The sequence below is a fragment of the Amblyomma maculatum genome, chromosome 8 (assembly GCF_055883805.1).
Source record: "Amblyomma maculatum isolate TAMU_Amacu chromosome 8, ASM5588380v1, whole genome shotgun sequence".
Classification (NCBI taxonomy): Eukaryota; Metazoa; Arthropoda; class Arachnida; order Ixodida; family Ixodidae; genus Amblyomma; species Amblyomma maculatum.
This window is the reverse complement of record NC_139351.1, coordinates 10,984,943-11,057,031: the sequence shown is the minus strand read 5'-3', so window position 1 is coordinate 11,057,031 and position 72,089 is coordinate 10,984,943. Positions and strand designations below refer to the sequence as shown.

General features: G+C 45.1%; 1 long non-coding RNA gene and 1 pseudogene across 1 annotated transcript; one reads left to right on the top strand and one right to left on the bottom strand.

Moving 5' to 3' along the window:
- Positions 1 to 14,121: 14,121 nt before the first annotated feature.
- On the top strand, positions 14,122 to 17,252 carry LOC146180529 (uncharacterized). The gene is made up of 2 exons (XR_014700090.1): positions 14,122 to 14,252; positions 17,034 to 17,252. It is a non-coding gene; the product is annotated as an uncharacterized LOC146180529 (long non-coding RNA).
- Positions 17,253 to 19,328: 2,076 nt separating this feature from the next.
- LOC146180528 (uncharacterized) lies at positions 19,329 to 42,777 on the bottom strand (annotated as a pseudogene).
- Positions 42,778 to 72,089: the final 29,312 nt, after the last annotated feature.

Sequence of the window (72,089 nt, the reverse complement as noted above, 5' to 3'; positions counted from 1 at the left end):
GGTCAAGGAGGAAACGCAACCTAATAATATTCTAGTCAAAATGAAGTAGTTGCCAAGGGCAGGATGCGTACTGCGTCGGCAAAATAATCACGGGTTTTAAAGCAGCCCACTAGATTTCATTGTGAAGAAAGTATAGCAGGGAAGAACATAAATGTAGGTATGTAGTAGCAAATGTAGCACATTTTCGGGAATTGTGTGGATGCACCTGCAAAAGCGTTGGCTTAATTGGGGAAGTGGGAGGAGCATTTGCCCTGTAGTGGACATGGTGATGGTGATGGTAATTGTGATGATAATATAGCTTCACATCCGATATGCAAGGATCAAGCGAGCGGTGGTGTTGAAGTGCTCGAGCCCAGCATGTGCTTAATCCGTACCAGAGAGTGGATTTTTTTCTTACCTGTACTTGAAGTGTTGCTGTCAAAACTGAGCCAGATATTTCTGCCCTTAGTTCAATACATTTTCTCGCAGGCACCAACACCGCCGGCTGATATTGGCCTTGGAAGAGCACGGCATCACAGCAGCAAAAGCTGCAAGGCAGAACATGTTTCCTCCGGGAAGAGTCTTATATCTTTCGACATGCCATTTTACGAATACATGTACGCCTATGCGGTCGGCTGCGCCATAGCCTTGAGCGTTTGCTTCGGAGAGATAATGAGCCGCCGCTGGCGCATAATGAGACACTAACTCGCTCATTTCACTGACTACTTCTTTGAAGACTTGTTGGATATTGATGAAAATAACTCAACTCTGTATATTTTCAGTGTAATAAACAGTACAGCGTTGTATACATAAAGATAGTCACCTTGAGGTAAAATAAAACTACCTTGCAGTCACTGCAATAAACAATCTTGAGAAAAAAATTAACGCCATATTTTCATTAGGAGATAAAATGCATTTGGCACCTGGAAGCAAATTTCTAGATGCTCTGACAAGGATACGCCTTCCATTCTAAGCCGAAAGCGTCTCAAGGCTCCTCGCGAAAATTACACTAAATCTTCCTCTCGGGCGAGTTGGTAGGTAATGTGTTTTCTTCTGTATGCAGAATTACTTTTTGGTGTTTATTCATCTAAGGATACTTTTAGCAAGTCACTTGTTTTCACGCGTCGTGTTTTTTAGAAGAACACGTGTATAGCTTCAAATGAGTCATTTTCTCAGTAAATCGCAACGCCTGCGGTTTAAAACAGAATTTATTGCGTCTCACCCGTGCCATAACCCAAACTTTTATTTGCGGCGACAGGAACGGCATTTGGGATCGTATGTATGTATGGGATAGTATGTTTACCTCACTGTATAGGCACATTCTTGGTTCTTAAGGACAATTTTTACATGCGGCGTTCGTTGTCATAGCTAAAACACCCTCTATGTGATCGGATATGCGCCGCTGCCTGTTCGTGGAAAGCATTTTTGAGACATGTACTGCTACCTTTCTCAAAAGGGCAATAGAATTTTTATCGTGATCATACTATTGTGTTACTATTATGTATTCTCCGTACTCTATTTAAATTCCCTATAACGCTAATTAACGGTAGCCGGAAAGTGTCTTTTTGATTCCCGTTCTCTATAATAGTGTGAAGACGCCTGATGGCGCGGAGGGCTAGAAAGCTCGACACATTCACATCACTTCACTTCACCTTTTGAAGTGAATGTTTCGAGCTTTCTATCCCTCCGCGCCATAAGGCGTCTTTACACTATAGACAACGGGAATCAAAAAGACACTTTCCGGCTGCCGTTAATTAGCATTATAGGGAATTTAATTTATTTGCTTAAAGGCCTCTCTTGGAGGCATTACATAAGGGGTGGGTTTAGAAACATGAGAAAATACAAGCACAGGTCATTGTGTTTGAAAATAAATTTTTAAGGCATCAATAAATGAAGAGTGGCATGAGAGGGCGGCGACTTCGGGGGGAAGGGCATTCCAGTCCACAATTGCTCGGGGAGAAAAAGATCCTGAAAAAGTTTTTGTGCGAGCAACAGGCCGAGTTATTTGAAATGGATGCGAAGCGCGATGAGGTATGTGGGTGCGATGCACAATGTAAGGTGCCTGATTTAGTGAACGGTTTAGAATTTTGTGCAGTAAACAAAGACTGCCAATGCGGCGACGAAGTAAAAGGTTATCAAGACTGGAATTTTCCTTTAGAGATGAAACGCTGATAGAATACGAGCATGCGTGATGCACGAAACGGATGGCGCGGTTTTGAACTGATTCGATCGCATTTGTTAAGTATATCTGAGATGGGTTCCATATTGGACTGGCGTACTCAAGCTTTGATCTGATCAGTGTTTTATATGCCAAAAGTTTTACTTGTTGGGGCGCATGACGTAGATGACGTTTTACGAAGCCTAAAGGTCCGTTTGCAGATGATATGATGTCAGTTATGTGTGTACACCAAGAAAGGTCGCTGCAAAGTGTGATTCCAAGGTACTTATATGATTCCACGCGTTCTATGGAAGAGTTAGCAACTTCATATGAAAAAATAAGGGGGTTATGCTGACGAGTAAAAGAGATGAGTTTGCACTTCTTATCGTGTAAAGTCATTAACCAGCGGTTGCACCATTCTTGCACTTGGGTTAGGTCATGCTCTAGTGCTACTTGATTAGATACGTTAGTAATTTTCCGATAGATAACGCAGTCGTCGGCGAAGATATTTATCTGACAGTGTACATGAAGAGGTAGGTCATTTATATATATTAAAAACAGGAGAGGGGCGAGTACAGATCCCTGTGAGACGCCAGATGTTACGGGGATTGTGTTTGAGCTTATGTTATTAACATAGACGAACTGTTAGCGGTTAGCAAGAAACTCTTTAATCTAATTTAGAATGTTGGGATGCAAATTTAGAGCGGCGAGTTTCATTAGTAAGCGTTTGTGAGGTACCATATGAAAGGCCTTTGCAAAGTCTAAGAAAATTGAATCAGTTTGCTGGTTACGATCAAGGTTAGTGTGCAGATCGAAAGTAAAGATTGCTAGTTGTGTTTCGCACGAGAAACCCTTTCGGAAACCATGTTGCGCAGGATGAAAGAAGTTGTGTGAATTTAGAAAGTCAGATATGGGAGTAGATGACATGTTCCATGAGTTTGCATGCACGCTAGTTAGAGAGATGGGACGGTAGTTTAATGGCGATTCTCTTGTACCTGATTTGAGGACCGGGATGACTTTCCCATCTTCCAGTCGTTCGGTAGCGTTCCTGTTGAAAGAGACTGTGAGAATAAAAGAGACAGATATACGGAAGATATGTCTTTAGTATTTTTTTACAACTTTGGAATTGATATCATCAACGCGAGCAGATGATGAGAGCTTAATTTTGTTAATGAGGATTGAGATGCCATGGTAACAGGTGACATTGCAGGAAGCACTGATGGAAGTAGGCTGGGCATTGATGAGTCAGTTTTTGTCGTAAAAGCAGCAGCGAAAGAGTAATTGAACTCGTCGGCACAGTCGGCGTCACTAATCTCTTCATCTGCTGGGTTAGTAAGGGTAATGGTACATGTCGCTTGTGAGTTTAGTATTTCCCAAAACTTTCTAGGGTTGTTGACCAGGATTTTCGGTAGGTCAGGTTCGAAAAAAGTTTTTTTTTGGCGCTACGGAGTGCTGTGTAGTACGTGTCCTCGGCTGCATGATATCGCTGCCATGCTTCTGTACTAGACTGCATTTTTGCTGACCTATAAAGACGTTTTTTCTTTCTTTCCAATCTTTTAAGTGTTTTAGTAAACCAAGGTTTTTGGCGATTGGCCCGAAAACTGGTAGAAGGAATGAACTTGGAAGTTAGTTCGTTTATCTTATTTTTGAGGTTAACCAGTTGTCTTCAATAGATCGGCTATGAAAAGTAGATTGGAAAGATGGCAGGAAATCATGTAATTCATTATTAAAAGCATCATACTTTCCTTTATCATAAACACGAATAGTTTTGCTGAAGGTTTGGCGGGGTGTAGGGGAGAAGTTGAAGGTGGCATTAATAACTCTATGATCACTAATTTCGCGCAGGTAGGTAAGTGATGTTAGATTCTCAGGGTGGTTTTTTAGGATTAGGTCTAGGATGTTAGATGTCCTTTCAGTAACACGAGTGGGTTCAAGGACCATTTGAGTTAGATTAAAATTGAGGCATACTTCAACAAAGTTTCTTGCTTCTGAGTTTCCTGCCGTCAGTGGCCCTAAATTTTGCCAGTCCATGCACGGAAAGTTAAAGTCACCAAAAAGGAGAATTTTTGCGTTAGGATGCTTGGTAGTAACTTGTACAAGCGCGTCGTTTAGTTTTTCGGCGAACCCCGGTTTGCTGCTTGGGGCCCTATAGCAGACGGTAAGAAGGACGGTTTCGTTTGGAGCGCTGCACTTGAGCCATACTAGTTCCAGGTTAGGATTGATTGCTACAGTTGAACATGATATTTGTTTGTTAATGCAGATAAAAACGCCTCCTCCTCGTACACCATTGAGATCATTTCGATATAGGTCAAAGTCCGGCATGTCGTCTAGAACTTCACCATCTGCAACGTCATGTGTGAGCCACGTTTCAGTTACGATTAGTATGTTGCTGCCAGAAGAAGATATAATACTTGACAGTACTTCGCGCTTAGAAAGAAAGCTGCGAGCATTTGCATAGATTATCTAGAATGAAAGGTTGTTTCGAGTGTTTGTTCCTGGCTGATTGCGCGTTTTCGGACGGCAAAATGGTTCCTACAAAACTTCTTTCACGGTTGGAGATTGTTCATCAAAAACATAGCGCTTTTGTCCCATGTGCAAAGTTTTATATCGTAAGGAAAAGGTCCGGTTTTGTTTTTCGCGAATGCAGTAAGTTGCTTCCGTGCATTTCGGACAGGACGAGAGAAATCTTCGCCTATGCTAAAATTGGTGTTTTTGAGCATTGGGCGTTTTGATAGAATTATTCCGTTGGTTTTGAAAGAAGACAGCTTCACTAATACTGGCCTTTGACGATCTGAGCTATTTCGGCCAAGGCGATGAGCGCGCTAAATATCTTTAGGCTCTAATCCCAAGCTTAGACTTTGAAGGCAGTGATCTATGATTGTTCTCTTTTCTGATTGTTCGTATGTTTCTGATCTATTTGGATCGGGGAGGCCAAAAAATATCAGGGCCCGCTTGCACGAAACGATTTTAAGACTGTCTTAGCTAAGTCCAGGCTTAACTGAGTCTAAAGGATAGGCCGCTAGCATGGCCACTTAAGACTGATGTCGAGACTGGGCTTCAGTCCTGACTTGAATAAGTTGCTTGCACGATTACGACTCTAGTGTCTTCTTACTTAAGACACAAGGACGCCAGGTACCTAAGTAGAAAAATTAGGGAAATACAGGGATACGCTGGCCCTGACCCCGCTGTAAGATGTAAACATTCCCTCAGTCTTGCGCTGCGTAAAATCCGTGCCATTGCTTTTTTTTCGGCTTAAGATTGTGTCAGGAGGTAAAATAACCAAAGTGGTTGCTGAGGGCGTTCAGGAAAGCCACTCTGGTGAACACGAGCCGAAAAGAAGCGTTCGGAACCCGAGCCATCTTAAAGAAGTCTGGTCTTACTAAAGACACCGCTTAAGTCTAGACTTAGCTCGGACTTTATCGTGCAAGCCGGCCCAGGTTATTCCTTCTCGGCTGTATCTCGAGTCATCAAGGCGTGAGTCGAGCACGGAAAGCTGGCGGCTGGTCTCTGTAGTGTTGTTTGCATGTTGCCGAGGGATTGACATTTGATTTCTAAGTCTGCAATGCGGTCACTTAATGTTTATAACGTTTTATCAGCTGATGCTAGTGGAGTTTTGAGACCCTGTACTTCAATGATGAGCTGCGATTGACCCGCGGTTAATTTCTGCAGTTCAGCAAAGATATTGTCTGTATCTGATGGTCCCGGGTTCATTTCCACGTCGCCAGAAATTGATAATAATGCGCGAATGACATTTGCATATTCAATAGCAAAACAAAAGCAACACTGCGGGCTCGGCAGCTGCACCAGGCAAATATTGCTCGTTTTTCTAGAGAAAAGGGCATACTTGTTACTAACCTGCATTGCGAAGTAAAGCGTGTTAGCGACGTGTGCAGTGGCACAGCCGTAGAGCCCACAGTGCGCGGGGGGTGAATGTCGCTGTTTTGTAGGCGATGATTTCCAGGTTGTCGGTGACGATTGGGTTGCTGATGTTGGTCCGACGGTCCGGTTGTCGACAGGGGGCGTTTCGAGGTGCAGCCAGATGTCGGGGTGCAGGGGACAGGAAGCCATGTCGCCATTTTGACGTGATGACATGGCAGCAAGTGTGATGATCGGCGTGCCAACCATGAAGGTCGGCAAGGTGAAGATTCGGACGAGTGAAGGTGAAGATTCGGACGAGAGCCTGCACTGCGAAGGTAAGCGTGTTAGCGACGTGTACAGTGGCACATCCGCAGAGTCCACAGATATAAAAAAGCAATTTACTGGATATCGCCAAATCTGATATAGACCATTTGATTAGGATATCAACAATGTTTGAATGAGAGATTAGCGCAGTACCTATTCGCTAGATTTTGCTACTTGTATTCTAACAGATGATGTTGGGCGTACATTTCGAAGCGTGCAATACTCAATTCGTTGCAGTTTTGCTGAATCATTTTACGTTACAATGAAATAAAAACAATGTTGACTTCTACAGCTAACGTCCAGTACTCGATCGCTCACTCAGTGTCGATGCATTTCTTTAACGCTTTGCCGTCTAAGTTATGAAGTTTTGATGGCAGTATTAGCAACGAAATATAGCTCATGCGCAGCATGTCGCGTGAACGAGCAGCTTGCGAGCTTCACAGACGCACATAGCGCGGCAGCCAGTACAGGATTGCATTAAGCATGACTGCGCACATTTATCCGTAAGTTCTAAAACGCTCTCTTCGCAGTTACTAACGCACAGTTTGTGACACTTTTCTTCAAAACAGCCGCAAGCAGTTGTCGAGCGGCTGCCTTTTTGGTGCCCTCCCTAGTGTAAAATCACCGTATAGCGCCAAACGGGGTTTAACCGGTCGTGTATTATCCCGTATAAATTTCATACCGGTATGACCAGTCCTAAATGAAGCTTGCACAGGTTTATTCAGGACAGGTGATATCCAGAATTAATCTTAATCCGGACGCTCCGATCTGGTATGCGGCTCATTAAGAACTAACCGTTTTCAGTACGCATCTCAAACAAGAGATTCCATTCCGGTTGGATATGAAACAGTGTGCCGGTGGTGGTTAAAATATTGATAACAATTAAATGATTACAGAGAAGTGTTCGGGTTAGAGACGTATTGGTCTCCTCCCCTCACAATACTAGGTGGAGCCCCTATTCCTAGGGCCCATCGGCAAGCAACGCCGCCCACGTCCGTTGACCCAAGGCCTTTTGAGCCTTGAGGTCCTGACAGCTGAGCAGGGCTGCCTCCCAATCCTCTCTATTCCGATTGGAGTTTGGGGAAATGGATGACACCAGCCCTATATTAAGCTCATACACTGGACAGGTCATGTTCTGTTTAACAGAAACCGGAAAAACCCGTCATCAATGGAACTGATACGGGACCGAGTATTTCCGTTTTCAACACAATTCGCGCCGATCGTGAAGCTCAACCAGAATGACCACGTCGGAGCATGCCAACGCTCTAATAAGCATAAAACCATACATATTCTATGTTACAACTTTTCTGTATCTGTGGAGTACGCGTTGTTTCACAATACCTAGAACATATGTGGATGTGTGCGCTAGCAAGTATATACGCGCATCGCGTTACTTTTGCATGTGGAACCGTCGCTGCCGCTTGTACGGTCTTGCGGTACATCTTAGATCTTCAGCTGAAAATCTTCCACCTTCAACAGAAAGTGCAAGCAAGAACGTAGCGTTTCGTTAGCGAGGATAAAAATACGCTCGAAAGGTAAAGAAACACATCTTTGACCATCAAAATATACACAGATTAGCCGGACATCGAGCGTTGCTTCCTCGAGTGTTTACCTATGTAAAACACTTGGACGGAAGTGAATTCATTAATGTCGCTGCTCCGCTGGCAGCAGATGAACCTACAGAAAGTATTATTACAAGTGTGGGTGCACCGAATATCTCTGTATGTAGCAAAAATTACATGCGTTCGAAGACGATAACAAAATACATCAACACTAATAAATTGCGACATTCTGAGGTTTTTCTGAAAGAAATGGATAGATTAATTGTAAAGATGCGGGACACGGATAACCCTTCGTGATATAAAGTAAAAAGATGCAGCATGTTTAATGGGCGATCGGTGAACTCGGAGTACAAATTCTATATCCCACATTAGTACACAATGTACGAAAGAGCAATGTCGATTACATACATAAAACTATAACTACAACAACCATATACCGCCGTGAAACGCTACCACAGGGTTTGAAATCTTCGTTGTTTTCTGCAGCGTTTCATGATGCTCTCCGCCAGAAAGGTTCAATCGGCCTCTGGCCGAGTTACTGCTCAGATTAATGCCAGCAGTAATGATTACCTTGTTGTTCTTCCCTGTTTCCCAACTGGTAGCTTATCGTCGGCTCTTTTTCTACATGCTGACCTCACCTGCAACCGCTACCGTGCCCAAGACTTCACAGACGTCCTCCGGAACGTGATGGATTTGGAAGAAATAAGCACTATCGGACAATTTCAAATGTCGCATATGTCTTTATGGTTAGATGTAAACCGGCACGCTCTAAAAGAAATCTAGTCTCATGAGGAGTGTTATTGGTTAAGTACTGTACCTGTGTTATTGTGGATCCGGAACCGAAGGAGGTAAAGGTGTAACTTGACTGGCTGCCTGAATGCTTGGATGACTCCTTCATTTGCGAGGCTCTACAAGCTTATGGGAAAGTCACCTTGATTTCGAGGGAAAACTGGAAAATTGCCGAGATGGAACAGATGAAGACGCTCAGCCGAGATTTGAGATTGACTCTTGCCGAAGTTTTGGTGACGTTTCCCATCAACTGAGTGTGTGTGGAGTGCAGAGTCTCGTACCCCTCTGCCTCCGCTGCAACCATGGAGGACACTATCGTCGGCCCTGCCGTACGCCACTTTGCGAAGAATGCCGGCGTTTCGGCCACAAAGCAGAGGAGTGTATGGTTTGGACAAGCTTTGGCATCGAGTCCGGCCTCCTGACGATGCATTATGGGAGCACATCATTGACGCCTCTTAAACAATTGATGCATCCGGCGACCTTCCTACTGCCGTTGTAGCTTAGTCTAATAATACTCATCCTTCCGGCGGTAATGTGAACAATGCCGCGTCTCGGGCCTTGGACGAGATATCGTGTCAATCTTCTGACAAGGAGCCAACCACCAACGGCTACCACTCCTTCCCGAACACCCAGTGAGTGCCTCCGCGTACATTGTGGCAGTGCAACAACGTCCAGACCAGAACCCGGTTCCGTGGCGACGGGCTCGCTGCTGCCGATGAGCCAGTCTTGAAACGCCGGGCATCATGTGCCTCCGAGTGCAGTGAATAGGACGATCAAGCTGGTACAAGCTTCGCCGTCGAGGTCGAGCGTCGATGTACAAAGGGAAGTGCCGGCGTTCGCGGTTGAGGGGGCCTGTCGGTGGTTCGGAGGCGGCATCGCCGTCTTCCGACAGGCAAATGGAATTGTAGGCAAAACTATGTGCTGTCCACATGGCGGCCTCTGGGGAGATAGGGCTTGCCGCTCTCAATGTACGGTGTCTTAGATCTCGCCAGAGACAGATGCAATTTCGCCGACGTTTGCACAGCAGGCGTCTAGATATTGTGGCAGTCCAAGAGACGAAGATAGATAGCAAGGAGGAGACCGAGAGGGCGCTACAGCCCTTTTTGCCAGATTTTAATGTCGTTGTTACGCATTCTGTGATCTTGGCGGCAGGTTGTTTTCTGTTCCTGCAAAAGACACTGCCTTGTCCTGGCCTAAATTATAATATCGACGCCGAGGGTCGGTTAATATGTTCCGATCTTCTACTCTTTAGGAAGCCATAGTGGATAATTAATGTTTATGCTATAAATACCGTGACTCGGGTCATAAGTTTATTTGAACACATAGCCAGCTTACTTGACTGTGGCCGACATCATGTGTTAAGGGGCGACTTCAACTGCGTTTTCAACCCGATATATCGTTCTAGTCCAGACGCATGCAGTGACAGGAGCGGTGAACTTTTTTTCCGTGTTACAGAAGATGCAGGACTGGTTGAAACAGGAGTGTCTTGCCATGCTTCTAGATCATTCACCCACATTCAGTGGCATTCTCACGCTCGTCTAGACGGCATTTATGCTTCTTGTCGATTAGTTTCCCGCCGCCTTGTATGCGAAACTATACCGGTTTCGTTTTCTGCTAATTGCATGGTAGTGGCCCGGCTCGGTGGCAATGACCATTCAATATTTAGGCCACAGTGGGAATTTAGGAAGTTAAAGGCATCGCTGGTAAATGACCACGAATTTATAATTCTTGTGCGCTCACTGCTACAATCATGTTTTTCCGGAAGTCTACCATTCTCCACCACTTGGGAAATGTTCAAGAAGGAAGTACGTACGATAGTAATTGAATTTGGCTCAATTAAACCTATCTACAGGAAAAGTCAGGAGCAGGCACTTAACAAAAACTTGTGTAACCTGTATGAACTAGAATGTGAACACCTTTTATCATATGCGGACGAAATTGCTAGCGTCATAAATGAATTGGAAAGGCATGATGCGGAAAAAGACAGGGGTGCCTGAATTCGATCTCATGTCAAGCGTGCTCTGCACTGCGAACACCCGACGCGGCAAGCTTTGCTTGATGAACGTCATCATGTGACTGCAAAGCTGATTCCGGGATTAAAGCGTAGTGGCGCATTGGTTACGAGTACGAATAAGGTTACGTCCGCATTCGTGGATTATTACTGGAAGTTGTTTAGTGCCGCAACTGCTGTGAGAAATTCTCACATTATCTCGCGTTTCACAACCCTGGTGACCCCTAAATCAGAAGATGATTGTTTTGTAATCAGCAGCTCTTTTACGACGCAGAAGGTAAAAGTGGCATTTTCTTAATTACCTCTCTCAATAACGCCTGGTCCTGATGGCATTTCCTCTGAATTTTATAAAGCTTTTAAAACTGTTCTTGCTCCTATCCTGCTAGATGTCCTCGTAATGAGTTTTGATGTAGAAGCTCTTTCTAAGACTTTTACAAAATGCCCCAGAGTCCTAATTCGAAAGAGTACCGATGAAGAAAAGTTATGCTCAGTGGAAGGCTATAAACCAATCACACTGGCAAATGTGGATTATAAGGATTTCGTCACAATTCTATCAAATCGCCTACAGTTCGCAATGTCGGTCATCATTGGACCTCACCAGATGTGCGGCCTGAGGGGCCGTGTCATTCAAAGTAATGTACATATTGCGCGCACAATCCTCGAATCGTGCTCCTGCTCTCATGATAGTTTGTTTTACTTCAGGTCGGCCTCGCAAAAGCATTTGATCGAAATTGTCATTCGTCCTGTTTTCTATTCTGCAGCGAGCGAATGTTGGTTGTGTAGTACTGAAGGGAGTGCAACTTTGCTATAGGAATTGCTCGACTCGCCTGATTGTAAATGGCCACCTATCAATCCCCGTACCAACAAACTCTTCTGTGAAGCAAGGCTGTCCGATGTCTTCGCTGCTTTTTGCTCTATACATGGAACCATTTTGAGTGTTTAACATAACAGTAGTATCCATGGCTCCCCTCACCTTGGAAATGAGGTAAAAGTGGTTGCAGTTGTGGATGATCTTGCGTTTTTCTGCACTGACAAACTAAGCATAGAAAAAGTTCTATCTAGCATAGAACAATTTGGCATTGTTTCCAGTGCTCAGCTAAATCCTTCCTAGAGTTCCGGCCTTTGGTTAGTTTGGTAGGACACTACACCGCTCCTATATGCAGGAGTTCAATGGTCATGTGCGCGCTCTAAATAACTGGGCGTTCCACTGCATACATTTAAGTCAAGTGCAAATTACTGTAAAGAGCCAATTCAAATCGTCCCGTGTTATGCTAATACATTTGCTCCTATCGCATTTCAATCTTCGGTCGCTCTCAGGGCTGCAACATTTTTCTGGCGACAAATATTTATTACGTGCTTCAGGTCCTCCACTGTGCTAGACAATACATCCAGCGTTTTCACCGAATATTTGCGACGTTTATTTGGTCATGAAATTTTGAACCGATTCCACGTGACAACCCATTCAGACCTGATTGTGCAGGGGGGCTCGGCTGAGTGCATCTGTATAAGAGGCAGTTAGATGCCAGCCGATTATTAGTGCATTCCTGCAAGTTAGTTTCATGAATATGCTTCGTAACTTAGTGGTTTCTCCAGATTTTGCTGACCGCCCACAGTTACTAACATTTATGCAGGAAGTTTATGCTTCGGTGAGGTTTTTGACAGCACGATTCTCGAATGAGTACTTATATTCTGTTTCGAGCGAGAGACTATACAAGGAATTGATAGCAATGCTTTTTCCACCACCACTGCATCGTTCTTTATACTCTGGTCTTAAGGGTCATGATACGCTAAAGAGGGTGCACAAAATGCAGATTTCTCTTTGCACGAAGTCATTTTTCTTTAAATTACACACCAATGCTCTACTGGTTAACATATCGCTAAATAGAAAAATTATTTTTGCATCTTCTGTAAACCGCCGTCTTTGTAATGTGCCTGAAACACTTGAGAACTCTTTTAATAATTGCAAAGAGGCAATTCTTTTTCGGACGTACTGCAAAGAACTCTAAAGAGCGGCTCTGTTCTAAATTCGTACAGCGTGCGATATCTTGCTGTTACACAATCTGATTACCAACCATATGACATGTTTTTCCACATTTGACTTCAAAGCTTGTGGAAAACACGCATGTTGGATCGCAACGCTGAGCCTGTTGTTCCACCTAGACTCCATGTTAGCAGAATGATGCTGAAACTGAAGGACATTTTTGATGAAAATAACTTTCAACCTGATTGGTTTCTGCTGGTGACACGGTGGTTATCTGCCTGCCTTTTAGTTGCATTTTCTGTTGTGCAGCTCTGCAACGGCTGAGTGCTTTGCAAATAGTCTGTGTACACTACCCTTTCGTACATAACCACGTGTAATAAATACCATGTCAGAAAAAAAAGCATATTCTCCATTCGAAAGGATTGTCCGGAGGGAACATGCTCATTTTTGAGAAATACACTAGACATGACTAACTTGTCAAATTGCATTGATGATGAGGGGCGTCTCATATGTTGTGACCTTGCCATTTCGGGTCAGCAGTGGCGAATTGTTTGTGTCAATGCGCCTGTCGATGTTAAGCAGCGGGAAGGGAAAGTGTTTTTCTTGTCATGGGCAAATCGCCTGCACACACATCGGGAAAGTTTATGGCTGGTAGGTTTTAATTGTGCATGTAACAATGAGGATCAATCAGCATATCGCGGACGTTGTGACCCCAGTGCTGCTGTTCTCACTGACTTAATTTGTTAGCAAAACCTTGTTGACATTGGCCGACCAAAAAGCGATAGTGTGCATTTCACGCACTTTCAAACGTCTTCGAACGCCCGACTTGAAAGGATCCACGTTTTGGCTGGCACATTACCTACTGTGCATGGATACTGGGTGAGACCGATATTTTTTAACGACTACTGCATGGTATTTGTTTGGGTAGGAAAGCATACTAGACATTTACTCCAACAGCAATGTCAGCTATGGAAGCTAAATATTTCCCTTCTTTGGGATGAAAATTTTCAGCAGCCTGTAGTTGCGTGCTTCAAGGACACGCGGGCTCGTGCCGATCGATCAGTCTTTCAAAAGTGGGATTTTTTAAAGCAGGAGGTTAGGTGTCTTGCAATTGAAGCATTATCAAGGATTACATTACTGAAGCGCCTTCACATTCGGGAATTGAAGCGCACCTTGAACTAACTATATGAGTTGGAAAGAATTTCCTAGGGTCGTATGTTGATGACATCAACAATTTAAAGCACAGTACAACAGTTTAGTACAGAGAAATATCAGGGTGCCTCGATTAGGTAGCGAATACGGAGGTTCCCTATTGAAATCCATCTCGCCAGGCTTATAGACGATGGATGGATGGATGGAATATAGGAGCGTCCCCTTTGAAACGGGGTGGTAGCATACCTTATTCGAAATTGCTGCCATCTAGCGACCTGCGCGCGCATGTCCGCCATGTTGAAGGGTCGCGGCGCATCTAGCGGTACGCTAGCAAAGTGCACTTCGCGTCGTTCACGCACGCAGCTGCCAAAAATACCTACATACTGTTGCGTGCCGTGTTGTACACAAAGCGGTAACAGGAATGGCGAGGGGAAAAAGGTAAGAAGAAATTTATACTCTCGCAGCGTTACTTTTTCTCGTTGCCTGTGCATGTGTCACCGCGTTATCAGTATTTTCCCGCTTCGCACATGTTCAGGTCAATGGCATACTTGTATCGCCTCGCATAATTAAATAAAAAAAAGGTATTGAATGCTTCCCACTCATATAACAGACTGGGACGTTGTACGCAGTGCCTAAGCAAAATACATTGTGTATGGTATGCTACTTTGAACTCTGTAAACATTACCGCACACAGAAGTGTTTACACTGTACATGCAGGAATTTTTATTGAAGGCTAGTCGCGACTTGATTGATGCACTGTTACCCGTCCTACTCCTAGATTGCATTATATCAGTCGCCGAATATATTTTGACCAAGAGCATTTATGAGTTCGAACAGTTGCCACATATTTACAATGCTCTAGGCTGCGTCAAATCGTGATACCTCCAACGCGCCTGATAAATGAGTAAATCGCGTGTTTTTACTGCGTTCTTACCTTAAGTTACGTTGACAATTCTCAAAAAGCGCTTGGCAACGGAATCACACGCGAATGTAGGCAGCAAGATGCATTTGGCTAGCCCTGGTTTCGATGACTACGGTCGCTGTGCAAATAACGATCGATCGCTGTGATATAGCGATTGTTCGAAGTGTTCGCTCTATTTTTTTTTGCGTGAAGGTTTTTTTTTTTTTACGCGCTACAACCTATGCCGAAATAGTTCATGGTTCAAGAAGGGGAAATATCACCTCCGTCATAGTTGAAGATGCATGATTTGCGTCCGTTTTTGGAGCAGTGCTTACTGAACCGTACCGCGCCACGCAGTGCCCGCGTGCTACGCTGCTGCGACTTTGCGGTACACTGGCCGTAGCAGAAAACCTAACGACAAGGCGAACTTGTGCTATCAATATTTTTTGTATGCAAATGCCCAACGGTCAGTAAATACATGAATGACATTTTCTGTAAGCCAAAAATCCTCGGTGCACTTTGTAATGCCATTGAGTAGCTTGTGGTAAAATGTATACAGTCGTGCCTCGTTAATATGGACACTTTGGTTTCCGACCAAAACTGTCCATACAGCGAGTCATCCATAATAACGAGTCACGAATAAAAACAAAAAAGGACTTTATTGAGAAAAGAGAATTGTGATTAACGACTGCTTTTGTACATAACAGTGTGCACTGGACTCAAAATTTCACAGAACACCGGCACTTTTGAGTGCATTATCCTTGTCATTGTTGTCTTCGAAAAATTGTAGTGCAGTCTGAAGCGACTCGCTTACCATGACACCCGTGATGGGCTTTGTGTTGGTCGAATTTTCGAGAACGAACTCCTCACTGGGCGATGAATCAGCGTCTGATTCTCTACTCACCGCCACTTCCAAAATGGCCTCTTCACTGAGTAGCCGCTAAGTAGCTGCTTGAGATTCTCCTGAGGCGAGGAAACAGCTGAGCTGTCGACACTAGTCCCTCGCAGCTTGGATTGACTGAGATGGCTTTTGCCGCTTGTATTCACAGATTTCTTCGCGCCTACGTTCAGCTCTGTTCTTTTGTGTTTAACTCCCGCCGTGCCAAAAGCCAGACTCAAGTTCAGGGCTACAGGCTCCTGATGATGTGCACTTTTTTGCGCAGTTAACCTTTCTGCCGTTCCGCTCTTCTGATTCTTTTTTTGCCTTGTACTGTTTCTGTAAGAAAGCGAAGGAGTCAAGCTGGCAAGCTGCTATGCAGAGGGCTATCGAACATCCCATCTTCTTGGCGCCGTTTTTATGTGTTCCCATAAAACAAACACTGCAAGCTGAAGTACAGTTTAGAACGACGTCTAGGCAACTACGACGGGCTCAGACCTTGTCAAGGCCGCATCGTTGACTCAAAGCGAAGCCGACATACGGACCGCCTAGTGTGCAAAGTTTGTCAGTTCGGCAGCGCAACAGGGACGAAAACCAGGAGCATGAGAGGGAAGCGCGTCCAGGATGGGACGCCCGGTCCCGGTTGCGTGTTCATGCGTCATCTTTCTTTTGTCGCTCTACTTTGTGAGTGTGTATTAACTCTCACCGAAAAGCGTTAACGGCTTCGTGGAACACACATTGCGCTTTGGGACAGAAAACTTCAGTTCCCACCGCCACTGTAGGCACTTGTCTTTCTTCCTGTCATTTCTTTCTTACGCTTTTACCGGCCTCTCTGTTACGTTCAGCAGTATTTATTGCAACCACATGTTGCTGTTTTCCAGACTGCGGCGGCACTTCCGCTGCACCCAGAAATCTCCTGGTTCCCCCCTTTCGGGGTCTTTCTTACGCTGACCCTCGGTTTTCTGTGTACGTTCCGCTCCGCTCTTGTGCTCCCCCCCCCCCCCCCCCCCACCTCCCCTCTCCCTTAGTACGGCGACACGCAGGCTTTGGTTCTTTCCAACCGCACAGGACTCGTTCAGGCATCCCGCCGTATCGGCTGTCGCGTAGGTTCGCGGGCGGCGCGCCCTTCTTTAACTTGCGTTCGGACTACTCTGCTTTTTTTTAAGCACTGTACATATTAACGAGACAAAAATACATGGGCCCAAGTGGGGCGCGTGAATTCTTCCCCTGTCCATTGTCCAGACAGCGAGTTTCCATATTAACGAGGCATAAATACATTGAAAAGGTTTCGTCCCCAGAAAAACTGTCTATAATTCGGGTCGTCCATATTAACGGGGGTCATATTAACGGGGCACGACTGTATGTGCATATAATGCATGTAAAAGTACATAAATATATCATGTATTGTCAACTCTGCATTCATGACATTGTTTCCTTTCAGGTCTCATTTCACTGCATTCCTGATGACAGCGGATTCCGAAAAACATGGCTGGCTCCAATCAAAAGGGAACCACCATTTAATATAAGGACAGCCCGTGTGTGTTCAATGCATTTTACGTAAGAGGATTTTTTGCAGAATGTGGCCAGTGGTCGTCGAATGCTGCATGACAATGCAGTACCATCGGTGTTTGCATTAAAAAAAAAAAGCAGCAAAAAAAAACGCCAAAAGCTCGACCAGCTCCAGTCATTCACAAGCACCCCACTCCCTCACATTTCCCTCAAACTGAAGAACCTGAGGACGACTCTGAGCATTCCTTAATGCAAGATACTTTTGCGACTGTTGAATGCGGCTATGACAGTGAGAAGTCCCAAAAAGAGACTGAAATTCATCAACTCCGCCAAGAACTGGCAGAAGCAAAAGAAAAGATTGCAATGCTAGAGAGAGGAAATTCTGCGTTGGTAAAGAGGTGTGCCGACTTGGAGGCAGCTTCAACACAATTCTCGATTGAAAAATTCAAGGGTAACGATGAGGACTTTCAGTTTTATACTGGCCTGCCATCTTATGGAGTGTTCAGAAAACTCCTCTGTTATTTGAAAGTCGACAATACAAATTAGGAAGATACCGCTTCCAAGCTAAAAAGATAAGTTGGTCGTCCTGCTCTTCTTAGCTCTGAAAACCAAGTATTCATGGTGCTTGTAAGCCTGAGGCTTGGACTTTTTCAGAAGGACATCGGACACCGATTCAATGTTCATCAGAGCACTTTGAGTCGCATTTTTAATGAATGGATCAATTTTCTTTTCATAAGATTGGGAGACTTGCCTCTATGGGCTTCAAGAGATATGTTTGACAAGTATATGCCTGAAATATTCAAGGCTAAGTGCCCCAAAACTCGCGTCATCATCGATGCCACTGAGCTAAGGTGTGAGGTACCGAGCTCTTTCGTGTTACAATCTAAAACATATTTTAATTACAAATCAAGCAACACGTTCAAGGCCTTAATCGGTGTTGCCCCCGATGGTGCACTCACATTTGTATCGCCACTTGTCACAGGATGTGTGTCAGACAAGGAGCTGGTGAAGCGAAGTGGGTTTTTATCCCTACAATTTGACAAAGGAGACTTTGTGATGGCCGATAAAGGGTTCACAATCAAAAATTTCTTAGAACCGATAGGTGTACACCTATACATGACAAAATGGACAGTTCTCAGAGGAGCAGGTAGCAGAAACAGAAGCAGTTGCATCCCTTCGCATCCATGAAGAGAGATGCACCCAGAGGATCAAAAGCTTTCACATATTTGATCGCAGGATCCCCATCATCATCGCACCAAACATCAACCAAGTATGAACTGTGTGTGCACTCCTAACAAACTTTCAAACAGCTCTCATGAAACCATCATAATAGTTGTTTTACAATGCAATGGGAATTATTCTTGAACTGTCAATAGATAATACAGCTGCAACTTTGTGTGCGTGTGCGTGTGTGACAGGGATCACTTAGCACAATCTCTAGGTTGAACACAACAGAACTGCTGCAAATTATCTGCGAAAACATATACAGCTAGTTTTGCTCAGCTATTTTCAATGCATTAAGGAATGGGGGTGCCTGCTGAAAGTAGAAGTTGTAAAGCTTAAATTTCATCACTGTCTAAACAGTTTCTAAATGCACAACTTTGCAAATAACAATCCAAGCCTCTCCAAAGACTACAAAATGTGTCCACTGCAGTCCTGAACAGTACATCTGCTCCATTAATTGTGCGTAGTAGTCACTAGACTGATTTAACTGTGAAACATTATCCAAAAGTTCAATGCAAAGTCATTGGATGCAAGTGTTTCTTGTAGTGGGGAGGTCCTCTTGTTCCATGGGCATTTGACTTCAATCAGCCCAAAAGGAGGGTTCTGGGTCATAGACCACGCGGTCTGGTGCCGCACCAAGCCACGGAGAAGCAGGAGGCACCATGAGACCACACGTACTGACGACAACGTTGTGGCCGATGTGTTCCTTGCACTGAATATAACGTTGGACAGCACGTGGCTCATTCATCGTTCCGTGCCTGTAAATATTCAAGAAATGGACAATTGGGAGGCTTGCAATAAGCGGCACACTTTCAGAAATCAATTCATACAATACGATACAATAAAAGAAACTTTCATAAGCACAATGTTAACAGTGGCTGACCTGAGTACTGGATTTGAGAATATCTTCGGCCTGATGATATTTCTAATGCCACGCTCTGTCCAGGCCGCCTTCCTGGAATAAACAGCACCAAACTTGGATGCTGTTAACCTGTTCAGTCGTTCAGTTTTCCAGGTGGAACTGTACACTTGCTGCCGGGTGTTCAGCTCCAGTTCTGAGGAATCGGCACTTGAAAGCTTCAAGCCCTGAAGGAAGCAAAGAAAACAAGACTACAATAAAAACTATTACATAGTAATGAATTGCACAGCTATAACACGCAACAATGAATTGTCAACAATGGAAAGCTTCGACAAGCATCATACTTAGAGCATATCATTTCGTAGCAATAAATATGGATATTTTCAAGCTCAGGAAAGCTCCTACCTTGTAGGATTTTATTATCTTCCAGTTCTGCAGGTGGACTCCACCTATCGTCCACTGGCAGGAACCTGAGCGGTAGCACAATTCCATGCGAATGGCTGGCTTTTGGTGCAACGACACTACATGAGATGAGGCAGTCGAAAGCAGTTGGCAGCAGTGGCAAATGTACAGACTTCGCTCAGCCAAGATGATCCGGCTTGAGTCTGCACATACTCACATGAAGCTGCTTCTGCAAGGATGCCTGCAAAGCAACCATGTGTGTCCTTTAAGCTCTCTGCAAGCTCCATTGTTGCATCTTTTTGTTGCTCCATAGAGGGCAATACGTATGCAAAAGCAAGCCTGCATCGCTTTGGGTGAGCTGACCTTCCTTCGCCAACTTGACGCCAATTAACTTTCATAACATCTTCTGGTGCCATTGCTCTCCTTGGTCTTCTCCACTGCTGTGGCAATTCAGTTGGTGACAGCTCCTCAGGTGCTTCCTTGTAGCCAAGCAACTGGAGCTGTACAAGGTTCCTAGCACAGCTACTACATGGCTGCAGTATCCTGAAACTCCAGCTGGGCAGGCGCAGCATGCTGTTTGCACAACAGAGTCCATTCCAAACATCAACTGCACAGTATAAGAATCTGCGGTCTTTTTTTCTGCTCTGGTAGCAAAGGCATTGCACATTAACAGCAGGCCCATTTACACTGAAAAAAGAAAAAGGAAACAGAGATTCTTGTTAGGAGTAATAACCAGTCTATTAATTCGTAAACAGCAGTTTTTGACATGACTGGAAATTAGTGTGCACAAAGTTAAATACAAAAATTGGAAACTTCACTAGGCTGTAAAACCTTATCAATAAACACAGGCTGTGGTACATGTATGGGTTTAAAGGAAAAAAGTGGATGAAAACATCATGCACGTTAGGTATCATTTGAAATTGTGGGGAACACAAAAACGCCGACAAGTGACTGACTCGCGTAACTAGGCAGTTACATCCCAGATGCCACGCTATCAATGTCTGGGAAGAGTTAGCATGAAGCACGAGCCGCATGGAAAGGTGATAAATGCGCATCCTGTGCTTTGCAAATGTTACTACAGCATACGCAGCATGGGTTCACAACGTCTCGAAGAGCTTGCCAAACACCTGTGACGTAAAGCAAAACCCATGTTAACGGTAGTGATACAGCGACAGATTATTTGCTATTTGCCTTTTCTCCGCCACGGCTTCATCAATAACACGAGCACACATAGGCGAGCGCAGGGTTCTGCATTAGGGGAGCGACGTTTCACCGCAGCGCGCACCCCCCCCCCCCTTCCCTCCTCATTCCTTCCACCAAAGTCCCTACTGCCAAATCGACGCGCAAAGATGAGGATTTGTTATTAAACATTTATTTTGACGTGACCTAACTGAAACATAATAGCGTGCGCTTAAAATTAAAACAAGCTTGGCCATGGACACAAAATTGAAAAATATGCGACGACGTGCTCACACATTTCCTTAAGTCCTCGGCTTTCCGTAGGTAAAGGCGGCAAGTGAGCAGTTCTTCTAATGCAACGTCACGGATCCTCAGCCGCCAGCATTGTAAAAGAAAAAGACCTGCATGTCCATAAACTTACACGTTTAAAACCTACGGCACAGGTCTGGCAGAGTAAAGGTATGGGGCAGACTTGCCCCCTCTTGTGCACGCCTATACGAGCACCGTAGAACGAATCATAGTAAAACAGGCTGTTTGCATGTTAAAAAGCAACAGCATTGCGCCGGCTAAGTACACAGTAAAAACGTTCCGCCATCAGCTGTTTCTTCCCACTGCGCTCACTTTAGTTGCTTTTCTATTTTGCAAGATTGCGTGCTATGAATCCGCAGCATGCCGCTCACCTCTCCGTGATCCAAGCAGCTGCACCGAAACGCGGCACAAAAAAGCATCTTTATGACGTTCAAATTTGATACATGTCTTAAACAATACCTATAAATGACTGCTGTAAAGAAAAAGAGTCGATGTTTACAAACCTGTTGCACGTTTTCGTCTTCAGCGTCGGCAGACACACATACGATACGGTCAGAAGCTTGTAGCTGCGCTGCTGTTGCCGTTCGGAAGACGTTTTCGATGCACAGTACTGCTCTACAGTGTCGCTGTGAAATGTCGGCAGTATCGACAAATCCGTCGACCACTCTTCTGCCATTTGGTTTGCTGTGGCTACACGCGAATGGCACGGAAACTGCTGCACAAAACAAATGGGCAGTAGACGCAGCAAGCGCGATGGTAGTCCCAACCCTTTAACATGGCGTCGCCGCGGCCGACAGATGGCAGCAATTTCGAATATGGTCTATAGTGACGAAAGGCAAGCTGCTCTTTTTAAGCAGGTTTTAGGAATTCGTTGCGGAAGTGATACGTAAACTGACACGCCTGGTATCCTGAGTGCGTTCTTTAACTATTATGCGTAGCTCTTTAGTGGTGGTAATAACTCGAACAGTGGGTCTGGTTTGAGTCATTTAAAATAGGATTTTCGTGTTCTTAAGGATGGGCAGCAGATCCATAGAGGGGTTCATTACTTTAGATGAGGTTAAGTCGGCCAGTTTTTCCCTACGGGGCCAGAAGTCTTCTGGCCCCGATGGCCTAAATAGCGAATTTTATCTATTCTTCTCTTCCACAATCATCCTTAAAGGTTTTTTTCTCTTTGTGCGTCTTAACTAAAAAGAATGGCCGCTGTGAGAGTTCTTTACTTTATATGACATTTCTAGAAAGCTCTTCCAACCCTATCCGTGCACTGGAGTTTGCTGCTGGCTGTCTGATTTTCCTCAGGGCTTCTTCATTCACTCCCGGTTCATCGAAAGTCTTTCGAACGGTTTCAACGGTTTTTCTTCCGTATAGTCTTCCAATTTCATTACTGCAAAAATATCAGGTACATACGAAGTAGGTGATTAATGGATGATAAGGTTTCTTGACCTACAACTACAAGAGATTCCCATGCAAATATGCTGGGGGCTATCATACCAAAACAAAAAAAAAAAGCCTCATGATATATATTCCAGCCAGTTCAAGCTCGTTAATAGGAGTGTTGGCCACTCGTGCATATTGCGGAGCATTATGAAGTCCTGCGATCACAAAATGGCAGATAGCATCGACATGCAGGTGACCCAGCTGAAAGCCAGTGGTTTTCCCACTGTGTAAATGCGTCTGTGGCAGAAAAATTATTAAGAACTGTGACGAGGAAAGCATATGAGCAGTGGGAATAGGGAAGCTGAGAACACGCTGTTGTAATTTCTTACATCCATAGATATTCATACAGATAAAAAAAGGTGTCAGAAATATTGTGAAGGTAATTTAGAGAACCAAAAAAGTTGATAAACCTCTGTAACACAGTAAACTAGCACGACAAGCATGGCAAGCGGAAGGAATGTGAAATTTCTCATTAGGAAAGGTTGATACCTTTTAATAAAAAAGTCATTTATAGATACCGATTACGTGCGGAAAACAATACAAACGGGAGATGTGTTAAAAAAGTCTCCTAAAACATCATAATGAAGTTGGAAAATCAGCCACCCGAGGAATCTTGCGCAACATTGTTGGCGGTACAGGACAGGCTGCAAATCGTTATTTCACAGGAGAGATGTTGTTGGCAAACAAAAATAAAGAATTGAAAGAGAAATCATAGTTTTTAGTGTTCTGTATAGATATGTGTTCAGTTTGGAGCATTCATGTGAAACGCGGCTAACAATATGTTCAAAATTACAAAAAAATAAATAGTTTAGTTAGCAGAAAAAGATAGTACGGTCATATGTGGCTCTCACAAATAGGTTGCAGATATTTATATTTTATTCAATATACCCCTAAAGGCACTCATTCGAGGGTATTGCCGAGGCTGATGGTGATAGGAAAAAAGCGTGGTGGAGCGATGTATAGTGATACAGTTTATGGAAAAGTGCTAGCCGTGATATTTTGCGGCGGAAAGACAAGTCTTCTAATTTGGCGCGATATTTTAGGGCAGTGACACTGGTAGTATGTGAGTAGCCAGAATAAATAAAACGCGCAGCACCGTTCTGCAAGGACTCAATGTTAACTATGAGATAGGTTTGTACAGGATTCCAGATGGCAGATGCATATTCAGTCTTCGGACGAATGAGTGTGAGGAACGCTAGGTTCTTCAGGTGGGGGGGGAGCCTGTCTTAGATTGTGCTTTAGAAGGCCGAGTGAGCGGTTGGCGGATGTTAAAGTTATATTAATGTGGTTGTGCCATGTTAAGTCAGATTGCAGATGAACTCCAAGGTACTTGTAGGTAGTAGCAAGTTCGACAGAGTTGTTATTTAGAAAATAAGCTGTGGGAATGCGAGCGCTGCGAGTGAAAGACAAAAGCTTAGTTTTGGAAGTATTAAGTGGCATAAGCCAAGCTGTGCACCATGCGGTTACTGCATCAAGGTCAGTTTGGAAACATTGTTGGTCAGTGATAGAAGTGTAAGGTGTTTATTGGAGCACCAAGACCGCAAGCAACGTCCGCAAACCAAAGCGACGGGGGTAGCGTTCGAATCAACAGTGCAGTGCCAACAAGGCTCCGGCTCCACTTCGTCTACCTCTTCGGGTTGGCGCGCGAGCTGATGGCGATCGGGATTACTACAATACTCCCCGGCGGAAAAGGAGCCACCCTGGCGACTCATGGTGAGGAAAGGGTAGGGGGATCATATTACGGCTTGAGGCGGTCGACATGTACAGTTTCTCGGCCGCGGCGGCGATGATCTGGAGATGGGTTCAAGGGCTCTACTACGTAACTGACGGGAGAAGATTGTTCGAGAATGCGGTAAGGTCCATGATAGCGCGATAGGAGTTTGGATGAGAGGCCGGGTGCAGAGGAAGGCACCCAGAGCCAAACGAGGGCACCTGAGGGGTACGAAGGCGCTGGATTTGTAGAGTCCCGGTTATGCTTTTGTTGAGCCTGGTTCTCCATTGTGAAGGAGCGCGCCAATTGTCGGCATTTTTCGGCAAATGTGTGTGCTTCAGACAGTAGAGTGGTCTCTGAAGCGTCGGGGTGGTAGGGCAGGATAGTATCCATGGTGGACGTGGGTTCACGACCATATAAAAGAAAGAAGGGGGAGAACCCAGTCGTAGTCTGCGTAGCCGTATTGTAGGCGTACGTTACGAAAGGCAGTACTTGGTCCCAATTAGAGTGAGCGCTATCAACGTACATGGCTAGCATGTCACTAAGAGTGCGATTAAATCGCTCAGTCATGCCGTTCGTTTGGGGGTGATACGCTGTGGTGCTCCGGTGAATGATCTGGCATTGTTTGAGGAGTGCTTCGACAGTGTCGGAAAGAAACGCACGTCCGCGGTCACTAATCAATTCTTTCGGTGCGCCGTGACGAAGAACGAGGCGATGCAGAATGAACGAAGCAACATCCCGTGCGGTGGCAGACTGCAAGGCCGATGTTTCCACGTAACGGGTTAGGTGGTCAACGGCTACGATGACCCAGCGGTTGTTAGCCGACGTGGTCGGAAGCGGGCCATACAGATCGATACCGACACGGTCAAAAGGGCGGCTGGGGCAAGGCAATGGCTGCAACGGAGCGGTTGGCTGAGGGGATGGATTCTTGCGACGTTGGCAGGCGGTACAGGATCGGATGTACTGACGAATGAAGCGGTACATGCCGCGCCAGTAATATCTCATACGCAGTCGGGAATAGGTTTTCATGACACCTGCATGGCCGCATTGGGGATCGGCGTGGAAAGAGGCGCAGATTTCAGCACGGAGATGTCGCGGAATCACGAGAAGCCACTTTCGCCCTGTAGGATGGTAATTGCGGCGGTATAAAAGTCCATCATGAGTGGCGAAGTGGTGGGCCTGACGACGAAGTGCACGTGACGGAGACAGCTCTGCGGGCGTAGACAGGTATGTTAAGAGGGAGGATATCCATGGATCCTTCTGCTGCTCAGATTTCATGTTGGTAATGTTGAGCGGCGACATATCGTAGGCACAAACGAAGCCAGCCGTTGAGTCGTTAGGAAGCGGTGAACGGGAAAGGGCATCAGCGTCGGTGTGCTTGCGTCCAGATCGATAGATGACGTGGATATCGTGCTCCTGAAGACGTAACGCCCAGCGGGCGAGGCGGCCGGAGGGGTCTTTGAGGGAGGATAGCCAACAGAGCGCGTGGTGGTCGGTAACGACGTAGAGTGGGCGACCGTAAATATAAGGGCGAAACTTGGTAATGGCCCATATGATGGCCAGACACTCCTTTTCGGTCACAGAATAGTTCGATTCCGCTTTCGTGAGGGTACGACTAGCGTACGCGACGACATACTCGGAATATCCAGGTTTCCGTTGAGCAAGAACAGCGCCCAGGCCTACGCCGCTTGCATCAGTGTGTATTTCGGTCGAGCAGGCAGGGTCAAAATGGCGGAGTATAGGGGGAGAGACCAGTAGACGGCGTAGTGTACTGAACGCAGCATCACAGGCTGGTGACCAAGAGGAGAGGTTCGGGCCTCCGGCGAGAAGTTGCGTTAAAGGGGCGATGATACTGGCGAAGTTGCGGATAAAACGGCGGAAATACGAACATAGACCGATAAAACTTCGAAGTTCTTTCAAGGTTGTGGGCTTGGAGAAGTCTGCGACGGCACGAAGTTTGGTAGGATCCGGTAGAACGCCATCCTTGGATATGACATGACCAATTATTGTGAGCTTGGTAGCGGCAAAGTGACATTGCTTCAAGTTGAGCTGTAGGCCGGCTTCAGTAAGGCACGTAAGGACACGCTGAAGGCGCAGAAGGTGGGAAGGGAAATATTTCGAGAAAACGACAATGTCATCTAGATAACAAAGACACGCTTCCCAATTGAGCCCACTGAGAATGTTATCCATCATTCTCTCGAAGGTGGCGGGGGCGTTGCACAGTCCGAACGGCATCACATTGAATTCATACAAGCCATCGGGAGTGATGAAGGCTGTTTTCGGGCGGTCAGCGGAAGCCATTGGTACTTGCCAATAGCCAGAGCGCAAATCTAGCGACGAAAAGAACTCCGCTCCTTGCAAACAATCTAGCGCATCGTCAATTCGTGGTAGTGGGTAAACATCTTTGCGGGTTATCTTATTCAGACGCCGGTAGTCCACACAGAAGCGGATCGTGCCATCTTTCTTCGTCACCAACACGACGGGGGGGCCCAAGGGCTATGAGATGGTCGTATGATGCCCCGTTGAAGCATATCGGTGACATTGTCACGAATGACGCGGCGCTCAGTGGGCGACACGCGATATGGTCGCTGCCGCAGGGGAGCATGAGGACCAGTGTCGATTGCATGAGAAACGGTCAAGGCGCGGCCCAAGGAAGGCTGGGACACGTTAAAAGATGCACTGAAGCGCTGAAGGAGGGCGACTATTTGGTCCCGTTGGGCGGACGGAAGGTTGGTCGCGATAGCTCGATGAAGGGCGTCGACAGGAAGCTCATCATTCATAGCAGCACAAGACGTCAGGGCAGCGACGTGAGGAAAGACTTCAGGTTCGGAGAACATGTAAGTGCGATCGGGGTCCACCTCTTAAATGTAGCCGAGGCACTCCCATCGAAGAACAGCCGTTGGGCAGGGAAAAGGGTTGGAAGCATAGATGACACAGCTGCCATCAGAAATTGTTAGAACGGCGAAAGGAAGAAGGAGGCGGTTATGGTGGGCGGAGGCGAGTTTGGGCGTAAAGAGAACAGAACTAGGGAGGGCAGATGTCGAAATAAGGGGAACGAGAACATAAGAAAATGGAGGAATGTCGGTGTCTGCAGCCACAAGGAGTTTAGCAGAGCGCACAGGCGGGTCACACAGGGAAACATTACACACAGGGGAAAGCTCAACTTCAGCACGGGCACAATCAATCAGAGCACTGTGAGTTGACAGAAAGTCGTAGCCGAGGATGATGTCGTGGGCGCAGTCGTAAAGCACCACCATCTCGACGAGATACGTAATGTCTTTGATGCAACCTCGTACCGTGCACGCTGCCACAGGGGTGATGCGCTCTGAACTGGCCGTACGAAGCGAACAGGCAGAAAGCGGCGTCGTGACCCTGTGAATTTTGCGGCGAAAGGCAGCACCTGTATCCACCAGCGCAAGAACGGCCAAACCTTCTACGAACACTTCAATGACATTGGCGGGAGAAGGCGGAGGACTTAAGGAGTTCGTCAAACGCGCAGTTTTTGCCTCCGGGACTGCGGCATTTAGTTTTTCCCTTGCGTAGGGCCCTGTCGCCGGAGCATTGGCGAAATGGAACGTCGGCGAGGCGAAGGCGAACGGCGTGTCGAGTACTGAGCCCGAGGTGGAGACGATCCAGAAGAGACGTTGCTCAAGGGCGGCTCGGGATCGTAGTGGGACTGACGGACTGTGTTCTCAGGATGAAGCGGGCGCTGACGGCAAAGGCGAGCGACGTGACCCGGGAGCCCGCAAGCATAGCAAATTGGGTGATTGTCGGCGGTTCGCCATGGGTCCGTAATGCGGCGTCGCGGTCGAGGGATCGGAGACTGAGGGGCCATGAAACGAGGTGGAGCATAAAATGTAGGGCCGTTCTGGTAAGACGATGTTGGAAGCGGACCGCGCGTTCCAGCGGTTACTTGTGCGTAAGTGAATGGGGCTTGCACAGGAGCGATGGGAACACTAGAAGGCAGCGCTTCGGCGACTCTCTCCTCGATAACTTGGCGGATAGCCGGCGAGATGGATGGCGCGTTGGCCGGCGCTAATTGCGAAGTGCAGATGGTTGGCTGAACTGGATGGAGGAGGGACAGCTGGCGTGCAACTTCTTCGCGGATGAAGTCTTGGATATTCTGCATAAATTGAGACTGTTCCGCAGACGGCGTAGCCAGTGCCAAGCCAGCAATGCCGGCAGGTGTGGCAGCCCGCCGCGTAGAAGCGCGTTGCTTTTGTAGCTCGTCAAACCTCTGGCACAGTGTTATAATGTCGGATACGGAAGTAGGGTCCCTGGCCGACATCATATAGTACGCATCATCAGTGAGACCTTTTAGAACATGTGTGACTCTTTCGGGCTCGGGCATTGACGGATTGACCCGCTTGCAGAGGTCAACCACGTCCTCAATGTAGCTAGTAAATGTTTCTTCGGGACGTTGAAGCCGTGCATGGAGGCGTTGTTCGGCGCGGAGTTTACGTACCGCAGGACGGCCGAAGACATCCGCGAAGTTCTTCTTGAAGACAGACCACGTCGGAAGATCGGCTTCGTGGTTTCGAAACCACAGATTCGCCACGTCTGTGAGGTAGAAGAGGACGTTGCTCAGTTTTATGGAATCGTCCCAGCGGTTGTAATTGCTGACGCGCTCGAAAGAGGCCAGCCAGTCGTCAACGTTGTGGTCGTCGGTACCACTGAAGAAAGGTGGGTCACGGGGGCGTTGTGCCCCGGGACAGAAGATGGTGGCAGGAGTTGCAGGGATTGGCGCCGATGGTTGGCTGGGAGCGTCCTGCATGGTTGTGACCGAAGGCGGTAGCGTGGGGTTCCGAAGTCCCAGGGTGAAATTTGCGAGGAGGACTGGGCCGACGACCGAACCTCCACCAAGTGTAAGGTGTTTATTGGAGCACCAAGACCGCAAGCAACGTCCGCAAACCAAAGCGACGGGGGTAGCGTTTGAATCAACAGTGCAGTGCCAACAAGGCTCCGGCTCCACTTCGTCTACCTCTTCGGGTTGGCGCGCGAGCTGATGGCGATCGGGATTACTACAGAAGAAATATTTCGGTATATTACGCAGTCATCGGCAAAGAGCCTAATTCGAGAATAGACAGAGTTGGGCAGATCATTAATATATATTGAAAAAGGAGTGGGCCAAGGACGCTCCCCTGTGGTACCCCAGAAGTGACTTTAGAGTGAGTGGAGTTGTAGTTATTAATTGAGGTGAACTGAAGGAAGTCCGCAATCCAAGTAACAACAGTAGGGTGAATATTCAACTGAGTAAGTTTGAGTATAAGCCTATGATGAGGAACACGGTCGAAATCTTTTAAAAAATCGAGAAAAACGGCATCAATTTGATCACCAGCATCAATGGATGAGTGCAAGTCATGAACTAATCCGGCGAGTTGTGTGTCACAAGAGATACAGATACGGAATTATGGTCTCCGTGATAGCGTACGTGTTCATGCCATTGAATGATGATGGATTGGCGATTTGACCAGAATGGTATGAGTATGTAAATATGTACTTGTTTTGTTGATAGGAATGAGCAGTTGTAAGATTGCGCTTGTGTCGTGAGTTGTCCATTACCTGTCCCCTGTCTAGCATAGAGCGCGTAAATCTCCATCATTATTCAATTACCTGGCTGTCTGTCATACACCAGAATTGATTATGTCTTGTAGAACGTACGCGGAAGCCTTGTTTATGTTAATATTCAAGTAATATGAACAATGGTAGCTTGCTTCATTCGCGAGAAATATTATTTATTCAATTCTTTGCACTGATTCTCGTAATGAAATGATTAGTAGGACTTTCTAATCGTAGTCGAAGCGCAGATAAATGGCTCTTCTTATTGGTTTGCCATTAAGAAAACCATATATGCGAATAACGGCTAAACAACAACTTCTAAATTTTTATCAACGTCCGTAGCAGGAACGGTTCAAGTGAACATTTCTTGAACAAATATTAAAATTGCATTGCAGGCGAGTAGCAACACGAAAGATGGTATACTGTGGGGATACAACAACCTTCATCTGGATATTATTTCAGCATTTTATTTAAATCATTGCATCAATGCTTTCAAAAATACATTTCTACAAAGATTTGCCAATCCAAAAAGATAAATTGAGCACCCTTGTGACAGTCAATGCTCTTAACTGGGCTAGTTGTTGAACGAATTCTGGACTAGTGCTAGCGCACAAGAAGGACACACTCGGCGGATAGGCGGACAGGGCAAACGCTAGGTCCCGTCTAGCGTTTGTCCTGTCCGCCTACCCGCCGTGTGCGTCCTTGTGCTCTAACACCATGCCTGAACCCTTGTGACAAAACTGACCAAATGTCGCTAAATTAAATATTTGACATGGCAAGGTAATTTCTCGTCATTTTATTATCTTACTTATTTTGTAAATGATTTACCCGAAATTTTCTTTTTTACAAACCATTTATGGCAAATAACGAAAATATATTTCGCGTATCTTACTGCATATGACATGAAGGTGACCCATAACATTTCCGAGAATTGCCTTCCAAGTTAGGAATTGTGAAGATAAGTTGCCAACAAAAAGACTATCCCTGATTGTTTGTGCAGCACCTGCGCAAGTTGGAACGGTGTTTATATTGCAAAAACAGCAAAGTACAAAAACCGAGTGCCGCAGCACGCTCGTGACGTACGACACCAAGCTCTCTTACTAATTCTTTGGCAGAACAAGCCGTCATGGATGACGAAAAATTTGACTGGGACCAGGCAAAGGCCGTCACCACTGAAAGAGCAACAGCAACTCTACGACATCTAGAATCAATAAAACAGACCCCATCGCGCCCATTAAGCAGAAAGGATGGTAATATTTCAAGCGTGGCTAAATGTTATCTGTGTCTGGTGGGCGTATTGCCGTTCTCCGAAAACTGCAGCAACGGAGGTGCGGGCTTCGTCACTCAAAAGTAAAACACTACCTTACATTTTTTTCGAGCATGAATCGCGGTACGGAAACAGAAATGCAATGTTAATAGAATAGTTTTATGGACTAAAATTAGTTACTATATAGAGCGTAATACATCGGTGGCGTCCGTCGCGCCATCTTTTCGACGTTGAATAAGTTATCTTGAAAAATCGTCTATGCTTAAATCAGTAAAAAAGTGTTTAAAACATGTTAAAATGCGATTGTTGCTGAGAGCTGTCTCTGAACGCAACCTAAAGGTAACATACATTCACTGAAGAAAGGAATTTGATTGCAGTAAAGGTAATTGTATAGTATAACTTTTGTACAATAAAGGTAATTGTATTTTATAACTGTTGTCGTACCATCACATCCTGGCTGCGTTGGCGGCTGGTCAAGAAAAAAAAGATGGTATAATGCAACCTAAAGGAGAACGTACCTCAGGAAATATGGACGTAATTTATTTGAATGTTGTGAATTTTATAAAATAAAAAATTGTACCTTTAGAAATCGAACACATGACTTACAATCAGGTAGGTGGTGTTAATCTATTGCGCTACAGAAGCGGCGGGAAATGCTGTCTTTAAGCGCGCCCTTATTTATTTTCATTCAACGTACTAACGTTGGCGCGATGGACGCAACTGGCATGATCAGGGGATTGCTGCAAGCAATTTTACTCCAGCAAACTATTTTATTGTATATGCATTTTAGTTTATGCTCTCCAATATATATTTAAAAAACATATAGCTTTATTGGCTTCCTATCTATTGTGTTTTTTTTAATGACGCCACCCGCAATTTTCCCCCTATTTGGCTGCTCTGATGTCTACCAAAAGTACCCTCCCCCGTTTAGACGAGATGCAGTTATATTCTGAACTTAATCGCAGTATCGCACTCTTGCAAGCTTCGACAGCATTGCCTGCTCCGCTGTCACATTTCTTTTTATGCCACTTAAAAGGTTTTTTAGGCCGGGAATCAACCGGTATGCTGTTTTCTGACATTTTACTGTCTCAATCGCGGGGCGAAACCTTGGCTCGTTTACCGTAAACCTAGACGGGTATAGCCTTCAAAGGTTTGTGCTCTGCACGTGCATGATATAAAACCTTAAATAACTTCCTTAGAAATTAGCATACTTTAAATAGGCTTTTGGACGCTTGTTTTTGCCATCATATTCGTAAGAAAATAGGCGTTCAAGAGACCACAGGCGACTTCCTCACAGCAATCAAAATAAATTTCTCGCTGAAAACTGCAAGCAATATAACGCCGTACAGAAATGGCAAAACTTTGTTATAAACCTGTCATTACAAATTGTACAACAGAAATTGATTCTGATTTTCTCCAGCAAAATGAAGACAAATGTACACGCATACATTCTACTGAGCAATTTGCATGCTGCGAGCAGATTCATAAGCTGCAAGTGCTTACAAAGAAACTGGTAGCATGTAACTACTCCGTAACAAGGCTTGTAACTACTCCGTAACGGACATCAGAAGTGGTAAGCATCCTGCTAAATAGAAAAGACTGAACGCCTGCAACAAGATAACGTCGCAAGAGCATATTTTAGGATAAGTGATTCCCTTTGTACCATTTCTGTGTTCACTAGTGCGGACAGTCAAACGCCAACGATAAGAACTTCCGTTCTGACTTGCTTCGGAAGCAAAGCCATATTCCTCAGCACTGCAATTAGCATTTATAAGCTTTTGTACGAGATAGTGTGATCAAACACAAAACAAAATTTCGCACGATATTAGGAAAACAACTTGCCTCTCGCTTTAACTTCAAATGTGAAATATTTATCTTTTTATGTTGGCGCATGACATTCCAAATTGTAGCTGTATTTTTCCTTATACAAATGTTTTGAGCGCTGCCTGTGATTATGGAGTAGTCACGCTAAACTCCATTTGGTCGCAAGTTTCCCCGCTTTTCTACATCCGCATCGTTCAGGCTGCTTAACACTGTAGGTCACAAATTTCGTGTTCCCGGCAATGTTGATAGGAATAGATTAGTGAAGCTTGCACACAAGAATACAGAAGCCAAGTACACTTTGTCAAGGTACGTCCAGCACCAGCTAGTATTGTCCTACCAGGCGCGAAGGGTTGTCACACGTCATCACGAACAGAGCTAAAAAGGAGCGTGCGGGAGTACAACGCTCCGCAGACTGCGCTTTAGTATCGGTGAAAAAGTCGGAAGAAGGTCTTAAAGAAGCCTCAGTGAGTGTCAAGGTGCTCTTCTGATAACATAGAACGATGAATGTAAGATAACGCAGTTCATGAGTAATAAATCCCACCCATCAGCTATGCGATCATTGCGGTTTAATTGTCCGTTTTTCCCTGGAAACTAATAATTTAGCCACCACAACTTGCAATACAATATGCCATCTGGACATATGGTACTCAAGGAAGCTAAATTCACAAGGATAAAGAATGTTGTTATCCACGCAAGTAAGAATCACGGGTGCAATCCCTTAAGTTCAACTTGAGAACTCTCAAACAAAATTCTGTAATTTCGTCGGAAAGAACCACCGAGGGGCTAAGCATATAGCTGATAATGCTTCCGTCATTTCTACAAGTTAAGGACCTGAAGGAAAAAGCTGTCAGGCGAAATCATTCACTTGGTACAATTCAAAATTTTACGTTTCACAATTATTCGACTGATAACTCAGGCGTAGCTTGGCAGTCTTCATACATAGGGCTAAATATTTATCCTTTGCGATGTATAGGGCGAGGATTTTGTCAGAACTTCGACTTCCGAGTTTAAGATGCTTTCCTAGTCGGGACAGTGGACAGCGTCGAATTTGGTTCCGAACCTCTCGATATTTAATCCCCGCTTTTCTGTAGCAATGTTTTTATTCCAGACCTCCTGCCCAGCATACGTAGCTGCTATCTCAGCAACAGCACGTAATCCCCACCTCATTGATGTTTTACCTAGTGTTGTATACGTCTGTGGTACTATACAGCCTATCTTCAGAACACTTCTCTATTCGTTATGCTCTGTTTTTTTTTTTCACGTTTGTCCAAGCGCTTGCGCACTTCACTCATTCTTGACTGTCCCAATATTTTTCCTTTTTCCAGAATGAACTCCACTCGTAAAGCATGTGGTTACTCCTTTATGAGCAAGCTTTGAGGGAGACTGACGCGATGCACACGAGAAAAAAAAGTCTCCTTCGCACTCTTTCCATTTTGTAGTCTTAAAATGTTGCAGCTCTAGGTACTATAGTCGCCAGCTAAAATGATACCCGACCTTCTATCGTTGGCAATGTGATGATGTGACAGTCTGAAGATAAAGCAGTCGAAAAATACTACAGAACTTTGTCAAAAATACGACAAAATATCCTGTAGTTCTGTCGTAATCATCAGATTTTTCTGTAGTTCTGTAGTACTTTTCTGTAGTTCTGTAGTTTTTCTGTAGTATATTTCTGTTGTCTGTAGTTCTGTAGCACTTTTCTGTATGTAACTAAAGAATTTTCTGATGTTACTACAGATTGTTCTGTTGTCACAACAGACTTCCCGTCAAAAACCGCACAGAAATTCTGTCATGACATGAGAAAATATTTTGTAGTTTTTTCCGACTGGGAGAACTTTGGGAAAGGTGAATGTATTTAGAAATCCGTCACAATATTCAGCCACTGAAAATGTTGCCTAGTCATGCTTTTTTAGGGCCTCCCTTCTTCACAATAGTTAGGCTGGCAAGTTCGTGATACAGCGTAACTATTCGCAAAATTAGAGCTGACGGCTGTCATATGTTAGGCTAATTGAAGTAAAAAATTACCGGTCTTTGTATCATGATTTCTGCATGCTGTACGGACTAAGACCACCTGAGACATAACTGAATAATAGATAGTGGTGACCATCTTTTATTGTATAAAGCAGCCAAGGTTCTATGAAGTCATTTACTTGGTATTCATTGTCGGAAGCTTCCAGACTCAGTCGACGAAGTCGTCTCGCCGTCAAAAGTTCGCGTGACTTTTTTTCTTATTTCTTATTTCATGCAACGCAACTGTATTCTTCCAGCATAGCTAATACAGGGAAATCAATCGGTCTGCTTAAACCTGGACTTTGTGTCTATCCATGCCGTTTGAATTTTGAAATTATGCTGTAGATTATTACTGTGCCTATGAGCGACCGGATAGCGAAGAAAAACCATGTGCGCTTCCACACCGAATTCGAATTCGACAAAACGGTAATAAACCACTGGTAATTTGTTAATTATATATTTGAAGAAAATTTGAAAGGACTTCGAGTCTTATTTCATTTTTGGAAGTCATGGTAACGTATCATTCTCGAAATGCACAACGTTTTCATCGATATGTAGAACTCGAGTTCGACGGCTCCTAAGCGAGAAAGGTGAGCTATTTTCAGGCCCCCTATTTCACTCAGCCCTTCCGTCATTCGCGGTTTGCTTCACAAACTTCATGAAATCCCACCATATTGATTGCTATAAACAGCAAAACACAATTTATGGTGCAGAACGTTATGGGTTGTTATGCTGCCATTGAGTGTATTAATTGTCTTTCAACATCCTACAATAGATCGCCTGGAGGCCCATCATATTTGCCTACTCCCAATAAGACAACACGTAGTACTGACGCGTGCACCGGTGGATCAAAAATGTGTTTGCCTTGCTAATGCGTCCCCACATTTAGCCAGCATCGACATCCCAATTGTTAGAGAGTAAACAGGCCACGTTTCCCTCAGAAATTGAAGAACACTCGTCAGCCGGTTAATAGATTGCGACAAAAGGTGTGCAGCTCCTAGAAGCCGTTTTGCTGGCCGTATGTCGTCGCCTCTGCAAAGTCTTCTTTATTGAACTGGCACTCCATTATCATCGAGTTTTTTTTGTTGTTCAAGTCTACCAGGTATATATAGAAAGCACGTTCTTGAATAAAACTTTTATCTACATGCCGTTCTTCACGAGTTCACATCGAGTACAAGGCATTCTGTTAGAGGCAGCCGTACTGGTTTCACTCATGGTGCACGTTTTCGGCACTTCTGTCTTTTTCCTCTTTCTGTCATTCGTCTCGGGTAATAATCCGGTTGGTCCATTGATGTTAGACGTAATGAAAGCTATAAGCTTGCCATCTTCCCTCGTAGCTTTAGTGTGTGTTCCAGAACAGGCTGTCATCCTTGGAAAGTACATTTCATTCGTTCCTGTGCCTGTTACTCTTTGGACTTGCACGAAAGTGAGAGAGTGCTACATACAGTTTTTTGAACTATGTTGCTCAGCCCGTCCAGTTTCCGAGACCAGGCTTGGTGTTAGTCATACATGCTGGATGTACGAACCACGAAACAGTAAACCATTACTTCCATTTGCATCATCTCATTCAAAACTAGTAAAAAGAGCTGTTGTCAAGTCCTGTTATATCAATGCGCTTAAAACGTCATGCTTCCATTCCATGAAAGACAGCTTCGAGTATCAAACCCAACGTCTAGTGAAGGCCGGGTATCCAAAGCAGCTGCTTGTCACAACAGCAGAATCAATTCTTTCAGGCCTAAGATCGAAGAAAAGGAACGAGGACGAGGCTCCACCTGCGACCGTTCAGAAAAAAAGAAAAAGTTACAGTGGTTCCATATATTCACGGGCTTTAACACAAGTTGAAGAAAATAGGAAACCGATTTAATATCAGAGTCGCCCTTTCGGCACCCAACAAGCTGGGGATGATTTGCAAGAAGGTTAACAACGCCGCGTTCGTTGCCCAACGTTGCTCAGTTAGACACAAAAAGAATTTGTGCCCTGTCGGGAAAGTGTTGTTTATACTATTCCGCTTTCTTGCGGTAAACAATATATCGGACAGACGGGACGTTGCCTCCATGAACGCCTCAAAGAACATCATTACAATGTGCACGAATTCACTGCAGGGATTGTGATAATTGCACGCCGCAATTTGGATAAACGAGAGTGATAAAGAAACACCGCAGTCAGCTAACCCGTGAAATTCTGGAAGCCGTTGAAATCGCGAAGATAGATGATTATTGGGTTAGTAGTGCTTCGGTGGCTCTAACAGCGAAGGAATGGAGGTTTCTGAATGCAAGGCAATGACGCCGCTGTTGTCATCCGCAGCTGAAGATATTATGTATCTTTGGTTATCAGTGTCTTCACGCTTTCTTTTGTTGCTTGTTCCATGCATATATTTTCGCGGGACAAGCGGTAAAGCGAGTTGAAAGTCAGCGCTCGTTTGTGTACTTCGTTCGTCCTCGTCTTTTTTGCGCTGTTTACCCTGATTGGTGTTCATACCTTGGCCCAAAGCACTTCCGAATCATGTATTCAATGACATAGCGCACTCTAAATAGTACCACTCTAATGTTGACTGGATATTCTCAGTTGAGAATATTTTTGTATTCATTCATTCATCTTTATTTTCACTATGAGGTACATGTGCATGGATTATCAGTATTACAGAAGGAGGTCCCGAAGTATAAACTGTCCGGGGGACCTCCTATGACAGAATCGATAAGATTATCAGGTAACATACTAGGCAGGGAAGAAAAGAATATCCCCTTCAGGCGCTGCGTCCACATATGTGGACGCGACCCAAATGTCGCCGTAGGTTGCTCGCAAGGCGTGTTCCCACCTTTGAATTTGGCGCACAAAACAACTGGCCTCTCCCTGTCAAGTATGTGGCGCCATCTGTTGCAGGTACGTCGAAATGTGTTTGTAAACAAGAAGTCAAGATGGACGTCTCCACGTTTTACGGTGGGGCGAGTAAGTTGATCTTATTTTCGCGTGCTCTCTTTCCAAATGATTGTGAAAAACGGAATTTGTCATGTGAAATATGCCAGTAAGGTAATATAGAAGGGGCATGCTGGATTTCATTACCGTAGGCAAGGAAGGAATGCTTCAGTGGGCTTTCAGAATTGCGCGTCCACAAACGTGGACACGGCGCCTTAGTTCCGAAAATATTGTTACGAGACACCGTTCTGTGTGCACGAGAAAACGAGGACAAAGAACAAGCAAACGAGGCACGCGCGCTCGCTCGAGTAAGAAACCGTTGACCATTGAAAGAATTAAAGAAGGAAGGAAGGGGAAGTTCTGATGAGAAGGTTTCAGAAAATGGCGACATTGTTCTTGTGCGCCGGCATGACAATGGTATTGTGAACATGGCTTCAACCGCCGTGGGCTTAGGCGAAGCAGGCACTGTACGAAGGTGGAGCGAGTCTTCTAAATCTCACATCGACATTGAATGCCCTCAAGTCATCCTCGAGTACAACAAGTACATGGGAGGCGTCGACAAGATGGATTTTTTGATGTCCCACTACCCACTGCGCACAAGAACAAGGAAGTGGCCGGTGCGAGTAATATCACATTTTGTTGCATTTGCTCTTTGCAACAGTTGGTTGGAGTACATCAGAGATGCAAACAATATGCAACTGCCGAAAAAAAGCACATTAGATTTGCTCGCATTTCAGAGTGATGTGGCTAATAGCTTAGTCGCCTGCAGCAAAGCACCCCCAAAGAAGCGAGGCCGATCGAGCAACGAAGGTTCACAGGAGATCAAAAAGAAGCCTCACAATGCAGAGCCATTGCCAACAAGCACAACGCGCTATGATGGCACCAACCACTGGCAACAGGCTATGAGCATACCAAACGCACAACGATGCAGACGCCAGGGCTGCACTTCGAAGAGCCGCGTTCGCTGCCGCAAATACGGAATATTTATTTGCCTGTCGTCACAGAATGACTGTTTTTATCTATTTCATAAGCCTTGAACAAGTGGCTACTCTTCTATACCTTAGGTATTTTCAGAGTAAAACATTTATTCATTTCTCATACTTAGTAGAGAATACAAGAAAATGTTGTAGTGTTTGCACTCATGTAGGAGCTTTGAGGCGCTATGTCCACAAACGTGGACGCAAATAAAATGGGCTCAAATATGAAAATTTTGGCGTAATTTTTTGCACTTGACTTCTGTCTGGTGTACTGATCATGAATAACACAAGGAAATATTTTTCCTTTCAGAAAATACAATACTAACGAGAAACAGTGCAAATAAATTCTAAATAAACAGGAACTTCAAACAAAAAATGCACGAATTGCAGAAATCAGCGCTATATTGGTACAAGAATAAATAAAATGTAAACACGGAGACTATCATCCAGACAAACATCTTTAGTCGGTGGAACAAAACAAGGAAGAAAATAAATAGGTCTTTATTGAACGATGAAATGAATGAATAGTACGCTGTGCTTTAATTTCAGGAGGCAGTGAATTCCAAACAGATATGACTGAGAAGTATGCAGTTTGTTTCCCATAATTGGTCCTGATTTTCGGTAGTAGTAGATTATGATGTTCAGCAAATCTGGTGTTATTTTTGTTAAAAAGCTTGGATGAATCAAAACCACTAAGGACGACATGTTTATTACGCGTATTAAAGATGATTGATGCCAACCTAAAATTAAGCTGTAGCGACAATGGCAGTATGTTAAGTGTGCGATAATAATTAAAAACGGATGCACGGTAAGGGCTGAAGGTAAGTATGCGGAGTGCTTGATTTTGAAGGTGGCGAACACATGAAAGATGAGTGTTGTATGTGTTACCCCATGATGATATGGAATACGAAGGGTGGCTATGTATGAAGGAGAAATAAAACATGCGAAGTGTAAGTAGATCAAAGTAATGTCGGGCTTTAATTATTACGTGAATACCGAAGGCTGCTTTAGATTTAATGAATTTGGTATGCTGATGAAACTTTAGTTGATTATCTAGGACGACACCAAGAAATGTAGTAGATTCTGACGGGTAAATTGTGTCCGTGCCTAAATGTACCTGAAGAGCAGGAACTGCCTCTTTATTGCATGAGTGAAAAATCATAAAGGTGGTCTTTTCTTGGATTAATTAGTGGATGGTTATTTTGGCACCAAAGGTGAATACTCATAAGGTCCGCGTTCAAATTGGCGGTTAGTACAGAAACATCGCTAGCGTGAGAAAAAATGGTAGTATCATCAGCGTAAAGAATTGAACTAGAGTAGTTGAGTCGTTTTGGCAAGTCATTAATATATATAAGGAAGAGAAGAGGGCCTAAAATGGATCCCTGTGGAACACCGCGGTTAATTAGCTTAGGGTCAGAAAATGTGCCACTGAATTCAACAGCTTGAAGTCTGTCAGTGAGATAGCTACGTATTAGTTTAAGCGGGGGACCAGAAACGCCAAGGCATTCTAATTTTCGAAAGAGAATGTTATGGGTAATTGTGTCGAATGCTTTTGTGAAATTTATAAAAAGGGCGCCAACAAAGTAACCACGATCAAGGGAATGTTTATTTTGTCAGTGAATTCTATTATGAAAGTTCGGTGGATTAGTTCGGACGAAATCCAAATTTGTATGGAGTTAAGAGATCGAATTTAAGAAGATAATTTGTTAGCCGAATGACAATTAGTTTTTAAATCAGTTTACTGAAAAACGGTAGTATAGTAATGGGACGGTAGTTGGTTATTATACTGCGGTCGCCTTTTTAAAAACTGGTACCACTTTTCCTCTTTTCAGCTGATTAGGAAAACTACCAGTTTTAAACATTGAGTTAATTAAGTGAGCCAAAACAGGTGAAATGTCCTCGGCAATAAGCTTCCTTTTAGCTGGGGCGATCCCATCTATCGCGCGGCCTGTATGTTTTAATTGCCTATTGGTTCAAAGTACTTCGTTAGCAGAAGTTTGGTATAGAAAGAAAGAATGGGGGATGCGAGTACACACTGGTGACTGTGAGTTAACGACAGCTGTGTCAGAACTGAAGATACGAATAAAAGCATTGGCGATATCTATAGCATTTGATAAACTGTCGGTTCCATCGCTAAGGTTAGTCATGGTAGGTTCATGGGCAGCCAGATTTAAGCACTCTTTAATTAGTCCCCAGTTTTTACGCGCGTTGTTTCCATTAGCTATAATTTTGTTTTGGTAATAAGTACGCTTGGCAGTCTTAAGTACAGCTGTTAGAGTGTGACAATACTTTCTGAAGCGGTTGCGAAGTGCGAGGTTAAATGGCTGCTTTTTAAGTTTTCTCCTAAGATTATCTTTTTTGCGAATGGAACGAAAATAACCCTCCCGTAATCCATGGATTTCTAGGCACGGAGCATTTCTTCTCCTGATTAAAAGTCGTTGTAGAAGAGCTAAGGCATTCTGTTATTAAACTGATGAACTTGTCAAACGCTGCATCAGGACAACTTTCATTCATGACGTGGCTCCAGTCTGCGAGAGTTATATTCTGAGCAAATTTGATGTTATCAAGTGACTATCTCGTAAGAAATGTTTCTTTAATGTTCCAAACACCATCCAGTATAAGAAAAATAGGAAAATAATCAGGTAAATTAGTATCAACCACTCCAGCAATACGAGATGAAAATATGTTCGTTAGAATGAGGTCGATAAGTGTGGTTCAGCCGCCAGGAATAATGCGGGTAGGTGAACTGATAAGTGATTGTAGACCATGACCAAGGAAACAGTTCACGCTGTAGACGTCATTTCGTCAGTAATGTTTATGTCGATGTCTCCCATAATGGTAATGTTTTTGTTTTCGTGATTCAGCATGGTAAGTATTCGGTCAAGCTCAGAGCAGAAATGAGGAAGGAGAGCGATATATTGTTCCGATTATTGTGTTCCTGTAGGAAAGGAATTGTTTGTAAACTTCTATCCAAACAGACTCACAACTGTCAGTGGAAAATGCAATGTCATGCCGGCGATGATATGTTAGAGAACTAGAAATGTAAATGGCAGACCCGCCATAACGGCTATCGTGGCGATGGGCGTATTCATCTCGGTAATTTTGAATATGAAAGAGTTTATCAGTAGCGGGCGAGAGGCAGGTTTCAGAAAGACATATAAGAGAAAATGCATGATCAGTAAGCGTTAAGAAATTTATTAAATCATCGTAATGACAGGGCAGGCTGCGTATGTTCAGATGGATAATAGATTGCGAAGAAGGAGCGGCGTCACGAAGAAGTGATTTCAATTCTTCGAGAGAATAAGATGCCGTAGTTAAGGGAAGAAAAAGCTAGATAGATTAGGTGAAGATAGAAAGGTCACTGTGGCTGGAGATACGAAACACGTGGCTATCTGCTGTCTTTCGGGCCTTGATCCGGCAGTTGTCCACCCAGACAAACTTCCAGTCTTTCTCTTTCTTTAGTTCACGTGCTTTTGCCAGCAATCGTTTGTTGTGAGGGGTCAGGTGGTCGTTAATGAATACATTATTGCTCAGTTCAGCGCTGAACCCGAGAGATTGTGTGGATAAGCGTGCCTTCTTCGCTTTCGAGGTAAACGCAACCTTTGCTTCTCGTGAACGAAACCTAGTAATTGTGTTAGGCTCATCATTATTTCTTGTTGGGACACGGTGTACAACATCAATGTCAGTTTCTGCAATAGGGCAGCCAACCTCATCACCTATGCGCTGAAGAATCACGGTGCAGCTCTCACCCTGAGTGACTGGCACTCCTTTGATTTCGCCGTTGTTCTGCCGAGAGTACTCCTCGAGCTCAGAAACTCGTTGCGTGAGCTGCTCGCTTTTGTCAGCCAAGTCTTTGTTGAGAGCCTGTATGAGCCTAAGTATGAGAGCCTCTTGTTGTTGCTTCATAGTAAATTTGTACTGGTCATTGAAAAGGGTGAGACTGCTACGCAATGACTCAACTTCATTGCGTAGTTCATCTACGTATTTGGCAAGTTCCGCATTTGTGGGCATTTTCAATCACAGAAGTATGTACAATAGGCAGCGAATGGCACGGCAGCAAAAAGAGGAACGTGGTTTGAAAGTGCAGTTGTAACAAACCTGTGTGGAATGACAGGCCGACGTTCTCAAAAACACGCCGAAATCACGCCGACGCTCTCGAAAAGGATTATAACCACTCATGCCATGTAGTTACTGATACTGAGAATGATATCAACGCACCCTCTGACACTTACAAGTCGTGCGCACCACGCAAGGTATTTAGAAACCCTGAACAAGCCTTTGGTGAGGCCCAGACGCCTCTTGGTCGATATCCAAAGCACAAAACGTTTGAGTACACAGTTTTCGACAAGCCAGTTCCTAAGTGCTTAAAATATCAATATATCAGCGTCATTTCTGCGAAGGAGGCATTGGAAATGTTAAATAATACCCTAATTGAGCGGTGCAATAATAATACTGACAGTGACTCTCTGCTCATGGACCGGCGTGTGGACATTGTCCTAGGCGGACGTATCCCAGTCTGTCCATCCACTGTTTTCATTATGCCTACGCTACACTCCCGCCTACCTCCCATTGCATGATGGTCAGCCGTAGTAGCTACTCACGTCCATCGTTCGTTACCAACTGGAACTCTTTCTTCCAACTATCAGCACGAATGGACCCTTTTGCGGTAGTGTTTATTTTATTACCGTGTCTTCAACAGCGGCTTCACCTAAACGATTCGCCAAGTCTCTGGGCTGCCGCCATTTTCTTGAGAAACTCATACCTTGGACGAATCCCGCCCCCAGGCCTGCGTTGTAGCACCTCGTCTATGAGAATAATGATGATTGTATGGATGGTGGCCCTTTCATTCCTTTTAAATTTTATTTAAACTGTGATCACTACTTCCCGTAGCATTCTCGTGTACTCGGCCAAGGTTAGAGACATGGACGAGCTTGGAGCATTGCTTGATGCGGGCAAGCTAAGACTATCTTTATAGCACGTAGTATCCAGACCGCACCTTGGAATGTATCCTATTTAAAATCACTGCGCCAATCACTAAATAGATGTGGACAAACCTGCACTGCTGATCATGTGTGGAACGAGTGCATCCCGAGAATTCAGTCTGGAACCCATGCGGGTGTTATCCTGTGCATCAAGCAGCTCATAGCACGCGCTGTGAGGAGGAGACTGGCAGTGGGGCAAGAAATGTTCATCACTGACGTAGCGTGGTCAGCGGCGCACGGTCGACTTCCCACAAGGTAAGAACGTATTTATTATGCGGTATGCAAAATGAGCATGCAAATAACATAATTTAAGGTAATATGCGAAATGACTGCTAAGGGCACGTTTTGTAATCAAGAAAGCGAATCACTCACGAATAAAATTCATTAGATAACTATGCCCTGTTGAGATGCCCAGATTCAAAATAAAGGAAATAGCAAGGTTTGGCATTATAATGTCTCTCATCATTTTTCAAGTTCATCAAATGGACGAATATATGAATATTGTAATAGAGACATACTATCTTCGGTCGTATTCTCGTGTGGTGTTGTGGTAAGTGTGAGAACTGGAATGAAGCATGTTAGATGGCTTTTCATTTCGTAACAAAGGAAAGGATGCGTACAAAGGCAAAATGACTACACTTTGTTTGTGGTTAACATTATGTCTTTGCGTGCGCCTTTTGCGGAAAATTGAGACGTTAGCATCAGAACGCATGAGAGCAACTATAGTCATTTGAAATTTTGTAACTCGAAGCGCCTTGAGATGGATGTTATTGAAAGAAAACTTTATGCCTCACAGTGCAGAGAAAACCGAAACGCAATACTGAAAGGGACGAGGGCGGAAGGGAGTTTGGAGCGAATGTTTAATTTATTGATGCCCAAAACATGTAAACCAAAATGAAGTGCAAATACAACGCCTCCGGTTTGTTTACACTTGGACAGCATTGCTAATGCAGATAGACATAAATAAGAATGAAAAGCCAACTGTGTTGTGCAATATGCTTCAAAATTTTGATAACCAACCGCTAGATAATTGATATATATGAAACGAATACTGCATATTGCTTTTTCATCTAAGCGCTGACAAAATGATGAAGGCTGAACGTATTGGATAAAATCTTGGTTTGAATTATTTAGCTTAGAAACAAAAGCGATTGCGCAATCATTTATTCATTATAGTAGTGAATAATAGTTTTTTTTCGCAGATATGCTCGAGCCCTATTGCTGCTGTTCCCTCACCTATATCCATATTTATAACAAGTTATAATATCTGAAGCAATGCAATATAGCTTGGCCAGGAAACAGCAAGCTGAAGTTATAGTTCCCCTCACTGGAAAATGCCGGTGCTAGCATTATCTTTTCAAGCAATAAAACTAATATTAAAACAACTTTTCTCTCATTAGTAGATTTGTTATATATGAGGCAGGCGTTTTAATGCTATCCCAGTTGTAGACAAAAGCTTTAGGTCATTTTTTGCGCAAAGTGCGCAGTTCTCGGTATATGTGAGAACTTATATTGCACTAATACGAGAGCAGCAAAGCAACTGAAATTATTCATTTAAGTATTCTGGAATTTTTTGTGTTCATAATTAGCTGTTACGAAAGACATAAAGAAAATGAGGAGTCTTTATGGCCATTCCAAGAGCAATACTACCATGTGCCAGAAATGATGTGTTTCAGGATGGCTTCTTGCGCAATATGCGAAATTAATGCCGAAGCCTAAAAAGGCGACATGCTAAGGATTTGAAAGTTGCACTGCAAACATCGCGACTGAATTTACTCGAGCATGACAATGTGGAAAAGCTGAAAGTGTTTTCTAAAATTGGTTAACATTTCATTCCTTGGGCAAAGAGTAAAGTGCGGGCTGGCACATTTCATTGTCTATCTTTATGTGTTATGGGAAAAACGTAATCGTTTCCTAAACGATGACAACCAAATACTCCACTCGGCCACCGTAAAAACGTGAAACCTGTGTGTTTGAAAAGATTCCGCGTTTTTTTAGGGCTTCTGATTAGTTTTAGAGCTTTTTATTCCCTTGCCATTTTCTCCGAACCAGAAATTAAGTGCAAATACACACAAATACCTGGAGCTTCTCCTAGTTTGGTACATAATTTCGCTAGCTTTTATCTGGTAAAAAGTAATAAAATTTCCGTACACCATAATGTTAAATTCTATAGTACTTACATAGCAATCCTATAGTAATAAACATACTATAGTATTTCTCATCACTTTCTTAGATGAATAATTTGCAGATATGTATTGAATATAGTTATAAATAATGATGGACTGAGAATTCCTTAGCAATCGGCAAATAATTGACGAAATTCCTCTTGTTCACAATTGAGCAAACAAATTGGAAGGACAGAATAAAGAACTAGAAAGGCAGTAAAGAACGACAGCCAGAAGAAAAAACATGGAAAAATACCAAAAGTACTGCTAAACTGGCTCGAGGAGTAGCTCTTTATTATAGGTAGCGAGGTGTTAGAGGCAGTAATATAATAATATAATGGCACTACTTTATATAAATAAGAGGGCCAGATTTTGCTTACCAGAATAGATTTTACAAGAACCGAAATGGGTTGGAGGAAATTTCGGAAGCACACCCAGGTCATGCATAGCAGCTTGCCACTGTAGCTCTTGACAAAACAATATAAGAGTGGAACCTGATCAGTACACAGCTTTAGGATTAAAACATGGATTCTAAAAAAAAGGGTTGTTTTTTTAAACTGAGGAGAACACAGAAAGCTATGCAACATAAAATGGTAGGCATGATATGAGGTATGAATCGGGCGTAGAGGGTCAAGATGTAAACGCAACCTAATGGTTGGTTTGTTTGGTTTGTGGGGTTTAACGTCCCAAAGCGACTCAGGCTATGAAAGATGCCGTAGTAAATATTGTAGTCAAAATCAAGAAGTAGGCATGGGCAGGATACGTACTGCATCTGGAAAAGAATCACGGGTTTTAAAGCAGCCCACAAGATTTCATTGTGAAGCAAGTATAGCAGGGAAGAGCATAAATGTAGGCACGGGATGTAGGTGAGCACATTTTCGGAAATTGTGTGGATGCACCTGCCGCAGCGTTGGCTTAATTTGGGAAGTGGGAGGAGCATTTGCCCTGCAGTGGACATGGTGATGGTGATGGTAATTGTGATGATAATATAGCTTCACATCCGATATTCAAGGATCAAGCGAGCGGTTGAGTTGAAGTGCTCCAGCCCAGCATGCCTAATCCGTACCATGGAGTGGATTTTCTTCTAACCTGCACTTGAAGTGTTGCTGTCAAATCTGAGCCAGATATTTTTGCCCTTAGTTCAATACATTTTCTCGCAGGCACCAATACCGCCGGCTGATATTGGCCTTGGAAAAGCACGGCATCACAGCAGCAAAAGCTGCAAGGTGGAACATGTTTCCTCCGGGGAAGAGTCTTATATCTTTCGACATGCCATTTTACGAATACATTGTACGCCTATGTGGTCGGCTGCGCCATAGCCTTGTGCGTTTGCTTGGGAGAGATAATGAGCCGCCGCTGGCGCATAGTGAGACACTAACTCGCTAATTTCACTGACTACTTCTTTGAAGACTTTTTGGATATTGATGAAAATAACTCAACTCTGTATATTTTCAGTGTAATAATCAGTACAATGTTGGATGCATAAAGGTAGTCCCCTTGAGGTAAAATAAAACTACCTTGCAGTCATTGCAGTAAACAGTCTTGACAGAAAAATTAAAGCCATGTCTTCATTACGAGCTAAAATGCATGTGACACCTGGAAGCAAATTTCTAGATCCTGTGACAAGGATACGCCTTTATTCTAAGCCGAAAGCCTCTCAAGGCTCATGAAAATTTCATTAAAACATCCGCTCGGGCGAGTTGGTAGTTCATCTGGTAGGGTTTTTAACTGCAAGCAAAGACAATGACTAGAGAGGCGACACACACACACACACACACACACACACACACACACACACACACACACACACACACACATTGCGCCGGTGTGTGTTTGTGCCGCCCCTTTTCTTTTTAATTTTGTTTTAAAAACCCTACATTATAAGGAAAATTTCTCATCCGTGAGCTTTGTCCGGAGATGTGTCAGAGAGGTTCCGCCAGGGACACATACTGCGGGTTTCCTTTCGTCATCATCATCATCAGCCTGATTATACCCACTGCAGGGCGAATGCCTCTCCCATATTTCTCCACTTAACCTGGTTCTGTGCTAGCTGCATCCACTTGACCCCGGTGAACTTCTTAATATCATCCGCCCACCTAACTTTCTGCCGCCCCCTGCTACGCTTTCCTTCCCTTGGAATACAGTTTGTTACCCTCAGCGACCATCAGTTATCCTCTCTTCGCACTACATGTCCTGCCCATGTCCATTTCTTCTTCTTAATCTCTACTAGAATGTCGGTAACTAGAGTTATTTCTCTGACCCACACTGCACGCTTTCTATCTCTTAATGTTACCCCTACCATTTTTCCTTCCATAGCCCTCTGGGTTGTCCTCAACTTAAGTAGAACTCTCTTGGTTAGCCTCCTCCTTTCCTCTAAGCCAAATATAGAACTCCGGCGAACTTAGATTGGTTCCACGGAACTTTGTTGGTGTTCGACGAGAGTTGCGCGATGTGCCATGTGACGCAGCAGCGCTTATTGATTTCTTCTCAGCCGATTCATCAGCGCTCACAGAAGTTCCGCCTTCAAAGCAGCGAAGCTATCGTGGCCCTTATTCAAGCCACGCTCTCCATAATTAGCTCTATCCGCAATTATTGGCTTCCGCGGTCGGGCGAAACTGATATTCTTTAGACAAACGTTTAAAACAACTTCGTCCGAGAGCATCCGTCTTTCATTGCCCATATTTTTCTGCATAGTTCGCAAAATAAAAAAAAGCTCTAGCGTTTACTGTCAGTCACAACTTAGTTGCTAACAGTGGGAGAAAAAACATGATGCGTACACTTGCAACGTTACCTGACCGATTCCGGATTTAGGATGTCTATTAATAATGTAGCAAGGAAAACGAGGCGTCTGATTATAGAAATTTGAGTAAGAGGGGCAAGTACATCTTTTCTCAGAGCGCGTAATTTTACATAACTGACAAATAAAGAAAGGTTAGGTCAAGTTCCTGGAGTGTAACGTCACAAAGCGACATTAGCTATGAGAGGCTCCGCAATGGTGAACTCAGGAAATGTCGACATCGTGCAGCACACAGGCGCTTTGCTTTTCGCTTCCTTCGAAAAGCGGCTACCGCCGCTATGATTCGATCCCGCATCCATGGGAACAGAAATTGAGGAATTGTGGTGTCGTCTCCTTTCGTGTGCAAAGGTGAAGCATTGTGTACCCTGGTCCAATTTTCAACTCATTGTTTCCTCACATTTTCGACGGCTACATTTTTACTTGTATTCTTCGTATGACTTGTACATTTTTGTCAGTTTAACATTATAAGCTGTATTATTTTTAATTTGTTGGTTAAGTGTTCTTGTTTTTTTTTTCTTACACTTACGCCTACGAACGTTTATGTACCGTCCCCTCAGCGCCCTCCTGTGTTTTCAAGCTACAGAGTGGGAATAAGGGACTCGTTCTCAGCAATGCTTTTCTGCATACCGCAATACCATAGAGAAACATACATACGTAAAGAGCGGACACTCGAGACGTTTCGCGGCCGAGCAAGTATGGGTCTGACCACACGCCACTCGACGCAGCGATTAGTGCTTCACCTTCAGCTCAAAGGTGGACAGCTTATCATACATACACCAGGTTGCATCTCAGCGCCCAGTTTACATATAAACGTTGATGCGGCGGCGGTCAAGGGCCGCCGGGTATACCCACCTCACCACGGTTTTCAAAACTTCTCATCGTTTTGCAGCTAATGTGTTTTCTTCTGTATGCAGAATGACTTTTGGTGTTTATTCAGCTAAGGATACTTTTAGCAAGTCATTTGTTGTAATGCGTCGTGTTTTTTCAGATGAACATGTGCATAGCTTCAAATGAGTCATTTTCTCAGTAAATCGCAACGCCTACGGTTAATACAGAGCATTTATTGCGGCTCACCCATGCCATAACCCAAACTTTTATTTGCGGTGACAGGAACGGTGTATTGCGCATTTGGGATAGTATATATGTATGGGATAGTATGTTCACCTCACTGTATATGCACAATGTTGGTTCTTAATGACAATGTTTACATGCGGCGTTCCTTGTCATGGCTAAAACACCCTCAATATGGTCGGAAATGCACCGCTGCCTGTTCGTGACCAGCATTTTTGAGGACATGTACTGCTATATCTTTCTCACACGGGCAATGCAATTTTGATCATTATCATACTATTGTCATACTATTATGTATTCTGCGTATTGTTTTTAGACTCCTGAACCACATATTTCTCAAGGCTGATATTGCATAGAAATTCTGCGTGGGATGTGCTTGAATTCTTCTTACTTGTGTCTAGCCGTTCACAACTTCTTTGCGTTGTTTATACGGGTAAAGTTTTAGAGGGACAACACACAGCGGGTATGCGCATTCTTTTTTCTGTGTTTCATAAAATGTGTAATCCAGTATTTGTTTCTGTACAATTTAAAATGTAAGCAAGAAAAATAAACTTTTTGTCTTTTAGCACCACTGCCTTCTATTGTGTGCCACTGAGAACATCGGCTCAGAAAGGGCAAAAATAAATTATAGTAAGAACGGCTTCGGCGGCATGATTTCAAACTGCATGAGCTAAGTCAACCGCGCTTAATTTCTGCGAGAAGCGTAGTATATTTAAAGTAAAATGGTTTTGATTCGCCACTTTATTACGTCTGTATGCATGGCGTGCTTAGAAGAAAGCGTTAAAACCCTTGCTCTTCACTATAGACGATGTAGTTGAACCATTTCCCAGGCAAAGGTAAGTCGCAGTCGAAAGCATTGCTATCGGAACCGAAACTGAAACAGAGCTGTAGCACGCGCCTAAAATCTCGGAGGATGAAATTTTCTGTCTGACCAGCCGCTCGGGGCACTGCCGGCACTGTGGTAGCTCGGCCGCAGGGCCCAACGGGAGTGTCCGGTCATTACGTAATATGTTTCCCTATGGCAATACTGCAGTGCGGGGAAGAATATATTATATCTTGGTAATGTGACGTATTAATGTTGTTTACCGTACAATGATTATCGGTGTTTAAAATGACACGAAAAACATATTGTAGAACAGGTTGTTTCTGGTCTAACGGAAGAATTATTTCTTCTTTCCCTAAAACGCTATTAAACGCTACCCGGAATGTGTAATTTCCGTTGCCTAGCGTAAAGACGCCCGATGGCGCGGAGAGCTAGGAAGGTCGATGAATGCACTTCAGATATAAAGATACAGGATATAGACCATTGTTTAGACCATTTTATGTAGGATATAGACCGTTGTAGACCAGGATATCAACAATGTTGGAATGAAAGAATAGCGCAGAACCTATTCTCTAGATTGCGATACTTGTATTCTAACAGATGATGTTGCGCGTACATTTCGAAGGGTGCAATACTCAATTCGTTGCAGTATTGCTGAATCACTTTATGCAACAATGCAATAAAAACAATGTTGATTTCTACAGCTCACGTTTGGTAATCGATCGCTCACTAAGCATCGATGCATTTTTTAATGTTTTGTCGTCTAAGTTATGAAGTTTTGACGGCAGTATTAGCAACGAAATATAGCTCATGCGGCAGCATGCCGCGTGCGTGAGCAGCTTTCGTGCTTCAGAGACGCACATAGCGCGGCAGCCAGGGCAGGAATACATCCAGCATGACTGCGCATATTTATCCGGCAGTTGTAAAACGCTCTCTGTGCAGTTACTAACTTACAATTTGTCACATTTTTCTTCAAAACAAGCGCAAGCAGTTGTCGAGCGGCTGCCTTTTTTGGTGCCCCCCCCCCCCCCCCCCTAGTGTAAAAGCACCGTATCCTGCCAAACGGGTTTTAACCGTTTCAGTATTATCCCGTATGAATTTCACACCGGTGTGACCAGTCCTGCTTGAAGCTTACACATGTTTATTCAGGACAGGTCATAGCCAAAATGAATCTTAATCCGGACGGCCCGGTCCGGTATGGGGCTAATAAAGGACAGGACCTGTTCAGTATGCATCTAATACAGGACATTCCAATCCGGTTGGGTATAAAACAGGGTGGTTGTGGTGGTTAAACATTTATTAACAATTTAAGGGTTACAGAGAGGAATTCGGGTTAGAGGCGTATCGGTCTCCTCCCCTCACAATACTAAGTGGAGCCCCTATTCCGAGGCCCTTTTGGCTAGTAACACTGCCCACGTCCGTTGAACCAAAGCCTTTTGAGCTTTGAGGTCTTTAAGACGAGCAGGGCCTGCTTCCTGTCCTCTCTAGTTGGATGAAGTTCGGGGGAATGGATGCGATCAGCCCTGTATTAAGCTCATACACAGAACAGGTCTTTTCTGTTTAACGGAACCCGAACAAACCCTTCATGAAAGGAACTGATACGGGACCGAGTATTTCAGCTTTTCAACGCAATTCGCGCCGATCGTGAAGCTGAACCAAAATGACCACATCGGAACATGCCTGCGCGCTAATAAGCATAAAACCACACATATTATACATAGTATACTTTTGTATGTGTGGAGTATGCGTTGTTTCACAAATACATAGAATATATGAAATCGTGGATGTGTGCGCGAGCAAGTACATACGCGCATGGCGTTGCTTTTGCATGTGCAACAGTCGCAGCAGCTTGTACGATCTTGCGTTGCATCTTCTTATCAGCAACTGAAGATCTTCCACCTTCAACGCGAAAGTGCAAGCAAGAACGTAGCGTTTCGTTAGCGAGGATCCAAATACGCGCGAGAGGAAATGAAACACATCTCAGACCATCGAAATATACACTGTTTAGTTGGACATCGGGCGTCGCTTCCTCGAGTGCTTACTGTTGTAAAAGCGTGGTCAAAGGGAACGCCACTGTTGTGAAAGCGTGGTCAATGGGAACGCCGCTCCCGGGTGATGCATCCGCCGGTTTATTTTCGGATCAAGGGGTATTATATAGCCAGAGGGGTGAGGGAAAGAAGGAAAGAAAGAATGAAAAGATTGGTGCCGTTGCCGGTTCATAGATGGCGATCTATCGCCTCTGCTATCAGCAGCATCCCTTGCTCCTAATAACTATAGCGATCCACAGGTTTCTTGACCCGGGTTGACATGCGCAGCTGTGTCTCTTGGGGAGCAGGGTCTGCAGGCTCCGACGTGGATGCGTTGTTCTGAATAGCCAGCGGATAGTTCACTGGCTCTGCTGCTGGACTGTCTGTACCCGTGTGTTTGGATCCCTCGACGCTGCGCTTGCGGACTTGATCAGCATGACGCCGAACCACCACATTATCCTCCATCTTGACGGTGACTAGTCGAGCGCCTGTTGTTGACTTCACCTTTCCGGGTGTCCACTTGTCACCAACACCGTAGTTACGGACTAGTACAGGGTCCCCCGGAGCGAAACTCCAGCTGGCGTCATCCGAAGCTGGCGTAGCTGCTCTGCTCTGGACAGGTTTGTTCCTGGGAGGAAAACACATGTCAAGTCTGGTGCGTAGTCGATTACCTAACAGTACTTCTGAAGGTGATAGGCTCGACTGCCTTGGGGCATTCCGGTATCCACACAAACCTCGTGCGAGTGCGGTTGAGAGATCCACGCCAGGCATCTTCTTTAACCCATCCTTAACCGTTCTGACCGCGCGTTCTGCCAGCCCATTGCTTTGTGGGTGGTAGGGCGGTGTTCGAATGTGGGCAATGCCGTTTCTATTCATGAATTCGGCGAAATCCGACCCGGTAAAGGGCGTGCCGTTATCAGTTACTACAGTGCGCGGTAGTCCGAACTGGCTGAAGAGCGTACGCAGCGCGTTTACCGTGCTGCTTGACGTTGCCCGCGAGAGTGGAATGGCCTCGATCCATTTGCTGTGGGAATCAACCACGATCAGCAACATTTTGTCCCTGATAGGTCCAGCGAAATCGAGGTGCAATCGGGACCATTTTTCTTCTGTAGCTGGCCAGTTTACTGGCTCACGTGCTGGAGGCATTGGTAAAGCCTGGACACAGTTTCTGCATTCATCGGCTATTCGGCTAATGTCCCGGTCGATCTCCGGCCACCAAAATTTGGACCGTGCTACCTTCTTCATGGTGCAGACGCCCTGATGGGCTTCGTGCTATATCATCAGCAGTCTACCGCGTGCCTGTTTGGGGACTACTACACGATGTCCCCACAGCAGGAGGCCATCCTGAACAGATAATTCATGTCGCTTTTTGTAGTAATGCAACATCTCAGTGTAACCGGAGCAACTTGCTTTGGGCCAACCCTCATGGACGTACCTGCGGACAAGTGCTAGTGCCACGTCCGTTTTTGTGAGTGACCGCAGTTCCCCTGCAGTGATGGCCGACTGGTTCCACTGGTCGATGGCGAGGACAAACTCAGCGTCTCCTTCCGGTGCGGTCTCCGTTTCCTGCAAAGTTTGAGGTAAACGGTTTAGGGTGTCCGCGTTAACAATCATTTTACCGTATTTGCAAAGCAGCTTGTATGTGTACGCTCCCAGCAGAAGAGCCCATCTTTGTATTCTCGCGGCGGCCATGATGGGGGTCTGACGATCCATTCGTAGAAGGCCGAGCAGGGGCCGATGATCCGTCACCAGGGTGAACTCCCGGCCAAGGAGGTAGTCCCAGAAACGTGAAACACCAAAAACGAGAGCCAACGCTTCACGTTCGATCTGATAATACTTCTTTTCGGCCGAAGTTAAGGTCCGGGACAGAAATCCGATGGGCCTCATTTCCCCATTAATGCGATGGAAAAGTGCCGCTCCCACACCGTGAGGCGAGGCATCGCATTCCAAAAGTAGTTCGAGCTTCGGATTGAAATATGTCAACACAGGGGCTGCGCAAAGAGCCTTTTTCGACAGTTCGAATGCTGCTTATTCTTTATCGCTCCACATCCACCTGGCTCCTTTCGTCAGTAGCTTATACAAAGGCGCAAGTAAGGTGGACAGGTTAGGGAGAAACTTATGGTAGAAGGTGATAAACCCAAGAAAGGCACGCAACTCTAACATTATGCGGAGAAGGAGCTAGTCTGATAGCATCGATGTTCTTTTCAACCGGGTGCAACCCGTTTTCATCAATGCGGTGACCGAGATATGTTACTGCTTGCTCCGCGAAGCGACATTTCTCAGCGCGCAGCTTAATGCCATTTGCCCTGAAGCGTTGCAGTACTGCTTTCAGGTTTGAGTCATCTTGGCTCTTGTCAGCTATCAGCACATCAAGATAGACCTGCACGCCGGTTAACCCTTGGAGCACGGATTCAATTTTCCGCTGAAAGATTGCTGGCGCAGAAGAGATTCCAAATGGTAGCCGATTGTAGCAGTATAGCCCTTTTTGAGTGTTGATGACGGCCAGCTTCCGCGACTCCTCGTCCAACGCGACCTGGCTATAGGCAACTCGCAGGTCTAGCACACTGAACCGTTCTCCTCCCGCTAAATTGGCAAACATGTCGTCTATAACTGATAGCGGGTATTGCTCAATCTCCCACATATGATTTATTGGTGCTTTAAAATCTCCGAAAAAGCGCACTGAGCCGTCCTTCTTCAAGACGGGAACAATGGGTGTGGCCCATTCCGAATATGGTACAGGCGATATTATCCCTGCTTTCGTAAGCCTATCCAACTCCTGTGAAACTTTTTCTTTGTACGCAAAAGGAACCTTTCTTGCCGTGAAAAACTTGGGGGTTGCTCCGCTCTTGAGATGAATCCGTGCTGGCGGGCCTTTCAAGAGTCCGGTGCTCTCGCTGAAAAGATCAGCATAGCTGTTCAGCATTTCCCAGGCAGGTTGATGGGCAGCTGGCGGAACCGTGCTGGCCATGTTAGTCTCGCCTTTACGTGCAGGAGAGTCATTCGGGTGTCCTCCAGTTTCTGCAATAAATCCCGGCCACAAAGACTGGGGCCTTTGCAGTTTAACACCACCAGATTGCATTCCACTGTAGTTGCTCGATAACGCACGTCCATGTTCATGACGCCAAGCACTGGTAGCTTTCCGAGATAGCACGATAACTTTATCGGCGATTTCGCGAGCGGAGGCCATTCATTGCGATGTTTGTCATAAATAGCTTTTGAAATGACGCAGACTGGGGATCCTGTATCAATGTCCATTTTTAGGTCAACGCCGTTCCATTTGAATATTTGCTGAATGGGCGGTAGCAGCGTCTGCGCCGCCGTACGGAGGGACCATATCTGCGATGTACTGCTATCACTGTCTTCCGATTCCTGCCGCTTCTGTGCTTCCATGGTACCAGTTCTGTTAATGCTGTCAGCCGCTGAGCACATCTTCGCTAGATGCCCGTATCGTCTGCATTTGAAACATTGCCGTCTGTTAAAGCGACACACTGCAGTCTTGTGGCCGTAGTTACCGCAGCACTGGCATTGCGTTCGTGGTTGCGTTCGTATCTCTGGTTGGCGCCGATGAGTTATCTTGAACACGTTTGGACCACGAGCCTGCCCGGTTATGCCTCGCGAATCAAGTTCGGCGATTTCTGCAGCTAGTGCTAGAGCCTCTGCTTCCTTTAGCGACAGGTCTTTTATTGTCAGAAGCTGCTTTTGTAAACCCTTTGATCTGACGCCACACACGATGCGGTCTCTGATCATTCTGTCTAGCATAGACGAACAATTGCAGTTCTGTGCTATTTTTCGTATAGCGACAATAAATTCCTGCCCGGATTCTTCTTTCTGATAGCGGTTGAAGAACTTGAAACTTTCTGCTATTTCGTTTTGTGTAGGATCATAGTAGCTGTTCAAGGTCTCGACTACCTCGTCGTAGCTCAACGAACTTGTTTTTGCTGGCGCTACTTTACTGCATAAAACTTGAACGATCTTTGTCCCAAGGGCGGCTACGAGTAAAGCCCTCTTCTTTGCATCAGCTGAGATTTCATTGGCCTCAAAGTACGCTTCTACTTTCACCAGGTAAGCTCGCCACTTATCTTTTTCCTCATCGAAGTCCGGTAGCTTGTGACCTATGTCTGGCGCTGTCCTGGGCCCGATATCCTTGCTTCAGCCTCGTCGCCACTGTTGTGAAAGCGTGGTCAATGGGAACGCCGCTCCCGGGTGATGCATCAGACAGCGTAGCCAGGCCAAAGAACGCCGGTTTATTTTCGGATCAAGGGGTATGATATACCCAGAGGGGTGAGGGAAAGAAGGAAAGTAAGAATGAAAAGATCGGTGCTGTTGCCGGTTCATAGATGGCGATCTATCGCCTCTGCTATCAGCAGCACTTACCTATGCAAAACACTTGGAAGTTAATTCATTGATATCGCTCCTCCGCTGGCAGCAGATGAGCCTACAAGTAGTATTACAAGTGTTGGTGCACCGCATATTTCTGTATGTAGAAAAAATTACATGCGTTGGAAGACGATGACAAAACATATCAGCTCTAGTAAACTGCAACATTCTGAGGTTTTTATGCAAGAAATGGATGCATTGTAAAGATGCAGTACACGGATAACCCTTCGTGATATTCAGGAAAAAGATGCAGCGTGTTTAATAGGTGATCGGTGAACTACAAGGCCAAATTCTACATCCCACAAAAATACACAAAGTACCAAAGAGCAATGTCAACTACATACATAAAAATATAACTACCACAACCATATCTCGCCGTGAAATGCTACCACAGGGTTTGGCGTCTTCGTCGTTATTTTCTGTAGCGTTTGATGATGCTCTCCGCAAGAAAGGTTCAATCGGCCTCTGGCCGAGGTACTGCTCAGGTTAATGCCAGCAGTAATGATTACCGTGTTGTCCTTCCCTGTTTCCCAACTGGTAGCTTATTGTCGGCTCTTTTTCTACATGCTGACCTCACCTGCCACCCCTACCGTGCCCAAGACTTCACAGACGCCCTTTGGAACGTGGCGGATTTGGAAGAAATAAGCTCTATAAGACAATTTCAAATGTCGCATGTCTGGATGGTTACATGTAAATCGGCGCGCTCTAAAGAAAAACTAGTCTCATGTGGAGATTTATTGGTTAAGCACCTTCCCTGTGGTGGTGTGGATCCGGAACCGAGGGAGGTTAAGGTGTAACTTACCTGGCTGCCTGAATGCTTGGATGACTCCTTTATTTACGAGGCTCTACAATCTTATGGCAAACTCACCTCGATTTCGAGGGAAAACTGGAAAATTGCCGAGATGGAACAGATGAAGACGCTCAGCCGGGATCTGACTTTGACTCTTGCCGAAGTGTTGGTGACGTTCCCCATCAACTGAGTGTGTGTGGAGGTCAGAGTCTCGTACCCCTCTGCCTCCGCTGCCACCGTGGAGGACACATTCGTCGGCCCTGCCGTAAGCCACGTTGCTAATAATGCCAGCGTTTCAGCTACAGAGCGGAGGTCTACGGGGTGTAAGGTCTCGCAAGAGACCGATGCAACTTCGCCGACTTTTGCACAGCAGGCGTCTAGATATTGTGGCAGTCGAAGAGACGAAGATAGAGAGCAATGAGGAGACCGAGAGGGCGCTACGGCCATTTTTGCAAGATTTTAATGTCGCTTTTGCGCATTCTGTGAACTTGTCGGCAGGTTGGTTTCTGTTTCTGTAAAGACAATGCCTTGGTCCTGGGCTAGTTTATAATATCTACGCCGAGGGCCGGTTGATATGTTGCGATCTACTCTTTAGGAAGCCATGCGGATAATTAATGTTTACGCTTTCAATACTGTGACTCAGTGCATAAGTTTCTTTGAACACAGAGCCAGCTTACTTGACTGTGACCGACATCATGTGTTAATGGGCGACTTCAACTGCGTTTGCAACCCCATAGATCGTTCTAGTCCAGACGCATGCAGTGACAGGAGCGGTGAACTTTTGTTCCGTGGTTCATAAGATGCAGGACTGGTTGATACAGGGGTATCCTGCGGTGCTTCTAGATTATTCACCCAATTTCAGGGGCATTCTCACTATCGTCTAGACCGGATTTATGCATGTTGTCGATTAGTTTCTCGCCGCCTTGAATGTGAAACTATACCGGTTTCGTATTCTGCTAATTGCATGGTAGTGGCCCGGCTCGGTGGCAATGACCATTCAAAATTTAAGCCACAAAGAGAATTTGGGAGTTAAACTAATCGCTGGTAAATGACCACGAATTTATCATTCTTGTACAATAACAGCCTCAATCATGCTTTTCCGGAAGTCTACGACTGTTCACCTCTTGGGAGAGGTCCAAGCACGAAGTACGTGCGATAGTAATTGAACTTGGTTCAATTAAACCTTTCTACAGGAAACATTAGGAGCAGGCACTTAACAAAAACTTGTGTAACCTGCATGAACTAGAATTTGAATCCCTTGGATTAAATACGGACGACATTGCTAGCGTCAACAATGAATTAGAAAGGCATGAAGTCGAAAGATACAAGGGTGCCTTAATTCGATCTGGTGTCAAGCGTGCTTTGCACTGCCAACACCCGAAGCGGCAAGCTTTGCTTGATGAACGTCATCATGCGACTGCAAAGCTGATTCCGGGATTAATGCGTAATGGCGCATTGGTTACGAGTACGAATAAGGTTACGTCCGCATTCGTGGATTATTACTGGAAGTTGTTTAGTGCCACTCTTCCTGTGAGAAACTCTGACATTATCTCGCGTTTTACATCCCTGGTGATCCCTTAACCAGAAGATGATTGTTCTGTAATTAGTAGCTCTTTCACGCCGCAGGAGGTAGAAGTGGCATTTGATCAATTACCTCTCTCAAAAACGCCTCGTCCTGATGACATTTCCTCTTATAATTACAAAGCTTCCAAACGGTTCTTGCTTCTATCATGCTAAGATGTCTTCGTGATGAGTTTTGATGTAGCAGCTCTTGCCGAGGCTTTTACAAAATGACCCAGAGTTCTTATTCTAAAGCGTACTGAAACTGTCGGTTTTCATTGGCCCTCACCAGACGTTCGGCCTGAGGGGCCGTGTCATTCAAAGTAATGTACATGTTACGCGCACAATCCTCGAATCGCGCTTCTTCTCTCATGATAGGTTACTTTACTTCAGGTCGGCCTCGCAAAAGCATTTGATTGAGTTTGTCATTCGTTCCTGTTTTCTCTTCTGGAGCGAGCGAATGTTGGTTGTGTAGTACTGAAGGGATTGCAACTTTGCTATAGGAATTGTTCGACTAGCCTGATTGTAAATGGCCACCTATAAATCCCCGTACCAACCAACTCTTCTGCAAAGCAGGGCTGTCCGATGACTGTGCTGCTTCTTGCTCTTTACTTGGAGCCACTTCGTATGAGTGTTTTACATAACAGTAGTATCCATGGCTCCCCTCTCCTTGGGAATGAGGTAAAAGTGCTTGCAGTTGTGGATGATCTTGCGTTTTTCTGCACTGACAAACCAAACATAGAAAACGTTGTATCCAGCATAGAATAATCTGTCATTGTTTCTGGTGCTCAGATAAATCACACCAAGATTTCCGAGCTCCGGTTGGTTGGTAGAGCTCAACACCGCCCCTATATACAGGATTTCAGTGGTCATGTGTGCGCTCTAATTATCTGGGCGTACCACTCCATGCATTTACGTCAAGTGCAAATTACTGGAAAAAGCCAATTTCAATCATCCCGCGTTATGCTAATACATTTGTCCCTATCGGTTTTTAATTTTCGATAGAGCTCAGGCCGGCAACATGTTTCTAGCGACAAAAATTTATTACGTGCTTCAGATCCTCCACTGTGCTATGCAATAAAGCCAGCGTTTTCACAGAATATTTGCGACGTCTTTTTGGTCATCAAATGTTGAACTGATTCCGCGTGACAACCTATCCAGACCTGTTTGTGCAGGGGGCCTCAACTCAGTGCATCTGTATGTAAGGCGCAGTTAGCTGCCTGTTTACTCTTTTTTCGTGATTGCTCACATCCGATTTTTAGAGCATTCCTGCAAGTTAATTTCATGAATTTGCTTCATAATTTAGTAGTTTCTTCAGATTTTGCTGACCGCCCACAGTTGCTAGGATTTATGCAGGAAGTTTATGCTTCGGTGAGGTTTTTGGTAGTACGATTCTCGAATGAGAACTTATATTCTGTTTTGCGCAAGAGACTATACAAGGAGCTGATAGCAATGCTTTTTCCACCACCACTGTATCGTTCTTTATACTTTGGTCTTAAGGGGCCGGATGTGCTAAAGAGGGTGCACTAAATGCAGATTTCTCCTTGCACGAAATCATTTTTCTTTAAATTACACACCAAAGCTCTACTTGCTGGCATATCGCTCCATAGGAAAAATATTTTTGTATGTTCTGTAAACAGCCGTTTTTTTGATGTGCTTGAAACAATTGAGCACTGTTTCATTAATTGCAAAGAAGCAATTCTCTTTTGGGAGATACTGCAAAGAACTCTAAAGAACTTCTCTGTTCTATATTGGTACAGTGTGCGATATCGTACTGTTACGCAATCTGATTACGAACCATTTGACATATGTTTCCTTATTGGACTTCAAAGCTTGTGGAAGAGACGCACGTTGCATCGCAACGCTGAAGCTGTTGTTCCACCTAGACTCCATTTTACCAGAATGATGCTGCAACTGAAGAACATTTATGATAAAAATGACTTTCAACCTGATTGGTTTCTGTTGGGGGCACGATGGTTATCTTTGCCTGCCTTTTAGTTGTGTTTTCTGTTGTGCAGCTCAACAACGGCTGAGTGCTTTGTAAATAGTCTGTGTACACAACCCTTTCTGTACATGACCACTTGTAATAATTACCATGTCAGAAAAAAAAAGTATAAACTCCTTATAATATTATCGTCCGCCATTCGGAAAGGTTGTCCGGAGGGAACATGCTAATTCTAAGAAATACACTAGACATCACTAACTTGTCATATTGCATTGATGATGAGGGGCGTCTCATATGTTGTGACCTCGCCATTTCGGGTCAGCAGTGGCGAATTGTTTGTGTCTATGCGCCTGTCTATGTTAAGCAGCGGGAAGGGACAGTGTTTTTCTTGTCATTGGCAAATCTCCTGCGCACAGATCGTGATTTTTTTTGCTGGGAGATTTTGATTGTGTATGTAACAATGAGGATTAACCAGTATCGTGGACGTTGTGACCCCAGTGCTGCTGTTGTCACTGACCTAGTTTGTGAGCGTAACCTTGTTGACATTGGCCGACTAAAAAGCGTTAGTATACATTTAACGCACCTCCAATTGGGTTCGAACGCCCGACTTGACAGGATCTACGTTTCGGCTGGCACATTACCTACTGTGCATGGATACTGGGTGAGACCGATATTTTTTAACGACCACTGCATGGTATCTGTTCAGATAGGAAAGCATACTAGACGTCTACTCCAACCGCAGTGGGAGCTATGGAAGCTAAATAATTCCCTTCTTTTGGATGAATATTTTCAGCGGCCTATAGTTGCATGCTTCAAAGACATGCGGCCTCGTGCCAATCTATAAGCATTTCAAAAGTGGCATTTTTTTTAAGCAGGAGGTTAAGAGTCTTGCAATTGAAGCATGATCAAGGATTACATTCCTTAAGCACCTTCACATTCATGAATTGAAGCGCACCTTGAACGAACTATATGAGTTGGAAAGAATTTCTCCGGGGTCATGTCTTGATGACATCAACAATATTAAGACAGTACAACAGTTTAGCGCAGAAAAATATCAGGGTGCCTTGATTAGGTCGCGGATACGGAGGTTTCCTAATAAAAAACCATCTCGCCGTGCTTATAGTGACGAAAGCCAAGCTGCTTTTTCTAAGCAGGTTTTAGAAATTCGTTGCGGAAGTGATACGTGCACTGACACGCCTGGTATTCTAAGTGGCTTCTTTAGCTATTACGCGTAGCTCTTTAGTGGTGGTAATGACTCGAATAGTGGGTCTGGTTTCAGTCATTTCAAAGAAGATTTTCCTGGTCTTGAGGATGAGCAGCAGATCCATTGAGGGATTCATTGCTTTAGATGAGGTCAAGTCGGGCATTTGTTCCCTACAGGGACAGAAGTCTTCTGGCCCGAATGATCTAAATAGCGAATTCTGTAAAACGTTCACGCCTACCTCAGCACCTGCCCTATTGAAAGTTTTCAGTGCAGCTAATGATAAATGCTTTTTGCCTCCCACGTTCTATACTGGTCACACCATACTAGTCCCGAAAACCACAGACGCATGTCGGTTGAAAACTGTTGAAGGGCACCGTCCGATATCCTTATGCAACGTGGATTATAAAATATTTGCAAAGGTTCTTTATTCTTGGCTGATGCTTGTGGTATTAGATTTATTAGGGCCAAACCAAGTGTGTGGAACCAAAGGCCGTAGTATTCAAACCCATATTCATATTGCGCATTCTCTGATATAAATAGTTTCAGATGAGGTCAGGCAATTGTCCCTATTTCAGATTGATCTGGCAAAAGCTTTTGATAATATATGTCATGGTTTTTGTTTACTGAATTGGAGAGTGCGTACATTGGAGATGTCTTGTTTAAAGGCATTGAACTATGTCATGAAGCGGCCATTACAAGACTGATGGTTAATCGAAACTTAACCAAACCAATTCCTCTCAAATCATCTGTTCGACAGGGTTGTCCACTATTGCCTGTGTTATTCACGTTATATCTTGAGCCTCTATGTCGCAGTACCATCAAAAACAAAGCAGTTCGTGGCTTCTAATTATCGCAATCTGAAATCAAGGTTTTGGCTTATGCTGATGACATTGCCCTTTTCTGTACCGATAAAAAGAGTGTGACCGAGGTTTTGCGCGTAACTGAGCGTTTTTGTGATAGTTGGGGGGGCATCTCTTAACCTTGATAAATGAAAGGGGTTGAGGTTAGGTCATTGGGGTACAAAGCCTAAACTTTGGCCAGAATTAAGTGGGATTCCGAAAACGTACAGTATTTGGGGGTTCCTTTGCATCAATATTGCAATAGTGGGCCTCACTAGGTTTCTCAGATCTCACCAGTTAGGCGACAAATCCCGGCATGGATGGGTAGGGAGCTGTCTCTATTTGCACGAGCACAAGTTTGATGTATTCCTGATTTCTAAGCTTATCTATGTATCGCAGGTGCTGCATTGTGGAAGAAACAAAGTACAGTTCATGGATAGAGTTTTTGCTACTTTTGTGTGGCGCTCTGAATGGTAGTCTAAGCGTCGACATAATCTGTTTCTCCCTCTGGAGGCTGGTGAAGCTCGTCTTCAGCACTTCTTTGTTAATCAGTTTGTTTCAAGGTTTTAATTTTTAAAACAACAAACCATTCCTTCCTCCTAGTTGTGTTTAATAGATTATTAAGTGCCCATTTGCCTAATTTGTTAGCGCCCACTGGTCATAGGAGTGAGGGGCCTTTGCGGGGTTTTCTTAAGGAAGTTACCGAAATATACCATTTCCTCATGTACGGTTTTCCTTGGAATACCTACACAGTCTATCCAGAAGACAGACGACAAAAGTTCTTATAGAGACATTATTTCCTCTAGCGATGTATAGGGAGCCTAACCTCCCCTTTGTAGATGTGATAGCGCGTGTGCATGACGCGCCATTTGCGAACTGATAGCAGCAGCGGATAAGTAACCGCGCTGGCTATATAAGCGCGTCAACGAACGAATGAAGGTCATTCCTTATCCTGCACCTGGTCTGGGCTGTTTCTTCGAATACGGCCAGCTCGGCTGCCGCCGCTATTACATTTACTGGCGATGAGGATGGGATTTGCGCGGCTGTCCACTTGTTTCGACAATTGCTACTGAAGACTGCGATTTCCTGGCCGGTGCTGCAATGTCGAAGGTGGGAAAAATTGATTTCTTTGACGAAGGAAGCGAAAGCTTCGAGTCCTACCTGGAACAATTTGAGCTTTACGTGCAGGCAAACGATGTGGCTGAAGGCAAGAAACTAGCTGTGTTTCTGACGGTCGTGGGCCCTCGAGTGTATGAGGTTTTGAAGAACCTTTTGATACCCTGCTCTCCAGCCAGCAAAACTTATGGCGAGGTCACTACCCTGCTAAAGAGCCACTACAGTCCCCGAAAGGCCGTGATAGCGGAAAGGTGCAGATTTAACCGTAGAGTACAACTCGAGCAGGAGACGGTAGCTGAATTTGTGGTGCAGCTCAAAAACCTGGCCAGAAGCTGTGAGTTCGGCGAATTCCTGGACGAAGCGCTTAGAGACAGGCTAGTCGCCGGGCTACGCTGCGTTGACACTCAGCGTGAGTTGTTTGCAGCTGAAAAACTGACGTTCGAAGAGGCGTGTAAAATCGCTCTAAATCGTGAGCTAGCCTCCACCCAGACTCAACAGATAAAGTTAGAACAGCACCGAAGTATATTGCAAACGCAACCGAGGCTAGAAGTTGAGCTGGACCTAGGGCGCCGGGTAAAGAAACACGGTAGAAACAAGGCGGAACCCCTAGAATGCTTCCGTTGCGAGAAAAGGCATGCAGCCGAAAGGTGCCGGTATCGCAAGTACAAGTGCCATATCTGCGACGAGCAAGGTCACTTGAAAATAATGTGCAGACAGCAGGCGGTCAAAACGAAGGCACTGAACGCAATCGATAGTCCCGCAGATGAGTCTGAGGACGAGCAACAAATCTACAGTATGACAACGAGTACTTCTGCATACTATGTCACCGTTAAGATGGAGGGACGGGCCGTAAGAATGCAAATTGACACAGGGGCGTCAGTCACCGTCATGCCGAAATCTGTTTTTCGGCGCGAGTTTCCGCATTTGGCAGTTGAGGAAGCTACCGTTCCTTTAAGGACGTACACAGGGGAACTGGTGCCGGTCGTGGGATCTGCAAACGTTCAAGTCGAGTACGGTAATCAAACTCAGGTTATGCCGGTGCTGATAGTAGATGATGGTGGAAAAGCGTTGCCGTGTCTACTGGGTCGCAATTGGCTGAGTAAGCTTAAATTGAACTGGCAAGAAGTTAAAGGGACACTAAAGACAGCCAAAGATGGTATGAAAATGTAATAAACTACATTTGGTGACACTGTCGCCGCATATCCGGCAGCAAAAAATCGAATTGCTGAGATATTGCGATAAGAAGTTGAGGTTTTTTCTTGTTCCCGCCGGTCGAATTCAAACTGTGGCCTCCAACTACGTAGTTGGAGTTGAGTGACGCACACTATGACGTAAGCGGAGACTCCGTGATAGCTAGCGAGCCGGCGCGGCCCGCGGCGTCGCATCCCTCAAGGGCCGACATGGCAACAGCGTGCTCGCAATGACGGCCTTAGCCGAAATAAATAAAACGATGAAGAGAGTAATTTACCGAGCGATGGGCCCACAAAGGAAGAAAAAAAAACATAGAGCGCTTGTAATGCACAATACTTTACATGTTGCACAAGCTTTTGCGCTCCTTCTTGCAACAAACCGAGCCCCCGGTCATCGCAACGCTTCCTGACATGTTTACATACAAATAGGATTTAGTTACCAGCAAAATAGTGTCCTCGCTGCTGAGCTTGTCAGTTTTGAAGCTTCGTCGCACTTTTTCCCTTCAAGGTTTGTGCTACAGCTCCGTGTTCAGCGAAAATTACGTCCACGGTAGCAGAACATGACCGAAGTGCCGGCGCCACTACATTTGCCAACGCTGTGAAATTCCACATGTTAAAATGAATCCAGTGCACAATATAGTGCGCATAGGCATCCAGAACATTAGTTGCAAGACATGAGAGCAGGCAGCATACGCCGATGATCAAGAAATTGTAATTTTTAGACCGGCAGCAGAAACACTTTATTGTAAATGGGGCCATGACATGAAAACTAGAACTATTTCCAAGGTTCGTGTGGCGCGGCGTAGCCGAGCGGTTAGCGCCGTACGTTACGGAGCAAGCAGTAGCGAGTTCGAGTCTTGTAGCTTTTAACAATTTTTTTTTTTTACAAATCGATTTTTTTTAACCTTTTGTAATGTATTTCTGGTGTTCCGTTATTTTTAGTTTTTACTTTTTACCCATGCGCAATATATCGACGCTCTCCTTGGTATGAGCGGTGCGTATGCCCCTTTTTTTAACGACGCCTGCAAATAGCACGTTGAAGGTCTTGTTGACGCAATATATGTTGGTCAGATGTGCCATGATTTAGTGAACAATTGAATGATAATGCGTTTTTCCTTCGGTACTTAGCATATGTATGCTTTTCGTGGCGTACGCAGCTGCAGTCAAGCGGTCAGGTCGCACTCGAAGCGGCAACGGCGGCGATATGTTGGCGCAGAAGTGTGAACGAAGGAGTGTGTCGGCGGTAGCGGATTTCGCTCGCTCGTTTCTCCGAATGCTCAAATTGGAACCATCAAGGCGCATCTGCTGCTCCAAGCTCGTAATTAAGGCGCTGCAGGTTCAACCAAACTATCCGAGTGCGCACGAAATGCCCGAGTCGAAACATAACCAAAACTGAAGTGGGCGCCTGTGGCGCCTCCAAGTATATTTTTGTATTTGCCTTGCAACGTTTACGTTGTATTTTCGCCGTTGTTTACGTATGATAAAAGCGTGTTATCATGTTTGAGAAAAAACGTACTATCGCATTCAAACATGCAACGTAATTCGCATTTGTCAGCCTCCGGGATCCCTAGCGCGTCACGTGATTTGTAGTTGCGAGCCTCGGCCGTTTGGCTGTGGTGGCGATACCTCTATTTCTGTTATTCTTCTTTACTACCATATAACAGCTCTGTTTTCAGTAAGAGTGGTCTTTTTGTAATCAGGAACTGGCTATCTATCGATGCAAACCCACTTCCTTTCTCTCTTTAGTGTCCCTTTAAAGCTTTGCAGCAAGATGATGCCGTACTTGAGATAAAGAAGAAATTCGAACCCGTGTTTTCGCCGCAAATGGTGCTGATAACGGGCTACAGGGCACAAGTCCTTTTGAAGCCGAACAGTAAACCAGTGTTTTGTAAGGCCCGTCCAGTGCCTTTTGCTTTGAGACAAGCTGTGTCTGAGGAACTTGACTTCTTGGAACGGACTGGCGTATTAAAACGGGTCACTAGAAGCGATTGGGCGACACCTTTGGTAGTTGTACCAAAGGATGGAGGAGTAAAAATACGGCTCTGTGGTGACTACAAGGTCACAGTAAACCCCGTACTGTTGAGTGAACATTACCCTCTCTCCGTGCCAGAGGATTTGTTCGCAACGTTGGCAGGCTCAAGGGTATTCTGCGTGCTAAACCTGGCTGCCGCTTACCAGCAAGTGGAACTTGACGAAGACTCGAAGGCTGTTTTAACTGTAAACACTCACCAAGGTCTTTATCAATTTCAGCGACTGCCCTACGGCATCGCAAGTGCTCCTGCCATATTCCAGTCGCTCATGGACTGTATTCTAAAAGATATTCCTCAAGTAGGATGTTACATTGATGTCATCATTGGCGGTTCGAGTATCACTGAATGTCGCCAAAAGCTAGAATGAGTGTTGAGACGATTACAGGATCACAATGTGACACTGCGCATGGAAAAAATGCAAGTTCTTTTGCAGTGAAGTCCGCTACCTGGGTCACAAAATTTCAGCGGAAGGAATAAAGCCACTGCGGTCCAAAGTAAGGGCAATAACTGACGCACCTGAGCCCACCAATAGTACTGAGCTGAAATCATTCCTTGGAATGATAACCTTTTACTCAAAGTTCCTGCCAAACCTGGCAACAGTTGCTGCCCCGCTGTACGAGCTTCTGAAGAAAGGAAAACGTTGGGAATGGACAGACATGAGTGTTTAAGCATTTGAGAAAACAAAAAACTTGCTCACGGACAGTCCGGTACTATCTTACTACGATCCAAAGCAACCCTTGGCCATGAGGTGCGATGCGTCACAGTATGGCCTCGGCGCAGTTATTTTTCACATACTTCCAAATGGCATGGAAAAACCTGTTGCTTTTGCATCCAGGACGTTATCACAAGCGGAAAGGGCTATGCCTACATCGAGCGAGAAGCGCTAGCAATAATCTTTGGCCTCAAAAAGTTTCATCGCTATCTATATGGGCGAAAATACACGTTTTTCACTGATCATCAACCATTGCTAGGCATCTTGGGCTCGCAGAAGCCTGTTCCATCTTTGGCGGCGGCTCGAATGCAGAGATGGGCTTTGATCTTGGCTTCTTATCGTTACGACTTGAGATATCGGAAAGGATCTCAAATGCAAGTCGCAGATGCACTCTCCAGACTGCCTGTTGCAGGGGGAACCAATGTAGATCAGACATATACACTAGCCGTTTTCCGAACTGTGCCACTGACGGCCAAAGATATTGCCAAAGCGAGCAAGTATGACCGTACGCTCAGCAAGGTATACCGATATACACTGGAAGGATGGCCAGCACAAGTGCAAGATGCCGAACTTGTGCCGTACTATAGCAAACCCTCGGAGTTATCTCTCGAAGCAGGTTGCATCACGTGGGGGAACAGAGTTATTGTGTCCACAAAGTTGCAGGACTCTGTGTTAGGACTGTTGCACGAGGAACACCCTGGGGCGTCACGCATGAAGATGCTCGCACGCAGCCTGCTATGGTGGCCAGGGTTAGACTCGGACATCGAAAAAACTGTAAAACGATGCAGCATTTGCCAAGCAATGCAAAATACTACTGCCCGTGCTCCACTCGAGCCATGGCCGTTTCCCGCCCGCTGCTGGCAGCAAGTACATGTAGATTTTTTTTTAGTTTGAAAAAACGACATTTCTCCTGTGTGTCGACTCGTTTTCAAAGTGGCTCGAAGTGTTCCCTATGTCCTCAACTACCGCCGCAAAGACCATCGAGTGCTTGCGAAGTCTGTTTGCTGCTTACGGATTCCCTGAACAACTGGTTTCTGATAATGGCCCACAGTTTTCATCGCAGGAATTCCAGGACTTCCTCGATACATGTGGCATCCGACGCACGTACAGCCCGCCATACCATCCGGAGTCCAACGGGGCAGCCGAAAGGGCAGTTCAAACTGTCAAGAAGAGCCTTCGCAAGCAGCTCCTCCACGACAGCAAGGGAGTTAACAGCAGATCGCTGCGGGAGAGACTGGATCACTTCTTGCTGGCGTATCGGACAACACCTAACACGGTCACAGGCAAGTCTCCCGCAGAACTATTCCTGAAGCGAACGCCGCGCACAAAGCTTTCATTACTAAAGCCGTCGTTTCGTGATGACATGGAGAAAAAGCAGGAAGTAGTAAAAAGGCAGCTTGATCAACGAAGATCGATTTTCCGTTCATTTAGGGAGGGCGACATCGTATACGTGAAAACAGTCAGGAAAGAGAAGGTGTCATGGACGGAAGGGCGTATAGTACGGCAAATCACCCCTGTGACCTACCTTGTAGAAACGCAGAACGTTGTCCGGCATGTTCACATTGATCATTTGCGTTCGCGAAGTTGTTTCCGACATGCAGGGTTGGAGACCGAGGCGATGGGTCCTAGATTACCCAGGACGAAGGACTCCGCACGCCATCAGGAGGCCTTCGCTGAACCCGAACAGGCGCATCATGAGGTGTACATGCCTGCCCTGGGGATACCCAGCACGGATGAAGATGGCTTCACCGCATGCCAGCGGGTGCATCCTGAGGTGGGCACGCCTGCACCTCCCCTTCTCGAAGATGCTACAAATCGGAACCCACCACCACCACCACTGGAAGAGCAGGAAGCGCTACCTCCAGCTGCCGACATCGGGGATCCTCGGACGCAAGCCGAAACTCATTCAGACTCTCGAACACCTCTGCGCAGAAGTCAGCGCACTCGAAAACCACCTGACCGGTACACTTCTCATGATTTCCGTCATTGAAACCAAGGATTAAAGACAATGATCTTGGGGAGGAAGGAAGAATGTGATAGCGCGTGTGCATGACGCGCCACTTGCGAACTGATAGCAGCAGCGGATAAGTAACCGCGCTGGCTATATAAGCGCGTCAACGAACGAATAAAGGTCATTCCTTATCCTGCACCTGGTCTGGGCTGTTTCTTCGAATACGGCCAGCTCGGCTGCCGCCGCTACTACAGTATACAATAGTGTATTAAAGCGGGTTCAACTAATCTATATATACAATCAGCCGCAGACTGCCTTTTTTAAACTTCACACATCAACTTTACCTGTCAAAACGTAGCTTCGTGCAAAAGGGACTTTTCGCCATGGTCAGTAGACTGTCGCCTGTGTTAGCAGCCAGAAACTATAGATCATTGCTTTGTGTGTTGCCGTGATGCAGTGTTTTTTCAGGACATTGTTCAACGAATTCTCATAAAAGGACATTGATGTTACGTCCCATACTATACGATTTTCGCCTACAATGGAAGGAGGAGGAGGAAGATGAGGAGGAAAGGCGGGGAGGTGAACCAGTAAAAGCAACCGGTTTGCTACCCTGCACTGGTGGAAGGGGAGGTGCGGATATAAAGGTTGTAAGAGAGGAATAGTTGAAGTTAGTACAGTCACATAACAGACATACCACATCACATCACGTCAAAGTCATATCATAGCAAACTCGTAGTCTTTCGATTAGGCCTGTGCTTTTCATAAAGCGGAGCAGTGCCTGGAGGCCTTCACCGCAGACGATCGCCGTGGCCAGGGACCTAAAATCTGAATTTCAGTCAATGGGTGTCCATCTAGATGCTCCAGGGTACGGCACAGACACTGCCTTTCCTCACTGCATATAGCTCACTCACAAAGAATGTGGCCTATAGACTTGTCGCATCCACAGTTTGTACATGCAGGGCTGTTTTTGTGAATGCTACACCAACCCACAGGAGGCACAATAAAGTTTCTTCGCTTCGGGGTAGGTCAGATGGAAGGCGGAGCTTTAGGTCAGGGTCCAGGGATTTTAAGCGGCAGTTCGCAAACTGGCCAGAATTCCACAAGGAGAGTGTGTGTTCCCGCGCAAGTGCGCGAAGCCTGCCCGCTGCGTCTGCGCTGGAAAAGGGAATCAACACACAATCGCAGTCTTAGTGGGCTGTTCGTGCGACCTCGTCCGCCCGAAGATTGCCCGCTATGCTGCTGTGTCCTGGAAGCCATTGGAAGATGATGTCATATCCTCCATTCATTGCACAGTGATGAATTTGTCGTATTTCCGCAACGATTTGTTCATGGACTCTATGGAAGAGCCGCTTTTAAGGCTTCCAGGGCTGCTTTTTAGTCTGTGAAAATAGACCACCACTGGGGGCTCTGCTGACTGATATGCCTAATTGCGACACGAAGAGCAGTTATCTCTGCAGCTGTTGCAGAAGGCTGATGAATTGTCCTAAATTTTATTTCTGTATTAATTGAGGGTATGACCATGGAGCCTGAAGAACTCACTGCATTCACTGAACCATCGGTGTAGGCGTGCCAACGATTTGCATGGCGCTCATGGAAGTATTCAAGAGTGATTTGTTTTAATTCTGTCGGCGATAGCTCGACCTTCTTCCTGATGCCAGGTATCGAAGGAAGCACGTATGGTTTATGCATGCTCCATAGTGGAGAGGACGGTCTAGATGCGGTTGTAAACTGGACGGCAATATAG